This window comes from Helianthus annuus, chromosome 2 (genome assembly GCF_002127325.2).
Source record: "Helianthus annuus cultivar XRQ/B chromosome 2, HanXRQr2.0-SUNRISE, whole genome shotgun sequence".
Lineage (NCBI taxonomy): Eukaryota > Viridiplantae > Streptophyta > Magnoliopsida > Asterales > Asteraceae > Helianthus > Helianthus annuus.
The window spans coordinates 50,591,211-50,663,299 of record NC_035434.2 but is presented as its reverse complement, the minus strand read 5'-3'; the positions used below and the strand labels follow the sequence as shown (position 1 = coordinate 50,663,299).

The following is a 72,089-nucleotide window of genomic DNA, read 5'->3' as shown; positions in this document are numbered from 1 at the left end:
GGGGCTTTTGATCTTAACAATAATTTTTTTTGTTGGGTTGCTTGATTTACAGAGACAGACCCATAGCATGTGTTAAGCACCTGTTAGAATGATATATAACGTGTGTTGATTTACAGAAACAGATCCATAAAAGATATTCAATTGACAAGCTGGATGGATGTAGGCAACGTTAATGCGGGGACATTGAATAAGTCACATCCTTTGGGAAAGAAGTCTTCGTTCATTTATAACATGTGTTGGTGGTTCATGCTGTAACAGAACACCATGATGTAACCTGACATGTGTTCATGTATAACATGTGTTAAGCCCCTGTTAGAATGATATATAACGTGTGTTAACCTTTTATTAATTAAAAAAAACAAGTAATATCTATTTTATTTTTGTTGATGTTTAAAATATCCGATAATGTGGATACTGAGCGCAAAACTTGTACAAGTAACAAATGTACAAGTTAGTATGTAACGTGTAATATGAAACGAGCCATTTATGGTAACACATGTACCGGTAATTTTGGAATATATAATATGAAACATGTCATTTGTTTTGCACATTTTGGAATGTATAACATGTGTCAAGCCACTGTTATAATCTTTTTGTAACCTGACATGTATTCATGTATAAACTAGTGGTTTACAAAACACCATGATGTGTATATACTGATCTAACATGTGTTATAATTTGTCTGTTCAGAACATGTAATTGCTTAACATGTGACAAAGGGTGAAAACAGTGGACGGGGGCGATGAGTTTAATGGTGAGCTTAGTTAATATGGTAATCTTGTTGTAACCCCACTTTTATACATATGATAACATGTAAGCATCCATTATAACCCGACTTGTATTCATGTATATGAAAGTGGTTTGCAAAACACCATGATGTGCATATACTGATCGTAACACGTGTACAAGTTAATATGGAACATACAAGTTAATGTTATAACACCGTATACCTGGGATAACATGCGTTAAGCCTCTGTTATAATCTTGGTTTAACCCAACATGGTGTCATGTATAAGCTAGTGGTTTCCAAAACACCATGATTTGTATATACATACTGTAACGTGTGTTACGCGCCTGACATGTATATCATGTGTTACGCCTCTATTATAACATGTGTTAAGACTTCTAGAATGGATGCAAAAACTTCAATAGTAACTTAATAACAACATAATATACCTGATATAACGTGTGTTAAGCCTCTTTTATAACGTGTGTTAAGACTTCCAGAATGTGTTAAGTCCATACCGTTTTAACATCATGTACTAGACAAAACAAAATAAGAGTCTCACATTACATATTACTAGTAAACGAAAATACATAGCACTAAGAAAATGGTGGAGCTTCCTTTGACAGTCTACCTTAGCTTTTCAACGGCTACCTTTGTTGCCTTAGCTTTTCAGTGGCTACCCTTGCTTTATTGTTTGGGTCGGTCTTGAAACGGTTTGTAAACATGTGGGTGTGCGTATGCCAGGGAAGTTATAAAATGTGTTTTCATGTCACACGTTACACGTGTTACGTTGTACATGGGTTTCATGTCACATGTAACACATGCATGTCTGAGAAGTTCAACCTATAACACGTGTTAGTTGTGTTGTGCTGTAACATAAACATGGTCATGATCCTTGAGCATATGATCCGCGTTTGACGAAACCAACGGCTCCGAGAATTGGATCTTATTTCCCTTGAATCCATCACCGTCCTAATAACAAAAAGATAAGATAACCGTTAAGTCGTTAACCAGACATAAATATTAACACATTCATAGCCAGAAAATCTTTTTTCTCAAATAACATCACAAAAACAGTTACTATTCAGATCAAAAGCCCCAAACAAAGCAACCAAACCAACAAAAAACAGTTACTATTCAGATCAAAAGCCTAAACAAGCAACCAAACCAAGCACAACTTTTTAACACAAAAATAAAAACCTGTAAATTAATCTTACACAACTGAAACAACAACTAACAAAGTACACAGAACTAAAAACCTGCAATTAATTTGTCATACCCTAATACATGTCTCTATTACATCGTCATACCCTAATACATGTCTCTATAACATGTTACTATGGTTTAGCTGTGAAACAGGAGTTCAAACTATAACACGTGTTACGTTGGTTGTGCTGTAAGACAAACTTGGCTTAGCTGTGAAACAGGAGTTCAGACTATAACACGTGTTACGTTGGTCGTGCTGTAAGACAAACTTGGCTTTTCGTTTCTAAAAATAGATGTGCCGATTATTAGACGTCTAAAAATAAAAAAATCGGGCATGTGTTAAACACGTCATAACTATAATAATTTAAACTGTATGGCTATGTCTAATAGGATAAAGTGTAACATGTATTAGGGTATGACGATGTAAAACTAATCACATGTTTAATAAAATTAATCAATAACACCTGTTTAATAAAATTAATCTTACACAACTGAAACAACAACTAACAAAGTACACAGAACTAAAAACTCTTTAACATATAATCAATAACACCTTACAATTTCAACAATTAATTCAGCAACACCTAATCAGCAAATTAGTAAAATTAATCACATGTTTAGTAAAATTAATGATACACAACATTAACAAAAAAAACTCACAGATTTAACAACTCTTAACACCTTACAATTTCAACAAATTATTTCAAACAAATCACATACAAAACAATAACCAAAATCCTGATAATCAAACGAATTAAACATATATGACAACAACAACAACAACCTGTCGACGAAGATCTGCATCACGAAGCTTAGCTTCAATTTCTTCAACACTTGACGGAGATGCCTTCGTTTCCGTGAGTCTTCGGCGGAGCCTCGTCGGCAAGACAATGAGCATTTAATTCCTCGTCAGTAGGGAAGTCACTGATAATGAACCTGTTGGGGAGCAGATGACCCGGCGACATTAACTCGTTCGTTGGTGGATTTGTCTCCATGGACATTAATGGAGAAAGGAAGAAATGAAGGAGTGTATGGTAAAGGAAGAGATGCAGGTCTTTAATAGAGGTCTTTATTATAAATGAAAAGGATAGAGAAATTGAGAGAGCAAAGATACATTGGGATTATAAGTGTGCAATAAATGTTGTCAGATCATAGTAGAAAAAGGTCAAATATCTTTTTGAATTGGGTATGATAATGTTGAATTTACAAATGTGCCCTCAAAAGCAAAAGATAAGAAGGAGATGGCTGGGACACGTGGCAAATTGTAGGCCTTGTGATGGGTTTCCAAAGTTTTCTCAATTTAAAGGGTTTTTTATGGAGCATTACCCTATATATATATATATATATATACATATATAGAAACAGGATCAGGAGAGAACGCCTCAAAGTGTGAGAACGGTGAGAACGATTATCAGCCACAAGATCTTAGTGGTTTGTGGTTGAGATTGATGCGGTGTTATTTTTGTAAATAATAGGGGTCTTGGAACTACCAGAAGGGGTAAAATAGGAAGATCCAAACAAAGGTGCACATGCTAATCACATGTCATTTTCCCCCATCATATTTAAACGACAATAACTTTTTTATACGTGATTATTTTTCGAAAAAAATTACACCATAAAACTCAGCGTTTTTTTATCTTTCCAATGAGTATAATATTGATATACTTTTCGAAAAAAATTAACTGGGTTTTATGGCGTTTTTCTGAACTGGGTGTTTTATGGCGTTTTAAACTAGGTATTTTCATGGCGTTTTTCTGAACTAGGTGTTTTTATGGTGTTTTAACTAGGTATTTTGTTTACACTTGTTCACACTATAAGTTACACTTTGGACTCTTAAAATATAGTTTTTTTGTTATGGCGTTTTAACTAGGAGCTGGCTTAAACTAATTAAATACTTGTGTTCACACTTGTTTACACTTGTTCACACTATAAGTTACACTTTGGACCCTGAAAATATAGCTTTTTTTTGTTATGGCGTTTTAACTAATTAAATACTTGTGTTTACACTTGTTCACACTATAAGTTACACTTTGGACACTGAAAATATAGCTTTTTTTGTATTACACTTTGAAACTAATTAAATACTTGTGTTTACACTTGTTTACACTTGTTCACACTATAAGTTACACTTTGGACCCTGAAAATATAGCTTTTTTTGTTATGGCGTTTTAACTAGGAGCTGGCTCAAAAAAAACTAATTAAATACTTGTGTTCACACTTGTTCACACTGTTGATGCATGGAATGTCTGTTGACTTCGTCTACATCAAGTCTTAGGTCAAGATAGGTCAACATAGGATCTAGAATGTCAAAATTAGGTTTTATATTAAGGTTTCGCTTGTATGTACAAAAGGTTTCGCTTTTGTGTCAGTTATTAGTTTCGCTTATGTGGGTTAGGTAATAGGTTCGCTTATACGGACATGTCGTATAAGCGGAACCATATGGACTATAAATAGCTGCCATAAGCGAAACATTGTCATTCATGGATGTACGTTAAAGCGAAACTGTTGAGAGCATTTGGTACTAAAACTCTGTCAATTTGTAATCAGAATGCAATAAAACGAAAGGAATTGAATAGGAAAGATGTTGTAATTTCATTTACGTTGATTCCGCCTCTGTACGTGAAGATGAACGTTCTCTACTGACTATTCAGGGTCGGAACACGGTCCAACAAGTGGTATCAGAGCTCAGGACGAGGAGTTCATACTACTACAGCTTGAATCTGCAGAATTCTCTCATTTCTACTCACTTTCTCTCATACTTTTTCAGTTTGAACTGGTTTCTACGGTTGAAATGGCCTGAATTTTGACTATAACGTGTGTAATACAGTAACAACAAATCCTAGAAAGTTTCAAGTTAAAATTCGGACTAAAACATGGTGAAAACTGGTTAGAACTAGGTTCCGCTTGTACGGACATCGAAGGTTCCGCTTGAAAATACATAGTTCCGCTTGAAACGAACTGATAGTCTCGCTTATTCAGATAAGTAGTTCCGCTTATTTGTGCAGTTTCGCTCATAGGTTTCGCTTGAAGGAACATAGTAGTTTCGCTTGTAGTGACAATTAAGTGGTTTCGCTTTTCAGTCACTGATAGTTTCGCTTATCCGGACTTGTTGGTTTCGCTTATTCTGACATATCTAGTTCCGCTTGAACAAACCTGTGACTTTCGCTTATTTGAACAGTATACACTTTCGCTTATTTGTTCAAGTGATACTTTCGCTTATCTATCACAAGCTGGTTTCGCTTATCAGTCATACCCTGTTTCGCTTATTTGTCACATTTTTCAAAATCTCGAAAATTTTTCTAAGTGTTGGTTGATTTTGCAGGTACATTCACGATGGATGATATTTTCTTAAACCCATTCAGCGACATGTACGCGTTTGCTGGAAATTTTGGAAATGATGATACATCGTCAAGTAATGTGAACGAGAACCCGCCAAAAGAAAAGAAAAAGGAAGCTTGGGAATCGAAAAGTGCTTTTGGAACATTCAATAAACCCCCAAAGCTTATGGCTATCGAGGACTACAATCGGTGGTCCAGAAAGCTTGAAGATTGGATGATGGCATTTGCATTTCCCAGTTGGAAGAGTTTGAAAACCGGTTATGATCAAGGAAACAAAAATGGTGAAACTCTATCTTCAGCTGATGAGATTGACTCGTTTGTAGCTGAACAAAAATGTGTGGCTTTGTTGTTCCAGTCTGTTCGGGAAGACATCATCTCTTTGATCGATTATACAAATGCAAAAGATCTTTGGCAAAAGCTAGAAAAGAAATGTCTAGGAAGTACTGAAATTGTAAAAAGTAAAAAGAAACTTCTTAGGAAAGAGTTTGATATGTTTGGTTGTCTTAAGAATGAGTCAGTTTGTAAAATGATAGAAAGGTTCTGTCATCTGAAGCTGGAATTAGCAAGACATGATATCAGATATCTGATGAAGAACTTGTTGACAAACTGTTCAATTCATTACCAGACGAGATGGATTGGAGATATTATGCGCTAATGTTGAAGAACACTATTGCTCCTGAAAATTTGAAACCAGATTTGGTGATTGAGAGACTTGAAAGTCACGAGTTGGAACTGAAGAAGACGTACAAAGTCAATCACTCATCTTATCAACAGAATTTGGATCTGTACTATCCGAAAAGCATGATGCCAAAAGCAACTTCTCCTAAAACTGCATTTTCTGCTGAGAATGTGTCGACAGCAAGCAAAGAAAGTCAAAGCAGTCAAAGCAGTGGAAGTCACAGTGGTTATCACGGTGGATCTTCATCATCTGCAAGTCATTCTGATGCGAAGTTTCAATGCAACATTGCAATACATTTGAAGAATGCACAGAATTTTGACGAGGAGTCGGCTAAGCAACAAATGATTTTCTTGGCGTCGGTGTTGGAATCGTATGAAGGGTTAGTAGCTGGGAAGATAGGCAACACAAATCTAACGAAAGAGGACTATGACCAAATAGATCCTGAAGAAATGGAGCTAATCGATATTCGTTGGGCTATGGCTAGTGTTGTTCGTCGTGCTCAGCGTTTCATGGAAATAACGGGCAGAAAATCAATTGGTGGTCCGTCTACAAAATTGGGTTTTGATAAATCCAAAGTGACGTGTTTCAAGTGTAAGCAGAAGGGTCACTTTAAACGAGAATGTAGAAACGCGTATGCTGATGAGTCGGAGAATCCTTTCAGAGACGATTACTACAAAAGGCAATATATCATCAGAATAAATCTGAGCCACCTAGATTGAAGCAGAGTGAAGACAACAGAGAGAAATCTAGAGCTCTTGCAGTGATTTATGATGATGAGGGGTATGATTGGAGTAAAGAGGTCCTACCAGAAGAAGATGCGGTCGGTTACGCATTCATGAAGAAAAATGAACCTATTCCGTGGAAAGACGATCGTACTGAAGAGCAGAAGTATAAATACAGAAAAATGATTTCTGAAAACAAAATTATTAGACTTTCTGGTATCTATTTGGAAGCGAAGAGAGCGAGAAGATGGAATCCGGACAGAGAGTGTTATCTTGATCCGTATGGAAACATTGCCATCGACCACAAAACTCTTGATCTGGAAGCCTTAATCAAGGAAATGAAAGATGAGGATGAGTATTGGCAGAACAAATGGTGGGGAACTCCATGACGTGATTGTCGTGGGTCACGCAAATTTAATCCCCAAACAACTGTAGTTAGTGGTAGTAGGGTATCGAACTCAGGGAGTATGTGGAAGATGTGTCGATTGTATAGCTTTGTACTTAAACTAATTATTAGACTAAATTGCAGAAAAATTAAAATTCAAGAGTTTGGATTGTTGTTTTAGAAAACTAAATTAAAAACTAATTCAAATCAAGATTGGTTGTAAAACAAATAGGAGAGAACAATGATCACCTTAGGTTTCAGTTTCTTTAAACGATTGTGTGTAATTCCAACTAGAAAGAGTTACATAGACATAACTCGTGTATATGTGATTGAAGTGATAAAAGGGAACAAAGTACTCGGATTAGATAAACGCGAGGTTGTTTCCCGATGACCTATTAATCAATAACCAACCCTAACCCTTCCCGTGATATCTCGATTGCCAACGGCACCAAGAACGTACGATTAAGTCTAGAAATTGCAATATTGATTAACAAACTACAAACAATCAAACATACACCATGACATTCAAGCAACGCAAGATATCATTCTAGAAATGCAGAAATTAAACACACAAAAGTTCAAGAAACATTCACCTAAGATGATCACCGAAGAGTTTAGCCGGACATGGCTCGGTGAATCATCATCAACATCAAACTATTGTTCATACGAATCAAGAAAACAAACCGAATGATAGAAACTGTTCACAAACCAAGCCACAAGCCAAAAATCGCCCCTATGCTGTCCTAGAACCGTCCAATAATGAGAAGATATGAAAAGACACTCAAAAACCAACTTAAAAACGGCAATTACACATTTTGCTCGCAGGCTCCACCGTAAATTACGGCTCCACCGTAATTTACGGTGAACGTTGTTCTTTTACGGCACAAATGAACTGTGTTACGGTGAAGAAAAATGCAAAATCCAGGTCTACCGTAAATTACGGCAGGACCGTAATTTACGGTGGTCAGCTGCCTTGTCTTCTTTGTTGTTTCTTTTGTTCCACGCTCGACCCGTTCTTCACCAAAGCCTCCAAAGCTGCGTTTGATCCATCTTTTAGCTCCTAAATCGCACCTGAAACATAAGCATCGTAGTTATCTAATTCAAGATAATTACACGATTAAATGGAGGATTATTTCATCTTTTAACATGCTTAAGGGTTGTCTAAAGGACCACCCGTCACATCCCCACACTTAACCGTTGCTTGTCCCAAGCAACTCATCAACATGATTTCAAAACAAGTGATCAAATCAAACCAAGCAAAGCATGCAATTTCTTTACCAACCCCTTTTTAACACCCAAGCAATGCACCCCTCTCAAATTCTCTCCTCTCGGCTACAAGTGAAAACTAGCAAAGATAAGCTAGACACACACTAGGCAAACGGGTGGTTGCACAATCATAAGCTTGTACCTGAATCGATCATTCTCCTAAAATGGGTCAAACATGAATGCAAATCAAAGGGACTTCAAGGTTGTAACGTGGCTAGGTGTATAGGTAGGAAAGGGAATATATATGAGTAACGAAAATTCGACCCGGTCTTTTTATTACAAACACAAACAAACTAACAATCAACGCACTACTATATACAAGACAATTAAGTCCCCTCTTTTTTTTTCTTTTTCTCATTGCTTTTTTTTTCAAGCAACAAACATACGATAACGCATTAACCATATCTAATTCAAACTAGCAAAACTACAGATACTATCACTAATACTGTAAGACCGGGTCAAATTTGGGTAAATTTTAGGTAAGTAGCTAGGGGAAACAAATGATAAGCTTTAAAGGCACAAACTGGGCAACTAAATGACCAAACCCCCGCCCCTCTCACTACCATGCTCATATATATACTTATGAGGTCCAACCCCCCAAATCCCACACTCGCTCACACCAACGACGAGGCTACCTAATGCCCTTATCCTTTCTACATTCATGTTTAACTAAGGATTCAAATCGCATTCAAGCACAAGTTCTAACACACCCCCACCCGTAGCCACTCTCATCAAAGACAATTATTTATATACAAGTGTGGCTACAACTCTCACCAAGAACGAAAAAGGGATCAAGGGTTGCCGGTGCATCAACTTGGGGATAAATTAGGGCGTTCAAAATCTCACATCATTTCGCTTGGCTCAAAATTTTTCAAAAACCTCAAAATTTCCCCCCATCCCCACACTTGGGATACATTGACCCCAATGTATGGTTTTGGGAGGCTTTGATCACTAAACTCAATCACCATCAACAAAAGCTTGTTTTCTCAAACCCCAAATTTCTTTTTGTATTTTTCTTTTTATATTTTTTTATGTTTTTCTTTTTTTTTTTTTTAACACGACACCACCAACAAACACCAACCCAACAATCAACCACATAATCAAACACCACCCATCCTCCCTACCATAACCAACATAAACCAACAAATATGTACAAACTATACACAAGAGAGAATACCACCTGATTAATAGTAGCGCGGTCCCGGAGGTCCAAAGATGGATGACATCATATCATTCCACTCTCCAAATCCGAATGCGCCGCTGCTACTCCCCTCTTGTTGTTGTGGTCCCTCCTGTTGCCTTGGGTCAAGCCATTGAGAATGGTGAAGTGGTGGAGTCGGATATGAAATGCTACCATCATAAGGCGGCAACGAGGCATAGTCCACATGTTGTGGATCTTCAACAACCGGCCTTCCGGCATGCCAATCCGCATGCATCCGCCTCATTTGATCATCATGATATCTATTATTAGCATCCACCTCTCGAGAGTATGCGTGGGTACGGTTCCATGACTCATTGCGATCGAAGCTATGTTTTAACGACCGCTCTATGCTTGCACTATTCCTCGTGTTTTGATCATACAACGTCCTCTCCGGCCCCGACCATGTATCAAAAATAGATGCCGGCGGACGTTGACTTTCGATCACCTCTTGCATTGAACCACTATAAGCCCACCCCGGCTCATAAGGTTGTTGCGCATAGTCGTAGAACATACCACCGTGACCTCCACCAAAACCCCCTAAACCAACATTTGCACCACCATGCGGCTCGTCCGCATAATCCTCGTCCCCGCTCGGAACCATTTCTACATCACTCTCCGGCTCATCCGGCTCTCCCAGTAACAACTCTCTTGCATTCAACTTTAATGCCCTCCACCTTTGACCTTCAGATTTCAACTTATGATAACGTTCCGACTGAGTGTACGTCCAAACATTCCCCAACCTATCCAATGTAAACGGCTGGTGCCTTTTCGTCAAACCTCGGTCTTCGGATGTTAACGCTTTCTGTTGTTTCATCAAACCCGTAATTATGCGACAGTACGGGACGATGTCTCTTCCATATTTGTTCCGGCATATCCATAAGTGGTGCATGATAAGGTAGCGTATCGGGAAGCGTGGGGACCCATGCATCAACGAATAAAGAACGGGTATTTCTGGATACCTTACCTGTTCTTTGTCTCCCCTTCTTGGAATGACATTGAGAAGGCAGATTGTATGCAGCAATTTAGCTTCAATCTTCAAGTTCTTCCGGTATAGAATACCACTGTATCTACCGGGCAAAAACAATGCTGCCAACATGTCATTCCACCTAACATGCTTTTCTGGTTTAAGCAATAAGTCATCAAGTGTGGGCACCATGTATTCCCTAGATGGAAGACTGTCATACTTTCCAAGCTTCTTCAGTGTATCATACGACATCTCCACCGGTACCCCATGTACCATCCCGATCAACTTCATTTGTGATGGCATGTTGAAATTGTGACATTTTAGCGTTGCCATCCACTCTTGTATCTCCGTCATGAACAGATTACTCTTGTCTTTGTCGAAGCATTTAAGCGCCCCCTCCCAACCTAAAGCGCGAAACTTAGCAAACACCCCGAACTGACCAAATTGGGGCTCATCAACTTCTTTCTCACAAATAAACGCGGCTGCCTTGTTTTTCAACTTGTTCATGCAATCATTGTAAAGTGTTGGCTGCCAAATCTCGGGTTGATCATCCAAAGACCCCGAGTTCCATACCGGCTTTTCACTCGGGTTTAACGCCATCTCTTCTTCTTCTTCACTTTCGCTTTCACTAACCCTACCTAGATATTGCCTCTTCTTTGATGGTTGCTCCTTTTGTTTTCCCTTGCCTTTTGATGAAGATGAGCTTGATCCGCTTGTTCCTTTATCTTTGCCATTTCCTACACACATGAAACAAGCAACAAAACAAACAATAAATTAAACCCTCTCTTCAAAATCATCCCCACACTTGCTTGTTATCATGGTTGTAGATGTTAGTGAACCAAAAGTGTATCAAGAATTTTTCAAAAATTGGGCATGATGTCTCTACAATGTAGAACATCCCAAAAGTTCACTACTTTAACCACAAATCCTACATCTACAACCATCAACCATGTTCCATAATCAATTCATAATCATATCTTAACAACAAGCAAGTGGGCAAGAACACATAACCTAAATCACCTTACTTTTCACAATGTAGCACCAAAATATAACAAAATAAGCGTTCATACCTTGTTTAAAGATGGAAGAGTGCTTGTGAAACCAAAAACCCCAAAACCCCCAATTTATCTCAAACTAGGGTTTCGAATTTGGACCCCAAAATTGCGTTTTCTCTGAAATCTCTCCTCACAATCACAAAGCTTGTGAAAAATTAGTCAAGTTAGACCAAGATTCCACTTGATTTGGACAGGAATTGAAGGGTTTATGAAAGATGGAAGGTTTGGGAAGCTATGGAGGTTGTGGGTCTTGAGAGAAGGAAGATGGTGATGGAAAAGTGAAAAGTGAATGGGTGGATGGGGTTGATTCACGTGACCAGGGTTTGTTTGTATTAGATTTTATATTTTTTTTTATTTTTAACAATGTGCGGACCCCAAACGACGGACATAAGCTTGCTGCGTACCGTAATTTACAGTCTCACCGTAAATTACGGTGAGACCTGAACATCAAAACTGCACCGTAAGTCAGTAGACTTACACCGTAAACCCCCATCAATTTCCACTTCCACCGTAAATTACGGTATTACCGTAATTTACGGTAAACACTGAACCTCAACTTTTCATCGTAACTCAGGAGGATTACACCGTAAAGCCCACAACTTTTGAACACCCACCGTAAATTACGGCTGTACCGTAATTTACGGTGCTCGCTGGGCATCTCTACTTTGATAAAATTTTAGGTTTTATGTGAAACATTTTTAGATTTTTTCATGTTTTTCGATTTTTTTATGTTTTTTAATTTTTTCAAAAACTTGTAAAAATTACCCTACCCCCTCAAAAATCCCGTGTTGTCCTTAACACAATGTAAGAGCAATTCGCGACCCGAACATCCCCACACTTGTTTCGAACACGGACTTCGAGGAACTATGGCAATTGTGCAAATATACAAAACAAAACAAAACAACACTACTATGTACACTACCACCAAACCTGGGCCTCTCATGGTTGTTCCTCATCGACCGGGCGTAAGATATAGCCCGCTTTGTCAAGCTCCAAGTTGTTGATGTCATTTCCTTCCAAGTACGGCTTCAAGCGGTGACCATTCACCGTTTGTTGTTTCAACGTTTGCTCATCTTGGATGTCCACATCACCAAATCGCCCAACTCTTCGAATAACATACGGACCCATCCATTTGCTTTTAAGTTTGCCCGCGAACATTTTCAATCGTGAGTTGTACAACCAAACTTTCTGCCCCACTTCGAACGTTTTCTTGCGCAATTTCGCATCATGCACTTTCTTTAGCTTATCCTTATAAGCCGATGCACATTCGTACGCCTCATCTCGAATCTCTTCTATCTCGCTCAATTGTAACTTCCTCAACTTACCCGCCTCGTCGTAATCCGCGTTGACTGTCTTGATCGCCCAATGCGCCCGATGCGCCAACTCCATTGGCAAGTGACAACCCTTACCATACACCATCCGGTAAGGTGTTGTGCCAATCGGAGTCTTGTAGGCCGTACGGTACGCCCACAAAGCATCATCCAACTTGCTCGACCAATCCTTTCTATCCGTTCTTACCGTCTTCATGAGGATCTCCTTGATCTGACGGTTGGACACTTCGACTTGTCCACTCGTTTGCGGATGGTAAGGTGTGGCGACTCGGTGGTCACGCTATACCTCTTCAATAATTTTCCGAAGTTGAAGTTCTTGAAATGTGAACCACCATCACTTATAATAACCCGCGGGATTCCAAAGCGAGAGAAGATGTTGGATTGAACAAATTTACAAACAACCGAGTGGTCGTTCGTTCGTGTTGCAATAGCCTCAATCCACTTCGAGACATAATCCACCGCCACAAGAATATAAAGGAAGCCATTCGAATTCGGAAACGGACCCATAAAATCTATTCCCCATACATCGAATATCTCTACAACCAAGATTGGTTGTAGTGGCATCTCATCCCTCTTCGATATGCTACCCATCTTTTGGCAATTTACACAATTCCGGGCGAACTCAATTGCATCCCTAAAGATAGTGGGCCAATAAAACCCACAAGATAGTACCCGATAACCGGTTTTATGCCCACTAAAATGACCCCCGCAAGCGGACGAATGGGCATGAGTTAAGATTTCTAACACTTCCGTCTCGGGCACACACCTCCGTATGACTTGATCCGGTCCGATCTTGAAGAGATCCGGCTCATCCCAAATGTATTGCTTTACTTGGACCATGAATTGTTGTCGACGCTTTTTGGTCCAATGAGTTGGAATGGCACCCGTGGCTAAATAGTTGACATAATGCGCATACCATGGCGCAACGAAAGTGGACACGGCTAACAACTGCTCATCGGGGAAACTTTCATTAATCTCACTTACATCGCCGGTCCCTTCTACCGGAATCCGAGACAAATGATCCGCTACTACATTCTCGCTTCCCTTCTTATCTCGGATCTCTAGATCAAACTCTTGTAATAATAAGACCCATCGAATCAATCGCGGCTTCGCATCCTTTTTCTCCATCAAATACCGAACCGCACTATGATCCGAATAAACCACTACCTTGCTTCCCCAAATATACGAGCGAAACTTATCCAAAGCATACACCACCGCTAGTAACTCCTTCTCGGTTGTGGTGTAGTTAAGTTGCGCTTCGGATAAAGTTTTGCTTGCATAGTAAATAACCACCGGTTTCTTGTCAACCCGTTGACCCAAAACTGCACCAATAGTGGTATCGCTCGCATCACACATTATCTCGAACGGCTTTGACCAATCAGGTGGTTGCAAGATAGGCGCCTTGATCAAGTGTTCCTTCAAAACAGTGAAAGCTTGCATACACTCGTTAGTAAAATCAAACGGGGCATCTTTTAATAACAAATTGCATAAGGGTTTGGTGATAACACTAAAACCCTTAATGAAACGTCGATAAAAACCCGCGTGTCCCAAGAATGACCTTACACCCTTAACATTTTTAGGAGGTGGCAAAGATGATATTACCCGTATCTTTGCCTTATCCACCTCCATCCCTCTTTCCGAAATCACATGTCCCAACACAATGCCCTCTTGCACCATGAAATGACTTTTCTCCCAACTTAGCACTAAATTTTCTCAACGCACCTTTTCAAAACCTTTTGCAATTCGTTGAGACAAGCATCAAAAGTAGTGCCAAAAATGGAGAAATCATCCATGAATACTTCGAGCGACTCTCCAACCATGTCCGAGAAAATACTCATCATACATCGTTGGAAAGTTGCCGGAGCATTACACAAACCAAATGGCATTCGCCTAAAGGCAAAGGTGCCATATGGACATGTGAAGGTGGTCTTGTGTTGGTCATCCGGGTGTATGGCAATTTGATTATAACCCGAATACCCATCTAAAAAGCAATAATATTTTTGACCCGACAATTTCTCAATAATTTGGTCAATGAAAGGTAGCGGGAAATGGTCCTTAGAAGTGGCGGCATTCAATTTCCGGTAGTCAATACACACCCGCCACCCGGTAACCGGTCGGGTGGCAATTTGTTCACCACTTTCATCGTTGACTACTTGAATGCCGGCCTTCTTAGGCACAACTTGGGTGGGACTCACCCAAGCACTATCCGAAATCGGATAGATGATTCCCGCATCCAACGATTTAATTACCTCTTTTTTTACTACCTCCCTTAGGTTCGGGTTCAACCGCCTTTGAGCTTCTCGTGTCGGTTTGGCATCTTCGGTTGTGATGATTTTATGCATGACGATGGATGGACTAATTCCTTTGAGGTCGGCAATCGTCCACCCAATAGCACCCTTGTTCGCTTTTAAAACTTCCATTAATGCTTGCTCTTGTGCCAACTCCAAATTAGAGGCAATGATGACCGGTAAAGTGTCATTATCCCCTAAAAATACGTACTTCAAATGGCTAGGCAAGTCCTTGAGCTCCAACTTTGGTGCTTCCTCCAATGATGGTTTTGTACCCGAATCGATCTCCACCGGTAAACCCTCGAATTGATGGGTCCATGGTGGTCTACCTTCTTTCATTGCCATAGCATCTTGTGCTTCCTCTTCAACCCGTAATGCATAAGCATGTACCTGTTCAAAAAAGTCACACAAGCAAATATCCAAACCATCCTCCTCATACTCATGCGGGTTGCATCCATCTACTATGTCTGCCATGAAACACTCATCAACACCGTTAGCATTAGAATTGTTAGTAAAAACATTCAAACGCATTTTTCGATTTCCAAACGCCATATCAACTGTACCAAATCTACAATCAATAATAGCATGTGCGGTGCTTAAAAATGGCCGACCCAAAATTATATTTTGTTGTTGTTTAGGGTCCGCCGATGAGTAATCCAAAACTAAGAAGTCCACCGGGTAATAAAACTCATCAATTTTCACAATAACATTTTGAACCATACCCCGAGGCAACTTATGAGACAAATCGGCCAAAACAACCGTCGTCTCCACCCTTGCTAATGGACCAAAGTCATATTGGTCGTATAAGCCCCCCGGTAAAATGCTAACTCCGGCTCCGAGATCTAGCAACGCCTTAACCATTTGAAAATTACCCACTTGTACATTAATCAATGGCGTGCCCGGATCTTGGAGCTTAGGAGGAAGCTCCCCATTCAACACCGCACTCACTTGCCCGGTCAAATCCACCCGCTTAGGCACTTTCTTTTTGTTTTGCCTTTTTTGTGTACATAATTCTTTTAAGAATTTTGCATAAGCGGGGACTTGTTTTATTGCATCGAGGAGTGGGAGATTTATTTTTACTTGTTTGAACATATCCCACATCTCCTCTTTTTGAGGACCTCTCGACACAATAAAATTTTTCTTTCCCGGGTCAAGTAGGGCCGATGGAAATGGAACTTGACTCGGTTCACCCTCAACTTTTTCATTCTTTTCACTTTCACCCAAACCCGGTTTTTTAATAATTGTTTCTTTTGGTTTAACCGGTGAAAGTTCATCATCACTTTCAATTCCCGTGATATCCTCAACCACCCCCTCAACCAATTCAGGTGACACATTGGCTTTAAATTCTTTCCCACTTCTTAAAACACTAACATGATTAATATTAACATTACCTCGTGACGAACCATGTGAAGGGTTTACCTTAGTGTCGCTTGGAAGTTGACCCTTTCCTTTCTTCAATTCCGCCACATCGGTTGCTAATTGACCCATTTGGGTTGTTAGTGATTGGATGCTTTTATCACGAACCTCATCTTTTTGCATTCGCACTTCATCAAGTTGGTTCCGTTTTTGCATCTCCATTTGCATGCTCTTTAGCATCTCCATCACCTCGTTTCCACCAGAAAGCCCCCCTTGTTCTTGACCCGTTTGGTATTGCTTTTGATAACCTTGGTTATTTCCGCCTCGGTACCCACCTTGGTTATTGTAAGATGGCCGTGAACCAAAATTACCTTGCTACCTTGAAAATTTGGGTTCGCTTGATTTGAAGGGTTCCCATATCTAAAGTTCGGATGGTTCCTCAATCCGGGGTGGTAGGTATTAGAATTCATGTTGTTGTAGTTCCTACCACCTCCTCCTTGACCTTGACCTTGAACCGCATGGACTTCCTCGTATTGCCCTTCCAACATCCCTTGGCAATTTTCAGCCGCATGACCTATTTCATTACACAAAGCACAAACATTATATATTTGGTTAGTGGTTTGAACATTACCATCATCTATGGCGTGCACTTGCGGTCGGGTGGTGGTCGGTCGGGCTCTTCTCGAGGCTTGAGCTTTTCTCTTTGATGTAGTTGCCATGCTTTCCAAGAACTCCCAATCTTCATTCTCATAGTTTGTTCCAAAAGTCCCACCGGTGATAGACATCAAATCGCGTGCGTCTTCGGCACTCAACCCCTCATGAAAGGCATTCATTAACTCCCACAATTCGATTCCATGGTGAGGGCAATTCTTTATCATCATATTGAATCGTTCGAACGCTTCATGGAACATCTCACCATGTTGTTGTTGGAAGCTCCTCAACCCCTTTCTAGCATCATTAGTCTTTTGGGCGGTATAGAATTCATCTAAGAAAGTTTGTTGCATTTCCCCCCAAGTGTAAATAGATGCCGAAGGCAAAGTGTAGAACCACTTCTTTGCCTTATCCTCCAAAGAAAACTGAAATAAGACCAACTTGACTTCATCGGCCGAAAAACCTTGACTCCCAAAAGTGTTGCAAATTGAGTCATAGGCCTCTAGATGGAAATACGGCTCCTCCGTTGCTAACCCTTTGTACTTCGGTAAACTTTGCAACGAGTTTGTTCTTACTTCAAAAGTTCTCCCTTGGTTGTTGTGAGGGATAACCACCGGTGAAGGGTTTTGAGTAATGATTGGCCTGAAATGTGCCTCTATTCCCCTTGCTTGTTCCCTAAGATGCCTTCTTGGAACACCCAATCGACCCCTTGGACGAATAGGACCCATTGGTCTTGGCATAGGCCCTTGTGGTGCAATTGGTTGTTGGGGCATCGGTGGGTATTGAATCGGCCTTTGAAATTGTGGTTGTACATGTTGTGGCCGAACTTGTTGCAATGGAATAGGTTGTTGTATTGGTGGCCCTTGTGGTCTTGGCCGAATGTGTTGTGGTATAATTTGTTGTTGTGGCATTCCACCAACACTTGCCATCCCTTGAGATTGACTTTGCAAATACCCAAACTCCCCTTGATCACCATAACCTCCATAACCGTACCCATCATCTTCATAACCCTCATAATCTTCAAATCCCTCATCATAACCATCTCCTTGAATTCCCGAGGTCTGCCCAAATGGGATGGTCGAATACGGAAAGCCCGATTGTTGTTGTTGTGGTCTAAAAGATGAAGTAGTATGCACGATAGTTGAATTAGGTGCAATTGTGAAGGTGGATGATGATTGACCCGTAGTTGGGGGAAAGAAGTGAGATAATGGTGGGATTATGGTGGATGGATCGTAGGTGATGGTAGGCTCAGTTTGAGTGGTGATTGGTTGGGTGACATTGGATGGTGTAACTTCAGCGGTGGTATTAGGTAATGTAGTGTTTGGTGATGGTTGGGTGGAAGTAGGTATAAAGGATGAAGATGATTGACTGGTTGTAGGTGGAATCTGAGAATCAGCCATGATGTTTCTCGGTGTGATGGGTGAAGTGGGTGAACCAATGATTTTGTTTTCTCGCACTAAAACTCGGTTTTGTCTTAGTGTTCTTTCAATTTCCGGATCAAACGATAGCGGTGATGACCTGTGAGAGCCTCTAGTATGCATACACCTGAAGTACCTGCACACTAAACACAACCAACGTAAACCCGAAAATAACAAACAAACCTATTAAACTAACACACGTTGCGCACTACTCCCCGGCAACGGCGCCAAAATTTGACGTGATTGTCGTGGGTCACGCAAATTTAATCCCCAAACAACTGTAGTTAGTGGTAGTAGGGTATCGAACTCAGGGAGTATGTGGAAGATGTGTCGATTGTATAGCTTTGTACTTAAACTAATTATTAGACTAAATTGCAGAAAAATTAAAATTCAAGAGTTTGGATTGTTGTTTTAGAAAACTAAATTAAAAACTAATTCAAATCAAGATTGGTTGTAAAACAAATAGGAGAGAACAATGATCACCTTAGGTTTCAGTTTCTTTAAACGATTGTGTGTAATTCCAACTAGAAAGAGTTACATAGACATAACTCGTGTATATGTGATTGAAGTGATAAAAGGGAACAAAGTACTCGGATTAGATAAACGCGAGGTTGTTTCCCGATGACTAACCCTAACCCTTCCCGTGATATCTCGATTGCCAACGGCACCAAGAACGTACGATTAAGACTAGAAATTGCAATATTGATTAACAAACTACAAACAATCAAACATACACCATGACATTCAAGCAACGCAAGATATCATTCTAGAAATGCAGAAATTAAACACACAAAAGTTCAAGAAACATTCACCTAAGATGATCACCGAAGAGTTTAGCCGGACATGGCTCGGTGAATCATCATCAACATCAAACTATTGTTCATACGAATCAAGAAAACAAACCGAATGATAGAAACTGTTCACAAACCAAGCCACAAGCCAAAAATCGCCCCTATGCTGTCCTAGAACCGTCCAATAATGAGAAGATATGAAAAGACACTCAAAAACCAACTTAAAAACGGCAATTACACATTTTGCTCGCAGGCTCCACCGTAAATTACGGCTCCACCGTAATTTACGGTGAACGTTGTTCTTTTACGGCACAAATGAACTGTGTTACGGTGAAGAAAAATGCAAAATCCAGGTCTACCGTAAATTACGGCAGGACCGTAATTTACGGTGGTCAGCTGCCTTGTCTTCTTTGTTGTTTCTTTTGTTCCACGCTCAACCCGTTCTTCACCAAAGCCTCCAAAGCTGTGTTTGATCCATCTTTTAGCTCCTAAATCGCACCTGAAACATAAGCATCGTAGTTATCTAATTCAAGATAATTACACGATTAAATGGAGGATTATTTCATCTTTTAACATGCTTAAGGGTTGTCCAAAGGACCACCTGTCACTCCAACCGAGAAAATGAAAGAAGAAGAGAAAGAGAAAGAAGAGAAAGAGAAAAAGGAGAAAGAAGAGATTGAAAAATCAAAGAAGATTGATACTGGAGTTATCGATACAACGCAGGAGTTGACTGTACAGAACCTGGGAAAAATGGCTGACAAAGTGCTGGCTGCTAAAGCACTTGAGGTAGACTCTAACTCCGTGTTTGAGTCAAAAGGCCAGGTCAGTCCAAACTCGTCAACAAATGCGTCAGGTAAAAAGATCGAAGGAAATGCTGATTGCAAAAATTGCAACAAAGAGTGCAAATTTTGTAACACTGTCACGTATCTCAACGGTGAGAAAGTTAAAAATCTGACAGCAAAGGTCAGAAGCGTTGAGGATCAAATTCTTGGTCGTGACAAAACAGTTAAAGCTTCAACTGAACGGATAAGAGAATTAACTGGCCAAATTGAAAAAGATAAAATTGATCATGAAAAGGTTAAAAAAGAAAATGAAAGGTTAATTCTCGAAAACCGTCAGATTTTTGAAAAATTTGAAAAACTCAAAAGCACTGTGAAAGATAGTGATGATCGAAATGGTAAAACTTTTAAAGAAAACGAGCATTTAAAAGCAGTGCTGAGAGTAAAAGAAGAATCAATTAACAAACAACTGGATGAAATCGCTAATTTGAAACTTAAAGATCAAGAGGCTGAAATTGAAAACGAGCGAATCCAGTTGAAGCTAAATAGTTATAGCTCCGCAAGCTTTGTTTTGCAACACATTGTTCCCAAACCCATCGGGAAAAACAAAGCTGGCGAAGACGTGTATTCTGATGGAACCGGGGTGGGTTTTCACAAAGTTCCACCTCCGATTTTGCATAATTACACGAAAAAGGAATCTGGGTTGGTTGAAATTGAGGAAGAAAGTGAAGTTAAACTTCCGGAGAACATTGATGTCACGTTCACATCTTCCAATGACGATAGTGTCCAAAATGATATTGTAAAAGGTGTTGTTGAAAATGTGCTTAAAACGGATAGTGACACTACTGAGGAAGATGGGTGTTTCTTGGACAAATACATTCCGAAACAAAAGTCCAAGAACAACTTAAGTGAAGAATCAAATCTTGTCATGTACAAGATGTTGGGTTCGGATAAGTTGTTTTCGGATTCAGAGTTTCCGATCGAGAATGTAAACATGAACAAATTGACAAATGTTTTCAAACTGGTCGAAGTCGAATTGTCAGCAGTGAATAATCTGAGTCAAAAGAAAAGGAAAATGAGGTTTGAGAAAGAAAAAGTTTACAACAAGAAATCTGTTAATCCACCGAGTTTGTACAATAACAACAGAAACAACTGGTCGGGTGGTTATCAGGGGGGTAAATCATATCAGAAAAGAAATGTTCCAAACAAGAGGTTTGTCGAGAAGAAAAAGTTTGTGAATAGTTCGAGTTCGCTTGCTGATGAAGAGAAAGAAATTTTTTCAAAATCAAACAAAGAATTTTTTGAGAAAAGAGCTTCACAAGCTCAGTCTGAAGGCACGAGTCGAGGTGTTGATACTCGAACTTGCTTTAGATGTAATCAAGTTGGTCACATTGCACGAAAGTGTACCAATGTGAAGCCTAAGACTGAAACTGTGAAGACTCAACAGAAGAAAGTTGATGTGAAGGGTAAAACACCAATCGTTGTTGAGAAAAAGAGTGTGAAAAATGAACCCGTAAAGAAGTTGGTAACTAAAAACGATAAATTTTACAAAAGGGTTGCATTATCTCAACAAGTTTGGAAGCCAAAAATTGAGAAGAAAATTTCAACTTCTGAGGTGAAAAAGGCTGAAGAATCAATTACGGTTGATTATGATGCAAATTTTCCACCTCTCAAGGCTGAAAATTTTAAAATTCAAATTGCGAGAGTCAAGGTTACACCTAAGGCTGATGAGGCCTGGGTGGACTCTATGTTTGACTAAGCAGTTTGAATTGCCGGAGCTTCCTGGATCGCGAAGCATGAATCGGCATCTTTCTTGAAGTTGTTTAAGTCATAGTTTGTTATGTGCAGGATCTTCCAAAACTTGTATCCAGATGGATCATGGATAGTGGAGCTTCGAGACATATGACAGGGAAGACCGCGTTACTGTATGATGTGAGAAACATTAATGGTGGTTACGTTGGTTTTGCGGGTAATCAAGGAGGAAGATTATAGGTGAAGGAACGTTATCCAACGGAATCGTAACGTTTGAGAGAGTTAACTACATCGCTGAGCTGGAGAACAATCTGCTAAGTATCTCCCAGATCTGTGACAGGATGTATACTACTCATTTCACTGACAAAGAATGTTTGATCTTGAAACCGGGATTTGTAATACCTGAGGAATGGATCATCATGAGGGCACCAAGAGTCAATGATCTGTACGTGTTGGACATGAGTGTAGCTACTACAACCACGGGTCAGGCTCATTGTTTTATGTCCAGAGCAACAGAAAAAGAATCAAGATTGTGGCACCGGAAAATGGGGCATATTCACCTAAGGAAGATGAATCACTTGGTGCATAATGATTTGGTGACAGGACTTCATGTCAAAGGTTTTCATCTGGAAGGGGAGTGCATAAGTTGTGTCAAAGGCAAACAGAAGAAAAAGTCACACCCTACAAAGCAAGTCAATTCAGTTTCGAGACCATTGGAAAGACTTCACATGGATTTGTTTGGTCCAGTGAACGTTAAGAGTATTACAGGAGATTACTACTGTTTGGTCGTAACTGATGATTATTCCAGATTTTCGTGGGTTTCATTTTTGAAAACCAAAGACGAAACGTTTGACAGCTTAATGGCATTGTTTAAAAGAATTGAGAATCTGTACCAGAGGCCTATCAGTAGAATTAGAAGTGATAATGGTACTTAATTCAGAAACAGTAAGATGGAAGAATTTTGTGATGAAAGAGGTATACTGCATGAGTTTAGTGCTCCATACACTCCGCAACAGAATGGAGTAGCAGAACGCAAAAACCGGACGCTAATCGAGACGGCTAGAACTATGCTCACAGATTCAAAGTTACCGATTAATTTTTGGGCTGAAGCTGTTTCCGCCGCATGCTATACGCTCAACAGGGTTCTCACTGTCAAGAAGTTTAACAAGACATGCTTTGAGCTAATCAATAACCGCAAGCCGGATTTGAAGTATCTAGAACCGTTCGGGTCACCCTGTACAGTTATAGAGCCTCATGGAAAGTTTGGTCCGAAGTGCATCGAGGGAATATTTGTTGGTTATGCCAATCCATTGCGACGTGTCTTCGTTCCAAGTGAGAAACGGATTATTGAAGCAGCAAATGTTGAATGTCAAGGTTACACTATGCCGCCGCAGAATCTTGGTGATTCATGGCGTTATCATTATGATAAACTTTGGGATTCGTTTGACATGAGAGAAGAATCAGAGGACGATGAAGATTTCTTTGATGAGCTGGATATTTTGCGAGAGTGTGAGTCGCAGCTCAGGTTCCCAGCAGAGTATTCTAGAAGACCTCAGGAAACTTCAAATGATGATGAAGCAGGTCCTAGTAATGCTGCTGAACACGATGATGAAGTTGCTCCTGGTAATCAGTCGGAGGTGAATGATAATCAAGAAGCTAAAAACATGCCAGTTTTTTATCATGGTGATTCAGATTCTGAGGGGGAGCAGATCCAGTTTTCAAGTCAAACAAACCAAGTTGGTGAACAAGATGCAGATCAGAATGTTACTAATCTGGAGGGAAATGTTGATGTTCCAAGCGAAGTGATGCCGCGAGCTCTTTCTTATCATCCAGAGGAGTTGATCATAGGAGAACTGCATTCAGGCGTTCGCACAAGACGTCAAATAGATCAGGGCTTAATATGTTTTTATTCTACAGTAGCACCTTTACAAACTGAATTTTCATTAAGTTGTTTTATCTCGCAGGTCGAACCGAGAACTTATAAAGAGGCGCTTACTGAAGACTCTTGGGTCATAGCGATGCAAGAAGAGTTAAGTCAGTTTGAAAAGTTAGGAGTGTGGAAGTTAGTAGATCTACCGGATGGTCAAAGGAAAATCAATACAAAATGGGTATTCAAATGTAAGAGAGACGACAGAGGATTGGTTGTAAGGAACAAAGCTCGACTCGTTGTTCAGGGCTTTAGTCAACAGGAGGGGATTGATTTTACAGAAGTTTATGCTCCTGTAGCACGACTAGAGGCTATCAGAATTTTCCTAGCATTTGCGTCTTGGAAGAACTTCAAAGTTTATCAGTTGGATGTAAAATCGGCGTTTCTTTATGGGAAGGTCAAAGAGGATGTTTATGTAGGTCAGCCGCTGGGCTTTACTGACCCAATCCACAAGAACAAAGTTTATCTGCTGGACAAAGCGTTGTATGGTCTACATCAGGCACCGAGAGCCTGGTACGAGACTTTGTCTCAACACCTACTCGCTAACAGCTTTATCAGAGGGAAAGTGGATGCCACTCTCTTCACTAAAGAGGTCGACGGACATCTCCTGATAGTTCAGATTTATGTAAACGATATAATTTTTGGGTCAACGAATGAGAAATTGTGCAAAGATTTCGAACAGGTGATGAAGCAAAAATTTGAAATGTCATCAATGGGGGAGATGAAGTTCTTTCTGGGTTTACAAGTTGAACAACTACCTGAGGGAATTTTCATTCACCAGACGAAGTACGTGCATGATATTCTAGATAAATTTGGAATGTCAAGTTCTACTCCTGCTGCTACCCCACTTGCGACTAATCATGGGATTCACCCAGATCTCACCGGAGACAGGGCTGATGAAACATTCTACCGTTCCATGATAGGTTCTTTGATGTATCTAACTGCTTCACGTCCTGATATCATGTACCCAACGTGCCTCGCAGCAAGATATCAATCTAACCCGAGAGCTTCGCACATGATCATTGTCAAGAGGATATTACGTTACTTGAAAGGAACACCCACATTGGGGTTGTGGTATCCTAGAAAAGGCGATTTTATGCTCAAAGGGTATTCCGATTCGGATTTCGGATGCTGCAAAGTTAATACCAAATCAACAACTGCAGGATGCCAGTTCTTTGGATCTAGATTGGTTACCTGGCAGTGTAAGAAACAAACGTTTGTGGCGCTATCTACATGTGAAGCGGAGTACGTTTCTGCTAGCAGTTGCTGCTCTCAGATCCTGTGGATACAGCAACAGATGCGCGACTACGGTTTGCAGTTTCTTAACACACCTCTATTTGTTGATAATGAGGCCGCAATAAATATAACAAAGAATCCAGTACATCACGCTAAAACTAAACATATAGAAATTCGTCATCACTTTATTCGCGATTGCTTCGAGAAAAAGTTGATACGAATTGAGAAAATCCACACTGACGAACAAAAAGCTGATTTGCATACCAAAGCTTTTGAAAAAATCGGTTTCAATATTTGTTAAAACTTAATGGTATGAAATTGCTTTCGGTGTCGGATGGAATTATGAGCGTTGATGAGAGTACTGTTGGGATGAAGACGAGAAACAATCTGCAATGGTTTGTCGAATTTTTACGTGTTTTGGTATTTAGGGGGAGTAGATAGTTTGTAAATAGATATACTTTCAGAAAATACAAAAACAGTAAAAAATGAAAAAAATTCAAAAACATGATAAAACTAAAAAAGAGCTTGTGTATATAGGGAAAATGATAGTACATCGGCTAGACAATTACAGTATGCTAAAGAATTGTAAAGACTAAATGAGTTAAACAATCTCACTGATGATGTGTCGATAGGTTTTCGCACATTTAGTAGATTTATTCGGGATATAAACCTAAAATTTCAAACTTGTGAAATTCGTGGGGAACACTACTTGGATATATAGGTAACCCCTGAAATCTCATTTGAAAGGTCTCGTATTCTGATATACTAGGTTTTTATACTCAATGATGTCTGGGGTATTATTCCGGGACTTCTGCTGAACGGAAGTTCTGACCTAGTCCTTGGATAATACTTTCACCCAATGCTTGAAACATAGTATAAACCCTCAGCATGCAGATGAAACAATAAAATTGATAGTCGCCGCTGTTGTAGCTAAAAGATCCTCTAAAGGGGACTACTGAAAAGTCGAAGCTGATATCTCTCTGCGTATACAGAAGTATCGATCTGAGATCCCTCAGCCCTCGCATACCTAATTTATGAACAGATATCATTGTAGTATACTTACCTGTAAGACTGAATATTGGGATTCTGGATACGGGAGTATATTTAAGAGGTGGGACACATGGATTGAGCTAAGTTCATAAAATGTCTAATTCGTATCCTGAATAGATTGAAATCTGTGTGAGAATTTAAGATGGATTAGTATATCGACAATCGAGGTGAATTGTTTAAGTCTGAGCATGTAATAAAGCTTAACGGTACTAGTAATTTGTCTGAAAAGCTGATATGATTCCCTGACACGCTCGCCAAAAATAAGTTTGTATATAGTTCAATTTCTTTATTTTCTGCAAATTTAAGTTTTCTGCATTTCATTTTTAGTTTAGAACACAATATAAAATCCAAAAAGATTTTATTTCTGCTTTATTTTTGACAAACCAAAGTAGAGAGTTGATTGTTGGATTCTAGGAGATTGAAGCAGATGCAGGAAAGTTCTAAGCTGAAGAATGAGGAGAGCTTACTTTGTCAGAGATTGAGATGTTTTTCAAAGTTAAAACAAGTTCATTAAGTTGGTGCTTGTTACATTGTTTTTTAGAAAATGTGAAAATGTTTTTACAAAATCAGTTTGTTTCGTCAAATGATCAACCAAGGTCATTAAATTGAACTTGGTAGATTAATTGAGTATCAGGGTCATTAACTTGGACCTGAATACTTGAGTGGATTTCTAAAGCTGATTGTGTTTGTGTTTTATTGTTGAAAAGATAGAATTGTAATGTTATTGGTAGAGTAACAGGTTTGGACTTCATTATTCCCAACGGAATCAAATTGTCAAAGCTTGAACCAGATTTCTCAGATTCTAGCATACAGGGAGGGGGAGTCTGTGAAAGGGGGAGTCTGGGATCATCAGTCAAAGGGAAGATGGAAGTTAGAGTCAGATAATGATTCTGAAGCCTGTGATGAATGCTTATGATGTGAAGACAGAGAGTTGAAGAAAAGACCAAGACTGAAGACTCGGGAGCTGAAGACTACGTCAACATCCAAGGGGGAGTCTGTTGATGCATGGAATGTCTGTTGACTTCGTCTACATCAAGTCTTAGGTCAAGATAGGTCAACATAGGATCTAGAATGTCAAAATTAGGTTTTATATTAAGGTTTCGCTTGTATGTACAAAAGGTTTCGCTTTTGTGTCAGTTATTAGTTTCGCTTATGTGGGTTAGGTAATAGGTTCGCTTATACGGACATGTCGTATAAGCGGAACCATATGGACTATAAATAGCAGCCATAAGCGAAACATTGTCATTCACGGATGTACGTTGAAGCGAAACTGTTGAGAGCATTTGGTACTAAAACTCTGTCAATTTGTAATCAGAATGCAATAAAAGGAAAGGAATTGAATAGGAAAGCTGTTGTAACTTCATTTACGTTGATTCCGCCTCCGTACGTGAAGATGAACGTTCTCTACTGACTATTCAGGGTCGGAACACGGTCCAACACACACTATAAGTTACACTTTGGACCCTGAAAATATAGCTTTTTTTGTTATGGCATTTTAACTAGGAGCTGGCTAAAAAAAATGGTTTTTTTGAGCTGTTGTGATTTACAGCTCAAAAAAATAGCTTTTTAATGGCGTTCAAAAAATGGTTTTTTTGAGCTGTTGTAAATTATAGCTCAAAATAGCTTTTGAGTGTTTTCTGGCGTTCAAAAAAATGTTTTTTTTTGAGCTGTTGTAAATTATAACTAAAAAAGTAGCTTTTGAGTGTTTGACGTTTTTCTGAATTGGGTGTTTTTATGGCGTTTTATTTTGAACACGCAGTTCATGTGAGTGGATTTTTTGACAATATTACCCTTTAGTGTAATTTAATATCAATGCCACATGTCACCACCAAAATCGTTCTCACTGTTCTCACACTTTTCACCGCTCTCTCTAAATCCTGACCATATATATATATATATATATATATATATATATATATATGGTAAGGTTCATGCGAGAACCACCTTTATTGCGAGAAGCGCGAGAACCAATGTGAACACAACCTAAAATAGCTAAAAAAATCTAAAAAAAACTAACCCCCACCCCTCCCCCCCCCAAAAAAAAAAAAAAAAAAACCTAAACCCCCCCACCCCCCCCCCCCCCCAAGCTAAATGCTAAAAACTAAAACCCCCAAAAAACCTAACCCCCCCCCCAAGCTAAAATGCTAAAAACTAAACCCCCAAAAACCTAAAAAAATCTAAAAACATAAAAAAAATTTAATTTTTTTTAATATTTTTTATGTTAAAATCGCTACTTTTAGTAGCCAAATTTTTTTTAAATTAAAAAAAATTTTGGCTACTAAAAGTAGCGATTTTTTATAAAAAATATAAAAAAAAGATTGTATGTTTCTTAGCTATTTTTAGGCATTTTTGGTTGTCTTCACATTGGTTCTCGCGGTTCTCGCAATAAAGGGTGGTTCCTAACGGATCTTTGTCAAAAACACTCAAAAGGCGCAATGTGGTGCTTTGATGGCGCACTTTGCACTTCGCACGCTCGCATCGCCACGAGCCGCCTTTGTATTTTTGACCGCGTGCGCGTGGTGGAGCACAAGGGTTGCAAGGACCAAGTGGTAGGTGATGCGGCGCATGACGTGGCAGTCATGCGCATGCCCGCGCGAGTTCACATGGCACGGAGGCGCGCGGTTGCGCGCATGGTGCATGGGTCTTGCTGTGTCGTGCGCGGCGCACCAGAGTGAGACAATACGGCGCGACTGTGTGGCGCGCTCGTATAGGCTCACAGGTGACGTGGCACGCGCGCATGGACTTGAGCCAAGAGGACGCACCGCGCATGGTGACGTGGCGCATGCGCGCATGGCAGGGAGCCAAGAGGACGCACCGCGCATTGGCATGTAGACCTGGGCGCGCGCGCACCAGGGTGACTTGCGCGCGCACGCGCGCACAGAAGCTTCTAGCAATGAATGACAGTGCAGTTTCAGTCCAGCTTCGTAACTGACGAGTTAATAAGCTTTGACTGAGAATTAAATGACATATTAAATTGCATTGAAGACGTTTAATGCAATTTAAACCTCTCATTTAATTCGTTTTTGGTTGTTTCAAACCGGGAGCTGTATAAATACAGCTCCATACCTTGCTGTAGAGGATACTACGAAAACCCAGCGACACAACAGCTATTCAACTTTCTCTCTAGAGTTTTTCTGATCTTTACTTGCTGCTCTTCAAGGTAACCTTCGGGTTGTAGGCGAACTCCGGCCGTACGCTGCTTCGGCTGTTGTACCATGGGAAACAAGACGAGTACTCTAGGGAGACTCGGAATTTGTTTTAAGGGAAGCGTATAGAACACGTGTCTCAGCCACTCTGCTTCTACCCCTTTCTTGTATTTTGGTTTATTTCAGTTGTAACTTGTATTGTAATTTTCTGCTTTCTTATTTCTATATTGTAATCAGTAATAAAATTTGTTTTATTTTATTGAATTACGCGAACGGTTCCTACAATCTTAAAACAAATTTTTAAAACCGTTCGTGTAATCAAAACCATTCTGTTTGTGATTCAAACCAGTTTTGTTTTCACTCATTTTGTGTTTTAAAAATAGATTTTTTTTAGTTTTCATCTTCAAAGGAGCGACTTTGGTTGAAAACTATTTTGGTTACATTCAGATTATCCTAAAAATTTGCTAAAACTTTCTGATTTGGTCTTCAAAGTTGGACTTAGAAGCCAATCAGTAAGTTCTAAAATTAAAATTTTCTGTTTTTGGTCTTCAAAGTTGGACTTAGAAGCCTAAACAGTAAGTTTGTGGTAAAATTAAAATTTAATTGTTTACTTCTGGTTTTTGCGAAAATCAGAATTTTTTGACTAAACTTTTAAAATTTTAATTTTTCAGCATGACGAATGATAATGTCAACGTTAACAACACCACAAATGTTGTGACGGGAACCTTCTTGAATGCCACCACTGTGGGAGCGTCCACAGTGGCTAATCACGCTGAACGACCCAAGAAGTTCTCGGGTCTACACTTTAAGCGGTGGCAGCAGAAGATGTTCTTCTACCTGACCACCATGAACCTTGCGAGGTTCTTAACTGAATCCGCTCCCCAACCTGCGGAAGAGGAGACCAGCGCTCAGGCTCTGAGCGCGGTAGAGGCTTGGAAGCACTCGGATTTCATTTGTCGAGGCTATGTGTTAAACGGGCTTTCGGATGCATTGTATAACGTGTACTACAATGTCAAGACTTCCAAAGATCTTTGGGATGCCTTGGACAAAAAGTACAAAACGGAGGATGCTGGCACAAAGAAATTTGTGGTAGCCCGTTTTTTGGATTTCAAAATGGTTGATTCTAAAACAGTTATGAATCAAGTCCAAGAATTCCAAATTATACTACATGACATCTTTGCGGAAGGCGTGACACTTAGCGAGACATTCCAAGTGGCAGCGATGATTGAAAAGTTACCTCCTAGTTGGGTTGATTTTAAGAATTATCTTAAACACAAACGAAAGGAGATGACTATAGAGGACCTTATTGTTCGTCTTCGGATTGAAGAGGACAATAGAATTGCCCAAAAAGGCAGCCTTGCGCAGACAAGTGCTAGCACAAATTTGGTTGAGCATGGGCAATCCTCTAAGGGCGCGAAGGGCAAGGGGAAAAAGGACAAAGGGAAAGCAAAGGCTAGCAACCTTGGACCGAAGAAAGGGGTTGTGAAAAAAAAACCTCAGACGTTCCAAGGGACTTGTTACAACTGTGACGTGCCGTGGCATCGGGCTAACCAATGCAAGAAACCAAAGCGTGAGCGTGCGCACATGGTGGATGAAGACGGAATGCCTTTGGTGGCAATGATTTCCGACAAAACCGCAATGTTGGATGAGGTCAATGCTGTGACCAACACTCCAAAAAGGATGGTGGGTTGATACGGGAGCGACCCGTCATGTATGCCCAGACAGGAGCATGTTTACCACGTTCAAGGAGCTTACGGGAGATGAGAAGTTGTACATGGGAAATGCAGCCACCGCGGACATCAAGGGTGAAGGAACGGTGATTCTGAAGTGGACTTCAGGGAAGGAGCTCACTCTAAGCAACGTGTTATATGTCCCAGACTTGCGCAAGAGCCTAGTCTTGGGTTGGTTGCTTAATAAGTTTGGATTTCATTTAGTTTTTGAGAGCGATCAATTTGTACTAACTAAACGAGGAATGCATGTAGGCAAGGGCTATGCCCAAAATGGAATGTTTAAGTTGAATGTAATGGCAGTCAAGAAAAACATGAATAAAATTGCTTCTACTTCTACTTATATGCTTGAGTTTTCTGATTCGAATAAATGGCATGGTAGATTAGGTCACGTAAATTTTAATTGAATACGCCGTTTAATCAATTTAAATTGTATACCTACATTCCATATTGATTCACACTATAAATGTGAAACATGCGTTGAATCCAAACTTACAAGATCATCATCAAAATCGGTTGAACGAATAACCGAACCCCTTGATTTAATTCACACTGATATTTGTGATTTAAAAGCGGTATCCACAAGAGGTGGAAATAAGTACTTCATCACGTTTATTGATGATAGTACTAAATATTGCTATGTATATTTACTAAAAAGTAAAGATGAAGCAATAAGTAGATTTATCTTGTATAAAAATGAAGTTGAGAATCAACTTCAAAAGAAGATAAAAGCTTTGCGAAGCGATCGAGGAGGCGAATATGTTGCACCTTTTGCCGATTTATGCGCAAAAAGTGGCATTGTACATGAGTGTACACCTCCTTACTCTCCACAATCAAATGGCGTGGCGGAACGAAAGAACCGCACATTGAAAGAAATGATGAACGCCATGTTGATAAGTTCTGGGGTGAGCCAGGAAATGTGGGGGGAAGCCATTCTCTCGGCTAATTATCTTTTGAACAAGATACCACTAAAAAAGAGAGACGAAACTCCATATGAGTTATGGAAAAGGAAGAAACCTTCATACAAATACTTGAAAGTGTGGGGGTGCCTAGCAAAGGTGATTGTACCATCTCCTAAGGCTCTTAGGATAGGACCCAAAACTGTTGATTGCATATTTATTGGGTATGCGCATCAAAGTAGTGCACATCGCTTTCTTGTACATGAGTCCAAGAATCCTGATGTACACGTAAACACTATCATGGAGGTGAATCCTAACGTTGTGTCTTACTTTGAAAATGTGTTTCCTTTGAGAAGACAAGCACATGCAACGTCATCAACACCTACTTTTGAAGTAGGTGAAAGCTCTTCTACACCAGTTGAGGAGGTAGTTCACGATAAGACACATGAACAACCTGAGGTTGAAGAAAGTGATCGCAGGCGAAGTAAAAGGCCAAGGGTTGAAAAATCCTTCGGTCCAGACTTCGTTAGCTATATAGTTGAGGGCGAGCCCAATACATATCGCGAAGCGGTTTCCTCTTCAGAAGGACCTCAATGGAAAGAAGCAATAAGAAATGAAATAGATTCTATATTGCAAAATCATACTTGGGAGTTAGTAGATCTTCCACCTGGTTGCAAACCACTTGGATATCGTTGGATATTCAAAAGGAAGATGACAACTGATGGAAGTATTGATAAGTACAAGGCTAGTTTGGTAATTAAAGGATTTAGACAAAAGGAAGGTCTAGATTACTTTGATACCTACTCGCCTGTGACGCGCATAACCTCGATTAGATTGGTTCTTGCTATAGCGGCTTTAAGAAATTTGGAAGTTCACCAAATGGACGTTAAAACTGCATTTCTAAATGGCGATTTAGAAGAAGAGATTTACATGGAGCAACCTGAAGGTTTCTCCGCCCCAGGTAAAGAGGGTAAAGTATGTAAACTCGTCAAGTCTTTATATGGCTTGAAGCAAGCACCAAAACAATGGCACCAAAAGTTTGATCATGTCATGATTGACAATGGTTTCAAAATAAATGAGTGCGACAAATGTGTTTATTTCAAAGACACAAATGAAGGTTATGTGATTTTATGCCTTTATGTAGACGATATGCTTATCATTGGGAGTAATGATAAAATTATCAAAGCTACTAAAAGCATGTTGAAAGCGAGATTTGACATGAAAGACATGGGTTCAGCGGATGTGATTCTTGGAGTAAAGATCATAAGAACCCAAGATGGTCTTGTGTTAAGTCAATCTCACTATGTGGATAAAATTCTTGAAAAATTCAACTCGGGAGATACGAGTGTAGCTCGAACTCCAGTTGATACCTCCCAACATCTCAAGAAGAATAAAGGAGATGGAGTTGCTCAGTTAGAGTATTCAAGAATTATTGGCAGTCTAATGTATCTAATGACATGTACTAGACCCGACTTGGCTTACGCTGAGTAGGCTAAGTAGATACACCAGCAATCCGTGCGCGGATCATTGGAAGGCTATCACGAGGGTGCTTAGATACATAAGATACACAAGAGATTATGGACTGCATTATAACCGACAACCAGCAGTGATTGAAGGATGCACTGATGCAAACTGGATATCGGATAACAAAGATTCCAAATCGACAAGTGGTTACGTGTTTACACTTGGAGGAGCTGCTATTGCTTGGAAGTCTTCTAAGCAAACGGTCATAGCAAGATCCACAATGGAATCCGAATTTATCGCCTTGGATAAGTCAGGCGAGGAGGCGGAATGGCTACGTCAATTCATGGAAGGTATTCCAAGATGGCCAAAGCCTTTGCCAGCCATATGTGTACATTGTGATAGCCAATCAGTGATTGGCAGAGCTCAAAGCTTGATGTACAATGGCAGATCAAGGCATATGCGACGTAGGCATAACACAATACGACAACTACTCTCAATGGGTGTTATCACAATTGATTATGTGAGATCAGCGGATAACATTACGGACCCATTTACAAAAGGCTTAAGCAGAGAGTTAGTAGAAACGTCGTCAAGAGGAATGGGACTAAAGCCCGTGGTAAATGGGAATATGAGGGAAACCTAACTTAGTTGACTGGAGATCCCAAGATCTAAGTTCAATAGGACAACTTAATCATATTACCAAAACGGTCACTGTGGGGGAGTACCCCAAACAACATAAAAGGGAGTTATATACTTCCTAGTCCATTCCAATCAGTGACATTGAAGTAAGGCTAAGCATATTAAGGTTAACGATTTCGGGAAATCAAATAACCATGATGCTTTTAATGATTCATGGGAATCACCTATGTCAAAGAGAAGTGGGGTCGCTTCAAATGGATTTGTGGGGTGCGCAAATCCTAGAGCTCTCGCAGAACCAGGCTAGTGTTCCAGGACCATAATAGGACACGACAATGAGGAGTTGGCCAAACCAGGGAGAGTTTTGTGTGAAGTGTAATGTCGTTTACACAAATGGGGGTATGTTCAAGGACATCGCGTCTACAAACCGCTAGTAAGCTAAGTATGCTTCACAAAAGAAGGTTCAAAGGCTTCAACCTACCTATCTTGCAATACTCAACTGTCGAAGTTTATCGTTGAAAAGTGTAAGGAAAAGATCCATTTCCATACATGTGGGGGATTGTTGGAAATTTGATGAAAATAGCATTTTTCATGTGGGGGATTGTTGGAAAAATAGGTGAAAATAGCTTTTTCACAAATATAGGAAAATGATTTTTTCCTATTTTGGACTAGAAATAAATATAATAAAATGAGCGGTTTTTATATATTTATTTGTGGGTTTGTGTTCTATGTTGGAAGAGCTTCGCAACGAACTAAACCACGTCCAAAACGGAGCTAAGATGAATGAGATATCGATGCTCAATGTTGGGTGTTTGGAGCATTCAATGCTGAAACTAAAGGGAAAGTAGCACCTTGTCCCACATAGGAGGAGAGATGGAACTTAAATGGGTATTTAAGGTGGAACTCTCCATCCTTATTGTTTCATGGAAGCACACACTAGTGTCCTCGCGAAGGGTGTGGAGCACCCTAACTCGCACTCGCACTCGCAGACACTCGCGCGCGTGGCGTGGGCGATGAGGCGCAATGTGGCGCTTTGATGGCGTACTTTGCACTTCGCACGCTCGCATCGCCGCGAGCCGCGAGCCGCTTGAGAACCGCCTTTTTATTTTTGACCGCGTGCGCGTGGTGGAGCACAAGGGTTGCAAGGACCAGGTGGTAGGTGATGCGGCGCATGACGTGGCGGTCATGCGCATACGCGCGCGAGTTCACATGGCACGGAGGTGCGCGGTTGCGCGCATGGTGCATGGGTCTTGCTGTGTCGTGCGCGGCGCACCAGAGTGAGCCAATACGGCGCGACTGTGTGGCGCGCACATATAGGCTCACAGGTGACGTGGCGCACGCGCATGGACTTGAGCCAAGAGGACGCACCGCGCATGGTGACGTGGCGCATGCGCGCATGGCAGTGAGCCAAGAGGACGCACCGCGCATGGGCATGCAGACCTGGGCGCGCGCGCACCAGAGTGACTTGCGCGCGCACGCGCGCACAGAAGCTTCAAGCATTGAATGACAATGCAGTTTCAGTCCAGCTTCGTAACTGACGAGTTAATAAGCTTTGACTGAGAATTAAATGACGTATTAAATTGCATTGAAGACGTTTAATGCCATTTAAACCTCTCATTTAATTCGTTTTTGGTTGTTTCAAACCGGGAGCTGTATAAATACAGCTCCATACCTTGCTGTAAAGGATACTACGAAAACCTAGCCACACAACAGCTATTCAACTTTCTCTCTAGAGTTTTTCTGATCTTTACTTGCTGCTCTTCAAGGTAACCTTCGGGTTGTAGGCGAACTCCGACAGTACGCTGCTTCGGCTGTTGTACCCTGGGAAACAAAACGAGTACTCTAGGGAGACTCGGAATTTGTTTTAAGGGAAGCGTGTAGAACACGTGACTCAGCCACTCTGCTTCTACCCCTTTCTTGTATTTTGGTTTATTTCAGTTGTAACTTGTATTGTAATTTTCTGCTTTCTTATTTCTGTATTGTAATCAGTAATAAAATTTGTTTTATTTTATTGAATTACGCGAACGGTTCCTACAATATATATATATATATATATATATATATATATATATATATATAGGGGATCGCTAAAATGAAAACCACCTCTAGTTGTAAAAACCATGAGAACCACTTTATGGCCCTTAGATCAACTAGATGGATGGATGTGATTAAAAGTAGTTAATATTAATATTAAAATCTTTTTGTCTTATTATGTCTTTAATATTATAATACAAAAGGGTATTTAAGTAAATAACTCTATTTTGTCTTTTTATATATATTAATTTTAAATTACCTTTTTTGTCCTATTCATTAATTACTTTTTGTTACTTTTATTTTTTAAACATAATTTCTTTATTAAAAACATTTTTAAATTCAGATTTTTTTAAAAGATTTTTATACTTTTTACAATTTAAGTTTTACGTTAAACTTTTTACGTTTTTTTGACGCGCCGTTTTTTAACGCGACGTTTTTTCAAGCGTAATGCGCCGTTTTAACGCTGTTTTTAACGCCGTTTTTAACGCGCCGTTTTTACGCGCCGTTTTTACGCGCCGTTTTTACGCGCCGTTTTTTACGCGCCGTTTTTCACGCGCCGTTTTTTTAAGGCGTCGTTTTTCTCAATCGGCGTTTTTTTAACATGTCGTTTCTAACGCGCCGTTTTTTAACGCACCGTTTTTTAACGCCGTTTTTTAACGCGCCGTTTTTTAACGCGCCGTTTTTAACGCGCCGTTTTTTAACGCGCCGTTTTTTAACGCGCCGTTTTTTAACGCGCCGTTTTTAATGCGCCGTTTTTTTAACGCGCCGTTTTTTAACGCCGTTTTTTAATGCGCCTTTTTTAACGCGCCGTTTTTTACATGCCGTTTTTCACATGCCGTTTTTCACGCGCCGTTTTTCACGCGCCGTTTTTTAAAGGCGTCGTTTTTCTCAATCGGCGTTTTTTTAACGCGCCGTTTTTTAAGTCGTCGTTTTTCTCAGTCGGCGTTTCTTTAACGCGCGGTTTTTTACACGTTTTTTACGCGCCGTTTTTTTCCACGTTTTTTAACGCGACAAATTTTTTACACGCTTTTTACACGCCGTTTTAACGCGCAGTTTTTCCGAAGTTTTTTAATGCGCCGTTTTTTTGAAGTTTTTTAACGCGCCGTTTTTCCGAAGTTTTTTAACGCGCCGTTTTTTTACGCGTTTTTACGCGCCGTTTTTTCAAGCGTCGTTTTTTTAAAACGCGCCGTTTCTCCACGTTTTTTAATGCGTCTTTTTTTTACACGCCGTTTTAAACGCGCCGTTTTTTTTCACTTTTTTTAACGCGCCCCTTTTTGTACACTTTTTACGTTTTGCGTTAAAAATTTAAACTTTTTACGTTTTACGTAAAAGTTTTTACGTTTTACGTAAAACTTTTTACGTTTTACGAAAAACTTTTTACGTTTTACGTTTTACGTAAAACTTTTTACGTTTTACGTAAAACTTTTTACATTTTACGTTAAAAATTTAAACTTTTTACGTTTTACGTAAAAGTTTTTACGTTTTACGTTAAAATTTTCACGTTTTACGTTAAACTTTTTACGTTTTACGTAAAAACTTACGAAAAAGTTTACGTAAAACTTACGAAAAACTTTTTACGTTTTACGTTTTACGTAAAACTTACGAAAAAATTTACGTAACACTTTTTACGCTTCACGTTTTTACGTTTTACGATAAAAAGTTTACGGTTTACGTTAACAAGTTTACGGTTTATTTTTTTTTACAAAAACGTTTTTACGCAAAACCGAACGCAACAGAAAATCGCCGTTTTTTTACGTTAATTTTTTTACGTTTTAACGCGCCATTTTTTTACGTTTTACGTTAAAATTTTTACGTTTTAACGCGCCTTTTTTTACGTTTTACGTCAGAAAGTTTACGTTTTATGATAAAAAAGTTTGCGTTTTAACGCGCCGGTTTTGTTACGTTTTACGATCCGGTTTTTTACGTTAACTTTTTTTACGATTTACGTGCCGGTTTTTTACCTCAACATCTTTAACGTTTTTACGTTTTACGCGCCGGTTTTTTATGTTTTATTGTTTACGTTTTACGTTTTACGTAAACTTTTTACGTTTTATGTTTTACTTTTTACGTTTTACGTTTTACGAAACACTTTTTACGTTTTACGTAACACTTTTTACGTTTTACGTAAAACTTTTTACTGTTGCGTAAACCTTCTAACGTTTTACGTAAAACGTTTTACATTTTACGTTTAACGTTTTTACGTTAAAAAGTTTACATTTTACGTTAAAAAGTTTACGGTATAACTTTTTTTTTTTACAAAACATTTTTACGCAAAAAACGAATGCACCCAGAAATTGCAAACTCTGGAGGGTGTCTCGGATATATTGTTATCATCATCGACTAGGGGGGGGGGAATAAAAAACCAACAACATCAAAACAAAGTGTATCTCGAAAAAAAAAAACGGGGTTTGGCTCAGATTAACGTTTTACGTAAAACTTTTTACTGTTGCGTAAACCTTTTAACGTTTTACGTAAAACTTTTTTACGTTTTACGTAAAACTTTTTACTTTTTTGGAATTCGGGTTTTTACGAAAAACGGATAGAGTTTCCTCTATTTTTGGACGATCCCGACAACTAAAGTGTCGATTTATTTTCAAAATTCAAATCAATTACTCAAAATATAACAATATATATAAACTCTTCGTCAAGTATATTAATATGTAAACTAATACTTAATCGAATATGGTCGAGCTCGGTCGCGTATAGCTATAATAAAATCTAAAAAACCGTGTAAACTAATCTAACTAGCCTAATAATAACAACTCGCTATGTTTAAGTTGTTACCCGGTCCTGAGTTGACCGCGTTTAACCGTTGTTGAACAGTTGACCGAATCGTTGACCAAACCCGAAGCTTGATCCGATACCCGAACTCGAAGCGAGAACCCGAATTTCTGCCGAACCAAAGTCTGACTTGCACAATCCACGACCCAAACACTCCCCAAATCTGAACCAAGAACAAAAACCATCACCCGAACCGAGCTATGACCCGAGCTATCGTCTAATTTGAACCGATCCTGACATAATCCGAGCCAACATAACCAATCCCCTGTTCATCATCATCATCATGCATCATCATCTTCACATAATCATCAACAGAAAGATAAAAGAAAATAGGGGTAAAAATGGGTATTTACCGGTGTTATGTCGAGGAAACGTCAAAACGGATAAGAAAAAAAGATAATCTAGAAAAGCAAGTTCCCTCAAAATGGATACATATGTTGTGACCTTTGCCCATAATATGATGCCACTTTCAACTATTGCAGCATAGAAGTTTTCGTTTTTGGTTCAATGACTAAGATTGTAGTACTACTAATGAAATGTCTAAAGTACCATTTCGTTTATACCAGGACCAGTTTATTGACACGGATCCGACTGAGCCACGAAACCCGATCCACCCGAAACTAATCCGAATGCCAAAAATACCCATCACCATTAGCGATGCTGTCGGCACATCGTTGCCGGCCAATTGCCGGCAGACTTCGCTGCCACCATGTCCGCCGTCGTCAACACCCCGTACATCATCGGCCACCACCAAGTTCCACCTGAAACCACCACCCACTGGCCGAAGCATCATCAGATCTTAAAAAAAGTCAAAAGAAAAGAAGAGTTATGAGGAGTTACCGGAAAAAAAAGGAACCGCCAGAGGATTATCACCGCCGTCAGCAACATCATCATCATCATCAGACATACGAAGAAGGGGGTGCTCGCCGGAGAAATGAACGACTGGTAAATGTTTCGTTGTTCTCCGTCGTTTCCCTCTCTCTCCTAACTACCTCTCTCTCTCTGCTTCTATGCTGTGTGCCGCCGTACGCCACCACCGAACCAGGTAAGGCCCCAGCAACCGCACCACCACTAGACTCTGAACCTCTAACCTTTAACGCGCCGGTTTTTAACGTTTTACGCGCCGGTTTTTTACGTTTTACGTAAAAAATTTTACGTTTTACGTAAAACTTTTTACGTTTTACTAAAAAAAGTTTACGTTTTACATTTTACCTAAAACTTTTACGTTTTACGCGCCGGTTTTTTACGTTAACATTTTTTTACGTTTTACGCGCCGGTTTTTTACGTTAACATTTTTACGTTTTACGCGCCGGTTTTTTACGTTTTACTAAAAAATTTTTTACGATTTACGTTTTACCTAAAACTTTTTACGTTTTACGAAAAACTTTTTACGTTTTACGTTTTACAAAAAACTTTTTACATTTTACGTAAAACTTTTTACGTTTTATGTAAAACTTTTTACGTTTTACGTAAAACTTTTTACGTTTTACGTTAAAAAGTTTACGGTTTAACTTTTTTTTTTTACAAAAGCGTTTTTACGCAAAAACGTTTTTTTACAAAAACGTTTTTACGCAAAACCGAACCCAACAAACAAAAATCAAAAGGAGTGGATTCTTGAAAAAAAAACGAAGTTTTGGCTTAGATTTTCCGATAATCAGAGGCTGCAAAGTGGGGTTGCAGGTTCGAAAACCTACCCTCCGACGTCCTTGCCGCGCCATCGTCATCAAAATCTACGATTTTTTTTCTCATCATCGCCGCCCAAACCAACGGATCAAAACCCACACAATGAAGAATACAAATCAAAAACAGAAATCAAAGAACCCAATTCAAACCCCTAAACATATCAAAAATACCCATCAGAATCAAGAAGACAACTCAACCCCCAATTCGGGCACCATCGGCGCCACAGGGCACCATCGGCACCACCGGGCACCATCGGCACCACCGAGAACCATCTGGACCACTTTCAATCGGCCACCTGTAAAAATAAAACAAACCCCCAGAATCAAGCAAACCACCCCACCAGCGGAACAACAACCCCCAATCGAGCACCATCAAACCAACCGTCACCCACCACTGCCGCCACTGCCGCCACACCATCAAACCCATCGCCGTCGCCACCAACCCCCAACATTATAAACAACCAACACCGTCACTGAGTCTAAGACGACTCAAGCCTGCTTAACAAAACCAACAAGAATATAAAAAAACTTGAATTAAAAAAAACAAGATCTCTATTAAAACAATTATCACCAGTTATTGCCTTCAACCAACACCAAACCCATTGCCGTCACTGAGTCTAGATGCTTCAAGGGTTTTTATTTTCAAAAAAAAAAAAAAAAACAAATCATTCTGACTAAATCTAATAAATAACATCATAACAACAAAACCTTTCTAAATAACATCGAATACCTTGTTGAATCGGCAGACCTGATCACCACCACGTCTCTCTCTCTCTCTTCGCTTGACGTCGGAAGCTCACCGCCACCGCCGCCGGAAAAAAAAGAGGGAGGAGGTGGTTGTAGGGTGAGGTTGTCGTTAAACGGGGAGAAGAAGGATGATGGTGTGTGACGGAGAAGTCGCCGGTGAACGGGGAGAAGGAGGATGATGGTGTGTGACGGAGGTTGTCGGTGGGTTTTTTGGGGTTTGCCGGAGGTGCTGGGCGCCGGAGTATCGGCTGACATCCGGCTCCGGTCGCCGGTGAGATATAGGGTTTACCGGCTGAAGAAGAACCCATCTGCATCACCATCATGCTATGAAAGTATGAATGAATGATCTTCACTTCTTAAATAAATAATCTTGAACCCTTTAAAGTAAGCTGTTCAACTTTGAAAATTTGAAACCAAACTCAAGTTTTTGACTTTCTGGTGTATGAAGATAGAATGAATAATGCTTATGTTTGCTTTAGGTTAAAGTGAGAGATGAGGAGGATTTAAAAGCGTGATTGTGAAGTGAAAGAGGAGAGAGACAGTTAAGAAGAGGAAAGTGACATTTCTGGTGGCATTAATGAAGAGAGAGGGTGAGAGATTAGACATTTGGGGTAAAAGACCAAAACACCCTTTTAGTTGGCATAATATGATTGGTTGAAAGTGGTTCTCGCGGTTCTTACAACTGAAGGTGGTTCCTATTTTAGCGGCTCCCTATATATATATATATATATATATATATATATATATATATTATTGACATACACTATATTTGTTATCTATTCATTTGGGTATTTTTATATACATTTTGATATTTTATTTATATATATCGTAGTTATTTGATATATTTTTATTGTGATAATGTTAAGTGTAACTGATTAGTAGTTATTTGATAGATACCTGATGGCCATGGGTTTTGGGTCTGATATAACAAACGAGTAATTTTTTTTAATTAACTGGTTTACCAGAAACCCATGGGTATACTCGATGCCCAATAGAAACCCGGCGGGTTTGGGACAAACTTATCTAATCGGATTTGAGGTTGGGATTACCTAAACTGTGTTATGGACTAAACCATTGCAAGGTATGGGAGTTGTCCCACATCGATTGTATGGGCAACTGATGTGGGGTTTATATACCAAATGGGCTCTCTCACCCACCAGACTAGTCTTTTGGGTTGTGTTCTCCTGTTTGGTATGTAACATTGGTATCAGAGCCAGAACTAGGAGTGGTGGCCCACGGAGTGGTGGCCTGGAGAGAGCCAACCGTGACCAACGTGGCCGTGACCAACGAGGCTCGGAGTGGTGGCCTGGAAAGAGACAGCCGTGACCAACATGGCCGTGACCAACGAGGACGTTGGCCCTTAAGGATGGTCGATTGTTATGGACTAATACCATTGCAAGGTATGGGACTTGTCCCACATCGGTTGTATGGGCAACTGATGTGGGGTTTATATACCAAATGGGCTCTCTCACCCACCAGACTAGTCTTTTGGGTTGTGTTCTCCTGTTTGGTATGTAACATTGGTATCAGAGCCAGAACTCGGAGTGGTGGCCCACGGAGTGGTGGCCTGGAGAGAGCCAGCCGTGACCAACGTGGTCGTGTCCAACGTGGCCGTGACCAACGAGGCTCGGAGTGGTGGCCCATGGAGTGGTGGCCTGGAAAGAGCCAGCCGTGACCAACGAGGACGTTGGCCCTTAAGGAGGGTCGATTGTTATGTACTAATATCATTGCAAGGTATGGGACTTGTCCCACATCGGTTGTATGGGCAACTGATGTGGGGTTTATATACCAAATAGGCTCTCTCACCCACCAGACTAGTCTTTTGGGTTGTGTTCTCCTGTTTGGTATGTAACATTCCCTTGATAGGGTTAAACCTTAGAAGAGAAGAACTAGGAGAATATTTGGAGAAGATAGGAGAATTTCAAACTTCAAATCTGATTTCCTTCCTTCATATTACGTACATAAATAAGTAAATAACCCAAACAATTACATTAGACTCCCTAAACTACTAATAATTAGTAAAATACCCCTAAACTATTATTCTTCACGTAACAATACTTCCCCCTTAAAAGATTCTTGACCTCAAGAATCACAAAATAGAGAAAAAAAATGCAGCATCCATGAGTTCTTTTGGGTCGACTCATTCCAGGGTGGACGCCATTCGGTCCTTCCGATTGCAATCGGAGAAATCCTAGCGATGCGCCATGGTGGGCGCCAATCATTTACGGAACTCGCCTTTGCCTTTAAACAGGTACCAAAAAGATTGTTGTTAACAACGTCAATTATATCATCATCTGGAAGGGTATCAAACTTCCTACCATATTTGACATGAAGACCTTGACGAACAGGAACCGCATCACTGTTCGGAACCAGTAGGCCAGCCTTAACAACATTGTATAGTCTAGTTTTGGGTTCTTCGCAAGCGCCATTAGCAAGGATTATGCAAAGTGTGTCTCTATGTTTTCTTCCTTTATGAAGAACGGTGTCTTCATTGAAGGGCTGGAGCTTTTTCACTGTCTCATGTAGTGCAACAATGGAATTATCATTGTTAATATTTTCATCAACAACAATTATGTCTTCTGTCTTCCGAGTACCCGTCCGCGAATCATCGCTAAACAGCCCTTTATCAGGGCCGCCTCCACCGCCGCTGAAGCCGCCTCCGCCGCCGCTAAAAGTGCCACCGCTTGAATGCTCCTTGAGTGCTCGTAAGATCTCTTCTTGTTGTTTCATCGACTGTTCTTGTTGTTTCAACATGGCGGCTACGGTTTCTTGGAGATTTGAGATTGCCTTGCCATGTTCCTTGAGAGTGCTGTCAATTTCTTGATTGCGAGTGTTAGTCATGGTAATCGAAAGTAATTCCGACCAGAGATCGGAACGGCTCTGATACCCTTAATAGGGTTAAACCCTAAAAGAGAAGAACTAGAAGAATATTTGGAGAAGATAGGAGATTTTCAAACTTCAAATCTGATTTCCTTCCATCATATTACGTACATAAATAAGTAAATAACCCAAACAATTACATTAGACTCCCTAAACTACTAATAATTAGTAAAATACCCCTAAACTATTATTCTTCACGTAACAGGAGAACACAACCCAAAAGACTAGTCTATACCAATGTTACATACCAAACAAGAGAACACAACCCAAAAGACTAGTCTGGTGGGTGAGAGAGCCCATTTGGTATATAAACCCCATATTGATTGCCCATACAACCGATGTGGGACAAGTCCATACCTTGCAATGGTATTAGTCCATAACAATCGACCCTCCTTATGGGCCAACGTCCTCGTTGGTCACGACCAGGCCACCACTCCATGGGCCACCACTCCGAGCCTCGTTGGTCACGGCCACGTTGGTCACGGCTGGCTCTCTCCAGGCCACCACTCCGTGGGTCACCACTCCGAGTTCTGGCTCTGATACCAATGTTACATACCAAACGAGAGAACTCAACCCAAAAGACTAGTCTGGTGGGTGAGAGAGCCCATTTGGTATATAAACCCCACATCAGTTGCCCATACAACCGATGTGGGACAAGTCCCATACCTTGCAATGGTATTAGTCCATAACAATCGACCCTCCTTAAAGGGCCAACGTCCTCGTTGATCACGGCCATGTTGGTCACGGCTGGCTCTTTCCAGGCCACCACTCCATGGGCCACCACTCCGAGCCTCGTTGGTCACGGCCACGTTGGTCACGGCTGGCTCTCTCCAGGCCACCACTCCGTGGGCCACCACTCCGAGTTCTGGCTCTGATACCAATGTTACGTACCAAACGAAAGAACTCAACCCAAAAGACTAGTCTGGTGGGTGAGAGAACCCATTTGGTATATAAACCCCACATTGGTTGCCCATACAACCGATGTGGGACAAGTCCCATACCTTGCAATGGTATTAGTCCATAACAATCGACCCTCCTTAAGGGCCAACGTTCTTGTTGGTCACGGCCATGTTAGACACGGCTGGCTCTTTCCAGGCCACCACTCCATGGGCCACCACTCCGAGCCTCGTTGGTCACGGCCGCGTTGGTCACGGCTGGCTCTCTCCAGGCCACCACTCCGTGGGCCACCAGTCCGAGTTCTGGCTCTGATACCAATGTTACATACCAAACGGGAGAACATAACCCAAAAGACTAGTCTGGTGGGTGAGAGAGCCCATTTGGTATATAAACCCCACATCAGTTGCTCATACAACTGATGTGGGACAAGTCTCATACCTTGCAATGGTATTAGTCCATAACAAACTGTCTCAAACACACCCCATTCTCATCCCTAAAGACGAGGTGGCGGACAAGCTGAAATGTCGGTTACGTCCAGTTGAGGTCGGTGGACACAAACCACGGGTGGACTTGTTTTGTGACCTTTACATATATTATATTGTATTTTTAATTAGGGTTTAGAGGTTTGGTGTTACATACAAAAAAAAATATGAGGGTTTTTGAGTGATGTTTTAAATCTGGTATGACACGATGAGGTGGAGGTTTGTAACTCATACCGTGCTTTTTTATTCCATATATATTATTTGTACATGAACGAACAGGATTGTTTAAGGGTAAGGAAAAAGTCTCAAGGCAAAGAACTTGGACCAAAAATGAAAACATATTTAATGATGCCTTGAGTATTTATGTCGTGTTTCAAGTTTGTAGTGTTTATTCATGTTACACTTCCTAGCAAAAGACAAATCAATAATATTTTGAACTATTCAACATATTTGCCAATAGTTTTACACTGTAAATCAATCTTAATTTTAACCAAAGAAGACACTATCTCATCCATGCTTGGTCTACTTTCCTGATCATGTTTCATGCAATTTAAACTTAACTTCACCACTTGAACTGCATAATCCATGCTTCCAATTTCTTCATTTCCTAAATCAATCATACCCCAAATCTCACTTTCTGCATTCTCTCCCTCCATGATTGCACAAATAGCTGCTTTAAGCAGCATTTCTTGACCTTCATATCTAAACACAGCATCTTTTCCAGTCATCAGTTCCAGCAACACCACTCCAAACGAATAAACATCGACTTTCGACGTAATTAAACCGCTTCCCAAATACTCAGGAGCCATATACCCTCTAGTCCCCACAATTCTAGTGTCATTTACATCGTCAATCTTTCTTGCAAGGCTGAAATTTGAAATCTTTGCTCTTAGATTGCCATCAAGAAGTATGTTGCTGGTGTTAAGGTTGTTATGCACATACCCTGGTAAAAGAATTCATAAGAACCGAAAAACTATTGATATATCTTATTTTCTGTACTAACTAACAAATAAACTTAAAGATTAGTAATAAATACGATAGATAATAAACGCGGTTAACACCTGGCTTAGCGAAATTATGAAGATAACGAAGTCCATTAGCTACATCAATCGCGATCTGGACCCTTCTACGCAAACTATGAGTTTGTTTAAGCCATTCTTTTAGTGAACCCATCTTCATGTACTCGAAAACAAGGTACCATGAATCTTGATGCTTGCAAAAACCATACAACTTTACCAGATTAATATGGTTGATCTTGCTCAACATGTTCACTTGCTTGCATACATCAATACCCATCTTTTTAACAGCAAAAATTTGGTTTCCAAACAATCCCCTATACACAGATCCTTTTATCCAACGCTTATGAGCAAAGTTTTCTGTAGCGGTTTGTAGCTCCTTAAAGCTATAAACTTTAATAATTCGCTCAAAGCTCGCGATTTTCATAAGGAGATCCTCAGGAAGTATCTCGTTCTCTGTCATATTTTCGTTCTTCCGTTTCCTCCTCATGTAAAGAACTCCTAGTATAGTAACTAAACTTACTAAAATAACAAGAAATGAACACACTACAGCAATTCCAACTATTATCGATTTTCTTGCTTTCGACGTTCTTGCAGGAGATAATGAAGATGGTGGATTGTACCTGAAAGAATTCAAAAGAACTATAAAACTGAGTGGTGAATAATATTTTTTTTGTGCATTGAATAATTGAAAACTAGACCTCTTTATATAAATATTACAGTGAAAAAGGATGATGATAAAACATCATAATATTAGCTACAACAGATAATAAACTCAGCTAACAGTACCTTTGGATTACTGTCTCGGAAATCGAAGGTTTATCCGGCAAAGGAATCAACAATGTAGTGAAAGGGTACACAGTGTTAGTTTTACTAATCCGGTTCGCTTGTAGCAAACTTTTCACGGTTATGTTAAATCTACTAGCAACAAGATTCACGGTATCTCCAAAACTAAGCCGGTAAGTCAACAAATATTTCGTGCCATTCAAGATTTGATCTTTTGTAGGACAGGCACAACGAAGAGGGACTTTAAGCTCGAACCCATCTTTTAACTCGTATTGATTATAGGGATTTGCATGTATCAACGAACCACATGTCGATAAACCCTGAAACGTAAGGTTTGCTACAACAAAATAAGTTAGTGATTGTGGTGAAATATGGTAACTAGTGGTTGCTTGATAGTATTGCTGGTTGCAAGAACAGTTTACTGGAATTATGATCTCTTTGTCACGTGGGAAAATAGTGGTTTTCGAGACGTTGTTGATCAGCGCAAGCTCGGATGGGTTAGTGGACATCAAGGCGGCGATGGTGGCGACCGAGTTGTATGGTGATTGGGATTTGAAAATGAGAAATGAGGTGCAAGAAGGGTGTTGGCCATTGCAAGTGTAGAGTGATTTATTTGTGCAATTTAAAGGTTCATTTGCTGAATATTGTTGTTGGGATTTGATGCATGAAGATTGGAAACAGATGAACATGAAGAAATTGAGCATAGCCCACTTCATGTTTTTAAAATTTAAAAGATTGGTGTTGTGTGGGTGTAAAGAATATCACGGGTGTTTGTGATTTATATAATTTGGAAAATGGGGTGATAGATAAGTAAATATAGTTTATTTCTCTTATAGAAAAAATAGGAATCTATCCGGAAATGAAAGTCGTGTGTTTGTTGACCCGGTTTTTAATAACTTATCGGATTATATGGGAATTTGTTTTTCTATTTATAAACGTAAGACATACTGTCCATAATCCATATGGTTTTTATTTTATTTTATTTCACTAGAAGAGCAAATGTGAGAGAGGAGATATCTTACGGTTCGTAGTTACGGCTTGTTCATGAAAAAAGATGGTAGATTATGTGAGATAGAGAAGAGAGAGAAATGGAGCACGATCTTTGAAGGAACAGAGAGAACGATGGTGTCCGGTGAGGGCAACATAGAGGGGCTCGTCGACCTGTTGCTTTACAGATTCTCCACGTATTTGTCATTTATTCTTATAAAAATGTCTATTTGACACACAGAAGACTAATCTAACAAAATACAACTATTTTGGTTCTTCTTAATTTTGCAACAAATAGGTATCAATGGGTTTGTAGCCTAGTAGTATCAATGTGCATCTTAGGTGTGTAGATTTGAGAGTAGGGTTAAATTGTGTGTAAGATGGATTTTCCTATTAGGTTTTCCGTTGTGTAACAATGATTACATGCCCCTTTCAAAATATGAAGGTAGACGTGTTTACAAATTTTACTAAGTGTATAGTCATGCCAACAAGTGAAGCTAGACATGTTTACAAATTTTACTAAGTGTATAGTCACACCAACAAATTTTATGATTTCGTTACAAACTTCTACATAATTACCAAAAAAAAAAAAATTATAATTTATTATTATATCCATAAAACCATCATAATAAAAAATGTGTGGCTACTTTGTATTTTGTTATTCATTATACTTAGGCAGATTACATTTTTATTAGCATATGTATAGAAAATGACAAACCTATTAAGCCATTAACTATAAAATTAAATAATTCTTTTTATTGTAGATTAGATGTATTAATGTAAGTTATTGTGTGTGTATTGGTGAGCAAAGATGTTTGCCGTTAAAAAAAAGAAGCAAAGATGTTTAAGAATGAAATGAACGGTTGATTTACTTGACAAAACTACTAGAGGGGTTCAAAGGCCAATTACCTCTATTAAACATTTTTTTACACTCTTGTCCACAATTAATTAATAGGATTCCAATACTCAACCTCTTATAGAAATATATCATTTTCAACACTTGGATATTGCTAGGCCGAAGGCCTTTTGATCTTTCATACAAGTAACCCTAAAAGACAGTCTTTTTTTATAGTTTATTTACTTGAAAGCTTTATTGATTTAGAGATATCAAGAGGGAGAAATGAATGGGAGAGGGAACTATTAGGGTGAAGGGGGCACCCCTCTAATGAGGTGAGGGAAAACTTTTTTTAACCCAATCATAAGTTGCCATGTCATTTCCCCTCTATAACTTCCCTCTTGTCCAAAAACGTACGGGGTGCACCCCTCTTAGGGAAATTGTTTTTTTATTCAAAAAAAAAGAAAAAGAAAATAATTGATTGGTTGTTACAAGCTATGGGCCCACCATCTCCTCTCTTTCTTGTGCGGTGACTTCTCCCCCAATCCCCTCCCCGATTTCCCTCCCCTCTTTGATGGCGGCACCCTTACCGCTTGGCAACAATAGTCCCCGAAGGGAGTCACCGAGGGTGCCCCGCTCCCCCTTAGACACTTTACATGTATCACAAAGATCTATGACATTTGCCTCTTAATTTTTGTCTTCATTTCCAAAATTTAAATATTTTCTCTATTTTGCATTTCTATCAAAATCTTCTATCTCCATCTCTATCTCAAAAATTTATAGTTTTCTAAATAGTAAATCTCAAAATACATAAATCCGCTAATCATCATCTCTACAAATGTTTGTAAGGATCTAACAAAGAAAACTAATAAAATAAATGTGATCTGGATAAAAATATAGATGAAGAATAAGATGCGGTAGATTAAATAAAATTTAACACAAAATGATATTTAGTTAATTTATAGAGATAGGTTATATACGCTCTGAGCAATGTTGTATGGTTCAATTATCGTTCCTGTTTATCAACGATTGATGACGACTATTGTAATAAAATATATTTTTGCTATAAGAATATAAATAATAATAAAACTTGGATGATTCTTTAAACAAGAAATCAAAGGATATGGCAAAGAGAACATAACATGGGTACCAAACATCCCAACAACGACAGCTATAGGTTATACTTGTATGATATGAGGGGGAAAAACACTTGTACCCAAAAACCAGACATCAATGATGATGACTAGTTTAAAAATAATAGGTGATTTATGCTTAAAAAATTGTACATAAATGATATATTTATACAATTAGTAAACAACAAATATGTAACTATTTTAAGTTGGAAGTTTGTTTTATTGACTAATTTTATTATATGTAAATCATCTCCTTTGTTATCAAGTATAACATATGTTAGGTTCAACACATTAATCACTTATAAAAATGCAGTGTTTGGTTAACATGTCTAACATGCTTAACCAAAAGATTGTGTTCTGGTTATACAAAATTTCACGTTTTAGAATTATGATAAAAATTAAAATATATAGTTTACAACTTTAACGTGTTGATGTGTTTACGGCGCTTAACTAATTTACCAATCTCTTACAACCCTAACTCATTTGTGGGTTGGTTACAACTCATTTACAGCATGCCAATATGTCTTCTCCTGTCAACCCGTCGCTGTTAAAATTAATGGGTTACATGCAAGAGCTTCGTAAGTGTTTTAAGTGCGTTCGGACTAAAATAAATATCTTCGAAATAATAGATAAATATGTAAGTCATGTTTGATTTCATTAATTTTAACATGTAATAATCCACCAAAATTTAAAAGATTACTACCGCTACCAATAACCAACAAATGAAACATTCCAAGTAACCAATAAGTCTTTGGGTTTTGTTTTTTTCTTATTGTACTAATATGACCCTGATTTCACAGAATCTTGCCTAATATATGGATTTGGATTTTATCTATTTAGAAATGGTCAAAGCAGAATAAATCTATAACTAATTATTTTTTGAACAGCAGATTAATAGTTACTTTAGTAGTTAGGTTATGTATTTTATTAATTCAACTGTAAGTAGAATTGAATCGATCAAAATTGCATTATTGTTGATGTACATGTGTAAGACGACGTCTCGCATTATATTTCTAGAAAACCATTGATTGTTATATCATGTTATCAAATAATATAGAGAAAAATGCCCGGATAGTCCCTGTGGTTTGCCCATTTTTCACCTTTAGTCCCTAACTTTCTAAAATTACAGCTATAGTCCCCAACTATTAAAATTTCGTTCCCGGATAGTACCTGGCACGGATGGAGGTTAGTTTTTGGTGTTAAGTAGATGTGAAATGACCAAAATACCCCTATTGTTAAATAATATATCAATCAAAGTCAACATCCTCATCTCCATCTCTTAAACCCCTGCAACCACCATAACTATACCTCTACCATCACTGCCGCCATCGCCCATCAGTCAAAGCCAGCTCCATCACCACCATCAACAGCAGCCCCATCACCAGCTACCATCATCGCCGCCATCACTATGAACTGGCGGCTTACCTCCGGTGATCGGAAACCTAACACAACACAATAGTTCATTACGTAGTTGCAGGAAACATTTCAAACATTCTTTACCGAGTAAACTGCCATTTTGGTCCTTGAGGTTTGGTCACTTTAGTCCAAAACTCAAACATTTTGCATCTGGGTCCCTGTGGTTTCAGTTTTATTGCCATTTTGGTCCAAAAATGAAATTAGGTCATATTTATCTTATAAAATCCTGCAATTTTGTTATTTTCCTCAGGGGCAAATCAGGTCATATTTGTCTTATAAAATATGGTATTTATTTATAAAAAAGAAATGATTATTTTGCCCATGCGAAAAAGGACAAAATAACAGGATTTTATAAGACAAATATGACAAATATGACCTGATTTGTAAAATCCTGCTATTTTGTGGTTTCAGTTTTATTTATAAAATCCTGCTATTTTGTCCTTTTTCGCAGGGGCAAAATAATCATTTCTTTTTTATAAATAAATACCATATTTTACAAGACAAACATGACCTGATTTCATTTTTGGACCAAAATGACAATAAAACTGAAACCACATGGACCCAGATACAAAAAGTTTGAGTTTTGGACTAAAGTGGCAAAAGTGACCAAACCACAGGAACCAAAATGGTAGTTTACTCTTCTTTACCTCTTAGTTTTAAACATCCAAATACAAAAAATCAGTCAATAGTCACATATATATACTCTTGACCACTGAATACTGATGTGCACAAAATGCAACATCTAAATTACATCAATTGTGGCATAAAACTAACACTTTTTTAGTACTAATGTTGGAAAAAGTGTGTTTTTGTCTTCCATTTGTATTTTCAGGATTAAATGAGCTCAAATGAACAAAGGAAGCAAAAATACAGCTAAATCTAACATAAATACAAGAAAAGGAACAAACGTGGCATGCCCGACCTCGCGACAGCATCTTCCCAAAGCAAAACAAGAAGACAGAAGGCTGAACACGCCCCGTGCTCAGTGAGCACGGGGGCGTGCCCAACTGTCAGCAGAAAAGACAAACTGATAGAAGCTTCTACTGCCCACCACGGGGCCGTGCTCAGCTGGACACGGGGCCGTGGTCAACTGTTGCAGACGCATTTAATGAAATTGCGAATTGCAATTAACGAAGAGAGAGACTTGGATGGACACGGGGCCGTGCCCAGTGGACACGGGGCCGTGCCCAGGCTTCTGTTCAGCCTATAAATAGAAGTGCTTGGAGCTCTTGCAACTCATCCCTTGGCACACCACCTCTCTCACATTTCATCCACCACCCACCACCATCACAACACCATCATCCACCACCATCATCCATTGTCCATCATAGAGTGTGTGAGTCGTCTCGGGATCCAAGATTGATCGTAAGAGTTCTTGACAATCAAAGGCCATGCTTGCCTAAGTCTCTTACATCACTTGGTGAAGACAAGTGTTAAGTGTAATACTTTTTATTTTTAATCTTTTGCACTTTTTAATTGGTTTTGTATTAATGACTTTAATTACTAGTTTCTTATGTTAAAGGTGATTCTTCCTTATCGTTTGTCCGTGGTGTCTTGGCATTATTTTACTGTCTATATAAAATAAAAGATTTTCACCATTCATAACTCCGCAGTCTATATGGAGGTATGTTGGCTACCTGGTCGGGGCTTAAGGGAACGGTTTGGTAAGAGTCTTGTCATTGTTCAATGTATAGATTCTGCAAAGAACCTGGGTCAAATTTAGTAGGACCTCCTTCAATACCCAAAGGTATTGGATGGCGGGGGTCCAAACTCTTTGACCCCCTCATAAGTTAAACTACTATTAAAACTTTGACCTGGCTACTTAGGACTGTATCCCTGCTGACTCAGACTACTTAGCCGACGGTAACGTCGCCGTCAAAAGAGGGGCTTACCACATTATGCATTAATAACTTAATTAATTATCTTTCAATAATCCGACCCTTTAGGATTGTATCCTTGCTGACTCAAACTACTAGGTTGAGGGTAACGTCACCTTCAAAAGAGGGGCCTACTACAATAACTAAGATAATCTCTTAAACAAGTGCAAAAGTGCGAAAATAATCAAAGGTTACACTACACACGAGTCGGATCCAAGTGATTCATCTTATCTATCTGTTTTTATTTTTATTTTATTTTCAGCATTTTAGTTAGTTTTACTTTTCTAGTTTAAAAACATTTTTCTAACATTTTGATTTGATTAGACGTTGAGGATAAACCGGTACTAAAAGCTCTTGTGTCCTTGGACGACCTCGGTATCTTACCAACACTATACTACGTCCACGATGGGTGCACTTGCCCATATGTGTCTTTAGTGTTAGTAAATATCGTGTTTATAAATTTAAAACTTGGCTAAAAAGTGTAAAAAGGGCTTAAAATATATACCTAAAACATACTACACTCACGCACATCAAGTTTTTGGCGCCGTTGCCGGGGACACAAGGATTTTAAGAAAGCTTAAAATCGATGGCCTAATCAGTTTTTCAAAACTTTTTCAAAACGCGCGCACATTTTTCTGCATTTTAGTTTAGTTTACATTTACAGTAGCCTGAACACGGGGCCATGCTGCATATTTTTCATAAAACACCTAGATACAGAGTCTGAACACGGGGTCGTGCTCACTGAACACGCCCCCGTGCTCAACAAGACCAGTAACTTTAATTAAAACGCCTAGATACAGACCCTGAACACGGGGCCGTGTCCACTGAACACGGGGCCGTGTCCAGCTTCCGTTTCCGTCTTTATTTTTATTTTCTGGTCCCGAGACTCTGTTGTGGTCTGTTGAGTGGTTCTTATGGATCAATACTCAAGAGGCTACAACTACACCTATGAGGAGGATGATTATAGGGGAAACTATTGCACTAATTGTGGAAACCCACACTCGGTACAATATTGTAACATATTTCAACCATCCACTTCATACAACTATTATGAGGAGCCCAGGTACGAGCCATCAACTTCATACACATCCTATGAAGACCAAAGGTATGAACCTTCTCCCTCATACTCATGTTTTGATGAACCAAGGTATAAGCCTTCATACTCATACTTTGAGGAATCAAGATATGAGCCACCACCTTCATACTCTTATTATGAGGAGCCATGGCGTGAACAACTCACCTCATATGAGTACTATGAAGAACAAAATTTTGACCCTTATCCGTCATATACTTACAATGAGGAACAATGGTATGAACCATCTACTTCATATGAGTACTATAAGGAACCAAGGATCGAACAACCGGATTCAAGCTTTGAGGATCCCGATCCTTTCTCTATCACCGAAGTGGCCAATAGGATAATAGAAAAACTTAAAACTATCGAGCGATACATAAAAGAATCTCGCGCAAGGGAAGAGGAGTCCCGCGCAAGAGAAGAATTAAATAAAGAAATGATAGTTGAAGAGTTAAAAATGGAAGAACAAATAAGTGAAAAACCGACACATGAGTTAAACAACGAAAAAAGTGAGGACAATAGCGTTAAAATTCAAGAAGGGTCTAATTTTGAAGAAATTAATCTCTTGTCACCTTCTTTTGAAAATCATTGTTTAGTACCCACTCATGCTAAGTTTTTAAAAGAGCTAAACACTAACACTAAAATTGAAGAAATAGTAAGTGTTAAGTTAACTAACGATCAAACTTCGCTAATAAAAGAAGACCCTTTTGAAATTAACATTACACCGGTTCCATGTTTCTTTCAAAATTCCTTTATTAGTAATATCACTATTGATAAAGATCTTTGTGTTAACATAATGCCTAACTACATTTTCGAAAAATTAAGTATTAGTGTTTTTTCTCCACTTCAAATACCCATTTTTCTATCCAATCGGAAAGTAATGAAATCAATCGGTGTAGTTGAGGATGTCTTGGTTCAAACAAATCAAATGGTAACCCAACCGACTTTGTCATCCTCGATGACGCTCCTCTAGTGTTGGGACGACCCTTTGTAAAAACTCATGAAGCTTTGGAAAAACAGAAGTTCAACAATCTACCTCTTCAACTAGGGGCATTCAAAAGGAGCATAGATCTTGAGCACTCAATGAAATATCCTTTTGGCAACAATGACCCCCTAATTGAAGATGAAAATGAGCCACCCGATACAAGTGAAAAGATTGACCACTTTGTTGAAAAAGAGGTCGCCATAGAACAAAATTTTAAAGTTCTTGATTAAAATGAGCAACAAAATAAGGAGTCTCCTAAAGACCCACCCCTTGAGCTCAAAGAACTTCCGAAAGGTTTGGAATATGCTTTTCTAGACAAAAATGGTAGATCACCTGTAATTATTTCGTCTAAATTAAGTAGTTTAGAGAAAGAAAAATTAATTAAACTTTTGAAAAAACATAAAAATGCGATCGCTTGGAAGCTTGTAGATATTAAAGGAATAAGTCCTTCCATGTGCACGCACAAAATTTTAATGAATGATGACTACAAGTCGGTAATACAACCACGACGTAGAGTAAATCCAAATGTGCAAGAAGTGGTTAAAAACGAAGTCATCAAATTACTTGACGCTGGACTTATCTACCCTATCTCAGGTAGTCCCTGGGTAAGTCCCGTCCAAGTAGTTCCAAAGAAAGGAGGTATGACGGTAATAACTAATGAAAAGAATGAATTAATACCAACGAGAACCGTCACAGGATGGAGAGTATGTATAGACTATAGATGATTAAATGAAGCAACAAGGAAAGATCACTTTCCTTTGCCCTTCATTGATCAAATGTTAGAAAGATTATCCGGTCATAAATTTTATTGTTTCTTGGATGGTTTTTCAGGTTACTTTCAAATCACGATAGCACCTGAAGACCAAGAAAAAGACAACTTTCACATGTCCCTGTGGAACTTTTGCTGATCGACGCATGCCATTTGGTCTATGTAATGCCCCCGCAACATTCCAACGTTGCATGGTGGCCATCTTCCATGACATGATAGAAAAGACAATGGAAGTCTTCATGGACGACTTTTCTATCTTTGGAGATTCATACAACCAATGCCTCGATAATCTTGAACGAATGCTATCCCGATGTGAGGAGACTAACCTCGCCCTTAACTGGGAAAAATGCCATTTCATGGTAACAGAGGGAATAGTGCTCGGTCACAAGATCTCTAGTGAAGGAATGGAAGTTGATCGAGCAAAAATAGACACTATTTCTCGATTGCCTCCACCATCCTCCGTTAGAGCAATCAGAAGTTTCTTAGGGCATGCCGGATTTTATAGGCGGTTTATCAAAGACTTTTCTAAAATTTCAAGACCTCTAACAAAATTACTTGAAAAAGATGTGCCTTTCATCTTTGACAAGGAGTGCAATCAAGCGTTTCTAACCCTCAAGGAAATGCTAGTCAATGCACCTATCATGATAGCACCTGATTGGAAATTTCCTTTCGAAATCATGTGTGATGTAAGTGACTTTGCAGTTGGAGCAGTCTTGGGACAAAGAAAAGAGAAGCATTTTCACCCAATCTATTATGCTAGTAAAACACTTAACGATGCACAAGAAAATTACACGACAACTGAAAAAGAATTACTAGCTGTGGTATTTGCTTTTGATAAATTCCGTTCTTATCTTGTTCTTTCTAAAACAATAGTCTATACAGATCATGCAGCCATTCGATACCTTTTCAAGAAACAAGACGCAAAACCCCGTTTGATCAGGTGGATTTTACTCCTCCAAGAATTTGATATTGAAATCAAAGACAAAAGAGGAGCAGAAAACACCGCTGCAGATCATTTTTCGCGCTTAGTAGACCCAGCTTTGGAGGCATCTAGTGACCAGCAAATCAATGAAAAATTTCCAACAGAGTCCCTAGAAATGCTGGAATACAAGGAAGAACCATGGTATGCCGACTATGCTAACTACTTAGCTAGCGGTATAGTCACCAAAGGATGGCCTCATGTCACAACCCCCAATCCCTAGTTCCCGGGAACGGGCGGCCGTGAGCCAGTTTCGGTGGTATCACGTTTGTTTATCCAATTTGGCAGCGGAAATTTTCATTAGGACCGTAGTTAGGAAATATTTAATCAGAGTAAACCACCACGTTTTATAACATTAAACACATGGGTAAAACCCAAATTTTCAGTACACACATTTCATAGGAATAAATCCTATTTTATTTAATAAAACATCTATTTTATTCTTAGGTAACTTTATTGCCACTTTTCCAAGCCTTCAGTGCTGTCCAGCTGGCTTCTATTTGGCTTTCACATTTTGTTACCTGAAACGCGTTTTAAAAATATTTTGTCAGTGGGAAATACTGGTGAGTGAATCCCAGTTTAATCAAGTTTAAATAAAAAGTCACAGTGAACAGTATTGAGGGCGATCCCGCAATTACATTTGTTTCCAAGTTATATCAATTATCACCCGTTGGTACTATCGGACCCGACTTGTGGAAATGTTACTCCTTGACCAGGTGGTAACAAATTTTGTATACAAAACCCCAACATACCCACGATAATTGTATTCTTACAAATACTCAATAACTGTTATTCGCATGGAAAAGTATGTAAGGTTTTGTAAAAACAGTTAACAAAAAGTGGATCAACTCACATTGCTGTCTTAGGTTATCCTTTAGGGTTTCCTGGTGAATATCTATAATTTACACAAATGCACGTGTGTTAGTATAATAACCCATTTTAACATTAGTAATACCCTCCCCGAGACGGCATTCCAACGACTACGTCGGGCAGAACCACGACAGCCATTACGGAACCCTAGATCAATCGGGTAGCGTATCTAATACGTCTCCAGGGGTTATAATACTTACATCGTAGCAGAACCTCGCCATTTAGGGGGTATAATACCCGGGTATAATAACTCTACTTCAGAAATTTAGATTGAAAGAAAGAAAATGAACGATCGGAACTGAAGGCCCGTTGCCTTCTTATATAGGGCTGAAATCTGGTCTCCACGCGACCCGCGTAAAAAACAGGCCAAGGTTACGCGGCCCGCGTCAACCTTGGTCAACCGAGTAGCTTAGCTGGGTCAGCTTGTAGACCCGCCACGATGATGACACGTGTCATCACCGGGCTGCGCCACCATTTGGGACACTCGCGGCCCGCGTCAACTAATGGGAACGCTTACGCGGCCCGCTTCAACTTAAGGAAATCAAAGGAATCTGGTTTACACCTTCATACGGCCCACGTGAATGGTTGGGGTGGGTCTACGCGGCCCCCCTCAACTTGAATAAACTTGTTTTATTTTTATTTATAATGCTATATCACATTTCGGGCTTTGGTTTTCACATACGGGCTGCAATTTAAAACATATTAGGATATTTTAAGGTATACTAGGGTATCAGAAAATTATAAGGGTGTCGGTTTACGTTAGGGTTGTTATATCCTCCCCACCTTGTTTTAGAGCTCGTCCTCGAGATCTACTGGAACAAGTGCGGATATTTCTTTTGCATTTCTGATTCAAGCTCCCATGTGTACTCAGGTCCTCTTTTGGAATTCCACTTCACTTTGACCAGAACTAGTCTCTTGTGCTTGAGATTAGATACATGAAATATATCATGTATTCCTGCCATTTCCTCTGGCAATTGTAGCTGATAGGCTACAGGTCCTATTCTTTTAATAATTTTAAAAGGTCCAATATACCTGGGACTTAGCTTTCCTCTTTTGATGAATCTTACCACTCCTTTACAGGGAGAGACTTTTAGTAATACTTTGTCACCTACTTGGAATTCTAACGGTTTACGTCTGTTATCAGCGTAGCTCTTCTGTCGATCACGTGCTGCTTTCAATCGTTCCTTGACTTGAATGATATTGTCAGTTGTTTCTTGTACTATCTCGGGTCCAGATAGTTGTTTTTCCCCAATTTCAGCCCAACAGACTGGGGTTCTGTACTTTCGTCCATATAGTGCTTCGAATGGTGCAGCGTTGATACTTGTGTGATAACTGTTATTGTAAGAAAATTCTATTAAGGGTAAGTGATCATCCCAATTACCTCCGAAATCAATTACACAAGCTCTAAGCATGTCCTCCATTGTTTGAATTGTTCTTTCACTTTGCCCGTCCGTTTGAGGATGATAAGCGGTGCTTAGATTCAGTTTGGTTCCCATTGCCTTTTGGAAACTTGACCAAAAATGAGAGGTAAAACGGCTATCCCTATCAGAAACAATTGATAAAGGTGTGACAACCCTCACTAAACCAGGTATCCGTACGATTTAATTAATAATTAATTGCTGCTTAATTACTGTGCTTACTTGAAATTACTGGTGAACTACTACTTGACTGTTGATACTTGAACATATCTGCATCATACTTTGATTTCTGTCACTACATTATTTACATGCTGAACTTTAGTGACAAACATGATGCACAAAAGCACAGTAGCACTATGAACGGATAAACCTATTGAACATGCTGATAAAGCCAACATCAGGCAGACACTGCCTCTAAGGCCTGTATGAGCCAGAAATATTTTACTACACCCATAGTGAGTGTAGGGATACAAGGGTTGTAGAACTGCGTCTCTAGGAATAAGTTACAGTGACTGGATGTGCCTAAAACATACACCGAGCACAAAACACAGCACTTTAATCAAAGATTCAGCTTTTAGCTAACTGATAAAGTGCCAAAACATGGGGAAATATTCCTGACACTTTGGAGAAATAAGTTGTGTCACTAAAAATGTTATTTACGACACTTAAAAGCTTTATTAAGCGCTTTAACGGATTACTATCCAACTGAACAACCGGACTATACCCGGAACATGAAAATTTTGACATTAACATTATTGGTCTTTTTCTGAGCCAGTTAGGGTCCCTGAACACCCTAACACCCGCTATAAAGCACAACATGTGACTAACCAAGCTAGTCCCTAAATCTAACCTAGTTAACTCAACTAATCACCAACTAAATAGTTGGAAATGAACTAGTACCCCCCCCCCCATTGTAATCGGCCCAAACTAGGGGGACACACTTGTCCTATTTGTTGAATATTATATTAAGTATGTCTAGTATCAATTAGACACAAAATCCATGGGTTAATCACATTAGAAATTGTCTATAAGTATGAAGGAAGGCACAAGAGTTATCACACCACACAACACCACAAAATTTCTCTCCTCCCTTGCTCCACCACTCACGGCCGAACCCCCCTCTCCCCATCCATCCATTTTCGGCTCTTGATCTCCACATTCCAAGGTTATACAAGTGTTACGGGTCACGCATTAGGAAGCTTGGAGCAAGCGGAAGACGAAGGACCTCTCTATCTCGCTTTTATCCACCTCTTTTTCGCATAGATTCTTCCCTAGCCTCGAGCTAGAGGTATAATGCTTAAAACTCGTACTCGAACTAATCTAAGGTGGTTAATAAGATATATGATGATTAAAACTCGGAATCTTGCATTTTGAAGCATTAAAGTCTACTAAAATTACAAGTATTGTTGGTTAAAAGCATATAAGTTGTGTAAAAGTTGTAGTAACTGAAATTTGTGGTTACCTAGACCCGATCTACGTTGTGGTAGCTCGGATCACCATTTAACCCGGTTTGGTTAAGATCATGGATCTTGACATAAGCTTGTTTTGAATGAGACAAGGGTTAAAAGGTGAAACTCTACCACACGAGAAACATGAACTTGTGTAAAAGTATTTTTACTTGTAAAATAGTGTTTGAAACTGGCGGATCTACGTATGTACAAATGGTATTTTCAAAGAACCACATATAAAAGAAACCATGTTTTCTAAAAGACGGATCTTACACTAACAAGTATGATTTTTATAAACCACAAGTGTGTAAACACTTGTGAAATGAAAGGTTCGACAAGATAACAAACTTTGTAAAAGATGACGAGAAGTTGTAAAGATGGATTTACTTTAAAAACGAGGTTTTTACGAGATCGATCTACTTTATATAAAGATCCACAAAATATAATGGGATTTACACTATAGTTTTCGGAAAAACTACAAGTTCATGCGATTATGCGATTTACATACTTGTCGACTAGTTTGATGTGTCGGAAATTGTTTGGTTGACTAAAGAAGTTGTTAAAGTTGATTTTGTAAAAGAAAATGATACGCTTAAAAGCGTGGCCACCTCCAGTTACAGAGGAAACTCTGGCGAAATTTTTCTAAAAACCTAACACTTAGAATTATTTACACTACAAGTTTTAGAATTATTTTTGACATGTTTTCGAAATATAATTCGCCACGACTTTATTTACAAATATTCGGAGGTGGGATTTTCACAAAAACTAAACGTGATAAATATATATTCGGTAAATATATTTTCACCACACTGTTTATGATTATTTTGTGAGAATACATAAATATTATTTTTAGAGTAAAAATAATATTTACGAACGTTAACAGATCCAAAATAATACGAACGCTTACACGATAATTATAAGTTACACTGGTAATATTTATTACCACTCGGATGATAAAACGTAACTTACGCAAAATACGGAAATATTTACGAACGTGTATTTTATCAACGTATTATCTTTGGGGAATATTATGTTAAAAGAAAATATAATATTTTTGAGAAAAATATTTATATTTTGGAATTAGAAGTAAAAATATATTAAGTAAGACTTAATGATATAACTCAAACACACATGTATTAAATCCCCCATCCTTGGGAAGGAGATTAACTACCAAGTACATACGAAAAGTAAACCCGAAATAGTTGTCTAACTATTTCCCAAAAACTTAAACTATAAAGCTAAGGCACGGCCGTCCGACTAATAGAATTAGCACATGTAGGTCGTTGCACAGCTGACTGATTTGGAGTACTTGGTAGAGACGCACCGACAGTGAGTTCATGTCCCCCTTTTCTCTTAACTGTTTTCAGTTTTCTAAACTGCGGGGGTGAAATACATGTTACTATGATTACGAGTACTTTTTACATGGTATGGTTAGCGTAAGGAGGGTTACTACTTAGATCATGTGAGTGGGTAGGCGGGAACTGGAGGCCATTAATCCTCATTGTAGGACCGAGGGACGTAAGCGGTAGATCTATCTGGGTGTAGCAAGCCCAACCCCAGGTCTAGCATAACGGACCTCGGGGTGACTTTGTGCCCCGACGCAAAATCGCAAGGGTTGAGTCTTCCTACTTGCACTTCACACATATCAATGGCCTTGCAAACCATTGGTGATCTCTTTTTCCTTATTTGCTACATACCAGGATTTTGATAACTACAAAGGTTTATTTACTCACTTTCGCATGAACTCGCTCAACATTATTGTTGATTTTTCAACTTACATGTATTTCAGGAAACTAAAAGATCTGGCACGGTATGGCACGTTTTCCCGCTGCACTAGTTTCCGAGGTCATCCGGGGTTTGGGGAATGTGACTCTTTCCTGGACAAGTCACAGTCCTTAAACCATGTTTATGATATGTTTGAGGTTGTAATGTTTGTTGGATAAGGTTGTGGTTGTTAGGGTGTTATCCCGTTAAGACAATGGTATTGTATTTGGTTTTTAAAACTTAATGGCTGATCTTGCATGTTTTTAATTCATATAGCTTTGTTATGATTAAGCTATGGTATTAAGAAGTCACACCAAATTAACCACGCTTCCGCAAAGCCAGGGTGTGACAGCTTGGTATCAGAGCTCTGATCATAGCGAACTAGGATTCTTTCTCGAGTCTAGACTATAATCACTAGGGCTCTCACGAAAACATTTTTACTGCATACCACTTAAGTCCAGATCCAAAACCTTTTTATAAACAAATGTTGAGCACATTTTATTTTTAGGCTCAGTCTTGGAGGCTGAGGCTCGGTCTTAGAGGCCGAGGCTCGATCTTAGAGATCGAGGTAGATGTTTATTGTTTTAGGCTCAGTCTTGGAGGCTGAGGCTCGGTCTTGGATACCGAGGCTCGATCTTGGAGATCGAGGTAGATGGCTAGTGAGACTAGGAAGAGTAGGCTCAGTCATGAAGGCTGAGGCTCGGGCATGAAGGCCGAGGCTCGATCTAGGAGGTCGAGGTGGATGATAGAGCAGTCTTAGAGACTGGGAGGAATTTGGCTAGTGGGACTAGGAATGTGAGTCTTAGAGACTGGGAAGAATGTAGGATCGTTTGCTGACCCGATGAGTCGATCAGAAGAGCACTCAGACTAGTTCAGAGGCGGAATTCATTGAATTAGTCTTCGTAAAGCTTGATTTCACTATTTAACTGTCTCCTTTATTGATCTGCTAACAAGTTACAAGAATGTGGAGACAAACGGACAGAGCTTCGCCTTTTTACACACACATCCGTACTCTCTATATCACTATGGATCGCTCATTAGGACCACTTATATAGAAGTTATGGGCCGCTCATATGGACATGTCCATATGAGCGATCCAAATGACTACCATATAAGCGGTTCACTATGATGACCACATAAGCGGTCCATCATCATGCACTAAAAGCGGTCCTAAACCTAAATGGACTAATGAGCGGTCCAATTACTTTAATTCTATACAAACTTTCTTACTCTCCTATTCCTATACAATTAGCTCTGCCGTCGTAAGACTCGAACTAAGATGTAGTCGACAGACAACTGCACCAACAGACTCCCCCTTGAATGTTGACGGAATCTTCAGTGAGAGTCTTCAATCATTTTCAGCTCTTCACTCTTGTTCGGTCTTCTTCAGGAACTCTGCCTGGAATTAACTCTTTTCTTCAGGAATTTCCTCCTGGAATCATATGCCTGGATCTTTCTCTGGCTCTAACTTTCGTCAGACTCCCCCTATCATCATGCTGGGATCTCTGTCTGGAAATCGTTATCACCATTGAAATCAACTCCTGGCTTTCTCTGTTTAAGCTCTTCTCTGGTTCTGATGTGTCTCCTGGCTATCCGTAGCAACAGGATCAGAAACCTGCAATACTCAAATACACTATCACAAACTAATACAATTTGCAATTCAACTTAATGAATCAACAAATCATATAAGAAAAATTATGAAGATCAAACTGTAGGTTACCATTCAACTTATTCATCAAGTTAATGAACCAAATTTGCATTTCAAATCTTCACAATTTAACACTCTCAAACCACAAGTTCAACATGTTTAGCACTTGAAACGTCAAATATCAGTTCTTCACACTCTGTTGTCGAAAATCTTTTTGTAATTTTCAAATATCAAACAAAAATACAATATTTTTGGATTTTTGAATTTATAAAAAAACAGAAATGAACACTATTTTTGAGAGATTGTGCAAGAGGATCATATCGGTTTTTTGAGACATATCACCAACACCGTTGATCTTGATTAATCAGCAAATGTTAAAAACAAATTTACTTCTGATTGTCAGTATTGTTGTCCACTTAAACCTCTACACAAATTTTCAATTGATTCAAGATACGTATTTAATGTATTAGCACTTAAACTTATTTGAGTGTCCCACCTCTTGAATATACTCCCGTATCCAGATCCCAATATTCTGATCTACAGGTAAGTATAACTACAAATGATATCTGTATATAAATTAGGGGAAAAATGCGAGAACTGAGGGATCTCAGGTCAGAACTTCCGTTCAGCAGAGAGATATCAGTTTCGACTTAGCAGTGGGTCCCCTTTAGAGGATCTTTTTAGCTACAACAACTGATCATCAATTTTATTGTCTAATCAGCTGAGGGCTTTATGCTATGTTTCAAGCATATGGAAGCAAGTATTAGCCAGGGACTAGGTCAGAACTACCGTTCAGCAGAAGTCCCGGAATAATACCCCAGACATCAATTGAGTACAAGAACCTAGTATTCCAGAATAAGAAACCTTTCAAACGAGATTTCAGGGGTTACCTATATATCCAAGTAGTGTTCCCCACAAAATAAGTAAGTTTTGATTTTATGTTTATATCTCGAATACAATCTACTAACTGTGTGAAGCCTACTGACACATCATTAGTAAGACTTGTTTAAAAACAATTTTGTCTTTACAAATCTCTAGCATGCTGTGATAGTCCACCGATGTACTATCATCTCCTCTTTTTGCAACAAAACTCATTTTCATTTTTCAATTTTTTTAAATTTTTCAAAATTTTCTTACTCCCCCTAAAATCAAAATATGTTTCAATTTTGATTTTCTGAGGAAAAATTGAAAAACAAACTATACAAAAATTTGACAACATTATGTGAATTACCTCAATTCACCATTCTCGTGCAAAAAACAATCAGAACTCCCCCTCACAACAAACTATTTTCCCATAATGATTTCAAAACACTCAAGTTTGTTTCAATCAAAATGGTTTTTCCGGAAAAATTAGTTTGTGTTCCAACCATTTGTAGATTTGGGGTTATCTCATCATCTTGTTTTCTTCAAACCTTTTAAAGATTTATTATTTCCAGTTTGATCATAAACCATCAGTAGAAAATCAAGTACAAATTAATGTCCCTGATTTACCACTTATGAGGCGAAAAATCACCAAAGTGAAATTTCTCAAGAAATGTGCCGATTCATGATCCACGATACCATCTTGGGATCTCCGGCAAGTCAGGTTTTTCTATTTAAACAATTTCACCCAAGCCTGACTGACCTTGGGTGATTTTGAATTCTTGCTCAACAATGGTGGAAAATTTGCATCATCCATTGCTAAACTAGAATTCTCAACTTTTACCTCAACCAATGGCTCCTCTGGTTTTACCATACCAGAATCATTGCCTGCAGGTGGCTTGTCTGACATTGACTTGTCAGATTCATTGCCGACATTTGACTCCTTTGTTTCCGAAGAAACAGATTCATCGGCAGGAAGTAAAAACTTCACTTTCTTCTTTTTCTTCTCCTCTTTTGTCCCCAGATTTGTATCTGATGAATTCTTTTTGCTTGTCTTTGCAACTGAGGAAGTAGATTCATCAGAACTATTATTCTGTTTGTCTCGAGAACCCGAGGACAAAATCTTCTCGAGATACTCTCTCGCCTTCTTCCTTTTCTTCCTCAGTCTGTCTTTCTGCCCCTGTGAAAGCTTGACTTTCTTTTCTTGCTTTGACTTATCTTGAACTTTAGGTTTCAGAACCTTCTGTTCCTGGGGCTTGACTTTGACTGGAATTTTTGCCAATTTCTGAGACTTAGCCCTCAATCTTTCACTTGATCTCCTCGGGCAATCTCTGGCAATGTGACCTTTGATATTGCAATTAAAGCACCTTCTGGTCTCATACCTCCAATACTGGCAGTTAACAGCAATATGCCCCTGATAGCCGCAGCTGTAGCATACCCTGTTATCGTACCTATCACCATCGTTGTACCAAACATTTAAGTCGTAACATTGTTTGGCCTGGTGATATTCTCTCCTCCAATTTGCTGGATTTGGCTTTGACGCACTGTGGTCCAACCTGCACCACTTATTACCAACAATTTTTGAATTTTCATTTTTTACTTTTTGTAATGTTTTCTTTTGATTGGATGATCGATCTGATGAACTTTTATTATCTTTTTGTTTCTGTTCCACTTTCTTCTTCAAAGGTTTCTGTTTAGAACATTCACCTTTTTCAGTCGATTGTAGAACAGTTTTCTAAAATTTTTCTTTTAAATTTAAAAACAATTTTTGTTTTTCTTTTTTAACATTTTCATCATCAGGTGTCTCATCACAATCTTCAACTTTGACAGAGTCAAAGTTTGTGACACAGTCACTTATTGGAACTGAGTTGATTGGTTTTGGACAAGGAATATTTATCTTGTCAGGTGAAGTCACAAAACCGATCAACTTCTTTTCAAGTTCATCTATCTTGATCCTCGAATTCTTAGCTTCTTCCTCAAGCTTAGATATTCTCTCAAGATGAGACTTGATTGAATTTTCATTTTCATTTTTCAAAATTTCAAGAACAGACTTTTCATTCGTCAGAACTTTTATCTGTTCCTGAAGCTTTGATTCATTTGTTTTCAGATTTTTGTTTTCCAATTTTATCCAGAAATCTTCATTTTCTGATGATTTCTGTTTGTTTTCAAAACCATTTATATTATCTTTCAAAACTTTGTTTTCTGAAGTCAAACTGTTCAAACCATCCAACAGTTTGTCATTATCAGCTTTCAACTTCGCACTATTTTCCTTCAGAATACGAATCTGTTTATCATCAGTTTGTTTCTCATTTCTCAACTTCTCGATCTCCAGTGCCAAACTTTCCGCATCTTTGACAAGTTTGTCATTTTCGGTCTTCAAGTTGTCACATTTGAAACACACTGAGACAGAACTTGAAGAGTCATTCTTCACAGATTCTTTTTCTGTTTTCTGTTCTTCAGCTTTCTTTAACTCAGCAAATCTTTTGTCTTTCTCATCACATTCTTTGCAAGATTCGGAGCACTTCTCGCAAGGCTTAGCAACTTCAATTACTTTTTCAACTATTTTTTCAACTTCCACTAGTTTCTCGACTTCAACAATTTTCTCCACTACTTTTTCTACAGCTTCAATTTTCGCCTTTTCATCAGCCAGTGACTTTGCTGCATCAAGCTCTCTCTGCAACCGAGCAATCTTCTTTTGATTCAGCATCTCAACTTTATCTGCATAGAAAAAATTAAAACTGTTAGGATCAGTGCTTTTTCTGCATTTGTTGAGATACTCTTCCTCATCATCCGTATCAACATCACATCCGAGATCTGGAAATATCGGAATTCTTTTCATATTTTCAAAAATACTGTTCGGATAAACGGATGTCCAAGAAGCAATCAAACAATCTGATCAACAAGCAAACCGGATGTTCAAATCAGCGAACCGAATGAGCAGACCGAAACTCAATCTACCGAAAGAACGATCCAGATTACTCAATCAAATAAGTGGTCCAGACAAGTTTGTCGAATAAGCGGTCCAAACAAACTGTCCAATAAGCGGTTCAAATCACTAATCCAAATAAGCGGCCCGGTTGTGTCCAAATAAGCGAATTTAACCGTTTGTATGAGCGATCCAGACTGTTTGAATTGGCGGTCCAAGCTGTTCGTTCGAGCGGTCTGAGCTTGTTCGTTCGAGCGGTTTGAGCTTGTTCGTTCGAGCGGTTCCAAGTTGTTCGGATGAGCAGTTTCAACTGTTCGTTCGAGCGGTTCCTGATGTACAGATTAGCGATCCAAATATGTCTGAATGGGCGGTCCAAGAACACTTCGACCGAATAAGCAGTTCTAGATCCGTCCGGATAAGCGGTTCAACAATGTATGAATGAGCGGTTCAGAACTGTCCGAATTAGCGGTCCAAGGTCATTCGAACGAACGGTCCACAATCAATTCCAATTTTAACCCACTTAAACTTCGAGCTTTGATTTGAAACTTTCCAGGGTTTGTCACGGTACTATTGCGCACAATCCCTGAGATTTTGAACAAATTTCAACCGTGAAATCTTATCGAACCAGAAAAGAAAGTGTAGAAGTGAGAATTTCAAGCGAAAATCGAGCTAAACGGCAAGAACTCTTCCTCCTGAGCTCTGATACCACATGTAGGATCGTTTGCTGACCCGATGAGTCGATCAGAAGAGCACTCAGACTAGTTCAGAGGCGGAATTCATTGAATTAGTCTTCGTAAAGCTTGATTTCACTATTTAACTGTCTCCTTTATTGATCTGCTAACAAGTTACAAGAATGTGGAGACAAACGGACAGAGCTTCGCCTTTTTACACACACATCCGTACTCTCTATATCACTATGGATCGCTCATTAGGACCACTTATATAGAAGTTATGGGCCGCTCATATGGACATGTCCATATGAGCGATCCAAATGACTACCATATAAGCGGTTCACTATGATGACCACATAAGCGGTCCATCATCATGCACTAAAAGCGGTCCTAAACCTAAATGGACTAATGAGCGGTCCAATTACTTTAATTCTATACAAACTTTCTTACTCTCCTATTCCTATACAATTAGCTCTGCCGTCGTAAGACTCGAACTAAGATGTAGTCGACAGACAACTGCACCAACAAAGAATTTGGCTAGTGGGACTAGGAATGTCAGTCTAGGAGACTGGGAGGCTAGTGGGACTAGGAGGATTATGTGATTTCTTACTTGGTGACTTATGTGATTACTTGATTGTATGACTGATTATTTGTACAAAATTGTGTTTATGTTACTGACATCATGAATCGCCTGTGCCATGCGACATGTTTATGCGTATGCGACTCGGACACCACTGGACCCCTACATGTAGTATCTGATGACCTCCCATCCTCGGAGCACGAGGTGCACACTTCTGACTACACCAGCACTGACGATGACGATTTCCAGCCCTTCGCACTACCCGAGGGTGCTGATGGGCCTGCAGATGGCCCTCCCGCTGAGTACCTACCTCTAGTAGTGATTCCGGCTCCTATACCCTTAGCCGTCTATCCAGCATATGACTTACTTCTTGACGCCGAGGCTGACGGCGATATTGATCTGTTTGAGGATGAGCCTATCGAGGATGAGATCCCGGACGCAGCCCTACTTCCTGCTGGCGATCTTCTGATGATCGCTGGTGCTCCTGCCAAGGACTCACCCGCGCATTCACCGGTCCCAGACTCCTTCGAGTCTGTGGCATCCGCACCATCTCACGAGGTGAGCGCACAGCACTTTGCTCACGATTCGGATCCTGACCAGGCATCCTCTGCTGCACCTATTCCCAGCTTTGCGTTTGACCATGATGACATAGAGGATTCTGATCCTATCTTTCCCCCGGGATTCGACCCGGATCATGATATTGAGTTTATCCCGATGGACCAGCCCATGGAGGATCCCGCTGATCCAGTTGATCCTATTGATCCCGAGTTCGATTTCGAGATGGCTTTTGATGACCTTGAGCCTTCCTTGGCTCCTGAGCAGGCAGCTGCTCTAGACCCTATGCCTGAGCATGACCCCGTACATGCGGGCATCCCTGTTGAGCCTGTTCTAGCTGACCCGCCTGTCGATGAGCATATGGAGGGTGATCATGTTATTGCTGCCGATCATGTCGATCCACCTGTTGCTGATGTACCTATTGACCATCCTGTTGAACACATTGCACCTGTCCACCCTTTTGTTGCTCCCCCACTTGATCCTGTTCCACTTGAGCCTGAGCACGCACTGTTTGCAGACCACATGGATCCACCGGACGAGCACGCACAGCACGGATGGATTCCTGCTGATGAGGATGTTCCACCTATTCCCCCACACCACACTGATACACGACATGTTGATTTCTCTTTTCAGGTCCCTCAGTTTGTACCTCCAGCGAGGCCTGGAGAGGGTTCTTCAGCCCATCCTTTTGGGCATGTACCGATGTCTGTTCCTTTCATGCCACAGTTTCCACCTGTTGTACCCCCTGTCTCTCCTTTTCAGGTGGCACCCTTTGATCCCACCAGTACGCCATTCCTCTGGTCCTCACCGCCTGTCATGCCACCTACTGATCCTTACCATCCGTTCCATGTGGGACATACTATTGAGGACGTTTTGATGTCTTTCGTTTTTCAGCACGAGTCACACACGCAGCATATCCAGGAGCTTGAGAGAGCTCAGCTGCCACCATGTTCGTGCCATGGTCAGACCCACTCTCCCTTGCAGCCATTTCGACCTGTACCCCCAGATTATGCTGCACGTCTTTTTGCTTTAGAGCAGCAGGTCGCCTCTTTCATCCGTACTCAGAGAGCCATGGAGGAGGACTGGCTCCAGTTACGACGTTTGTTTTACACTCACTTTCCCCCTCCTCCACTGCCATCTGTATAGAGCTCATCAGTACTGTTAGGGTAGACGTTGGTGAGAGGACCGCGATTGCTTTTGACTGCACAGCATTTTGGAGACTACATGATGATTCTGACTTTTGACATATATTTGATGTATTTAATGTATTTGACACTGACTTGATATAGTTTTGGACAGGGGTGATGTAGCCCCTAGTTGATTGATGATTGTATGACGCAGTGATGTACTGATACACTTACTACCTGGTCTCGATATATAGCAATCGCAGTATTCTCATCATATTTGATTCGCTTGATTGCTTATTTATATTTTTATGACATGGGATGTTGTGTGTATAATATTTGTGACATGGGATGTTGTGTGATTGGTATTTGTGATATATTGATAACATGAGATGTTATGTGCTATTACTATTACTATATACGTACGCTTTACTATGGCCTGACCGACGTAAACACATCTTTAGAAGATGCCGCCAAGACGTCAACAACAGCAAATGCCTACCACTCAGGTCGAACTACAGCAAGTCATTGCTGCTGCTATTGCTCAATATGCTGCCTCTCAAGGAGGAATGAGTGGAAGCAACTCTGGCAACACCGGCAACAACAACAATCCACCTCATGGGTGCACCTACAAGCAGTTCTTAGACTGTAAGCCCGTAAACTTTGATGGCACCGGAGGTGCTGTCGCCTTTGTCCGCTGGGCTGAGAAAACAGAATCCGTTCTTCGCATGAGCAAATGCGCATTGGATCAGCAAGTCACTTATATCTCTGGGCTATTTTTGGATGGAGCCCTATCCTGGTGGAACTTGCAAGTACAGACACTTGGCGAAGCTGCTGCCTACGCGCTGACCTGGACCGAACTGAAGGAA

General features: G+C 39.6%; 1 protein-coding gene, 1 long non-coding RNA gene, 1 other non-coding gene and 1 pseudogene across 3 annotated transcripts; 1 reads left to right on the top strand and 3 right to left on the bottom strand.

The window, feature by feature from the left end:
* Positions 1-9,423: 9,423 nt before the first annotated feature.
* On the bottom strand, positions 9,424-14,551 carry LOC118484876 (annotated as a pseudogene).
* Positions 14,552-17,367: 2,816 nt separating this feature from the next.
* LOC118489928 lies at positions 17,368-17,473 on the top strand. The gene has a single exon (XR_004887940.1). It is a non-coding gene; the product is annotated as a small nucleolar RNA R71 (small nucleolar RNA).
* Positions 17,474-38,637: 21,164 nt separating this feature from the next.
* LOC118489749 lies at positions 38,638-40,026 on the bottom strand. Its single transcript, XR_004887757.1, has 2 exons — positions 39,163-40,026; positions 38,638-39,074 (listed from the first exon to the last, which is right to left on the bottom strand). It is a non-coding gene; the product is annotated as an uncharacterized LOC118489749 (long non-coding RNA).
* A 5,874-nt stretch (positions 40,027-45,900) lies between these two features.
* On the bottom strand, positions 45,901-47,983 carry LOC110919824 (lysM domain receptor-like kinase 4). Its single transcript, XM_022164078.2, has 3 exons — positions 47,303-47,983; positions 46,559-47,136; positions 45,901-46,440 (listed from the first exon to the last, which is right to left on the bottom strand). Exons 1-3 carry the CDS (start codon positions 47,806-47,808, stop codon positions 45,935-45,937), a joined length of 1,590 nt encoding a protein of 529 aa, XP_022019770.2. The 5' UTR covers positions 47,809-47,983; the 3' UTR covers positions 45,901-45,934.
* Between the last annotated feature and the right edge of the window lie 24,106 nt (positions 47,984-72,089).

Bases quoted from the DNA above. Each gene is read 5' to 3' on its own strand.
- LOC110919824 (XM_022164078.2), bottom strand. From the start codon at position 47,808: ATGTCCACTAACCCATCCGAGCTTGCGCTGATCAACAACGTCTCGAAA. The intron at 47,137-47,302 runs GTACTGTTAGCT...GAATTCTTTCAG, and splicing joins TCCGAGACAGTAATCCAAAG to GTACAATCCACCATCTTCAT. The intron at 46,441-46,558 runs GTGTTAACCGCG...TTCTTTTACCAG, and splicing joins TCATAATTTCGCTAAGCCAG to GGTATGTGCATAACAACCTT.